Here is a 70,810-nt window from a genome sequence, read left to right as displayed (position 1 = left end):
ACAGCAGCATCTGAGAACTTCAGAAACAGTACAGGATTCTGCGGCGGGGGGGGGGGGGGGAGGGAGATGTAGCTATGACACCGTGGGTAATGGACTGTTTGCATGAAGAGGCGAGTGGGAACTTTTAAGAATTTAAAAAGCAGGGCTGGAAAGGTGGTCCAGCAGTTAAGAAGGGGTTTGGTTTCCAATATCTATGAGGGACTCAAACCTGTTCGCTGTAGGCTCAATGTTCTTAACCAAAATATTTTATTACAACTTAATAACCGAGCGTACGTCACTTATAACCTGACTAACCAAACCAATAGAAAAAGGGGATTAAGGAACATAATAACAAAACCGTAAGGGTATCAGTTCTGAGGAACCATTCTCCTGCTGGAACCTAGAGTAACCAGAACCCGGAACCTCAGCAGAAGCCGGAGCTCCGAAGCCTTCCCTTGAGTGGTTCTCTCTAGGAGCATCTCGAAGTGGAGCAGTGAACAGCCAAAACTATCCCAAGTCTCCAAAGGCCCCGCCTCCAGCTCTGGGCTCATTTATATAATCTCCTCCCACATTTATATATCTCCTCACAGGATCTTTTCAGCTGGCAACGGTCTGCAACTCCAATTCCAGGGGATCCAGGGCCTCCTCTCTCTCTGTGCGTGCCAATGATGCACTTACATGCCAATGAGACACTCATACACGTAAAACTGTAAGCAAGGGCACAGTGAAACTATTGAACTGAGTCAGCATTTAGTTTGTGGGTGGCAAGAGAGGTTTGTTGGGTTATCAAACTGCCAAGGCTACCTCAGAGGGAAGGGGGCAGAGAGAAGCAAAATGGCGGGAAAGCAAGGCGACTTTATGTGACAGGGTGGGGGTGGAGAAGTATGGGGGAGGGAGGTGGGGAGTTGGAGGATGGGAGTGGGGGGCGCCTTCCAGTTGGTGAAGACTGAGCTATAATCTTTTGCCTGAGGCAGTTGACCTTTGGGGGCGGGATGAAGGGAGGTCTTAATCTGAACCAGCCTATGAGGCTGCTGATGAACGCTCAGTCTAGGCTTCTGTTTAGCCAGTAACAATCCATCTGTTTACCTGGTCAGAGGCCTTCTGTTCAGGACATTGTCACCAGCACTGCCATTTTGGAGGGCCCACTCTGGACGCAACAAAAATCAAATAAATCAGTATTTTTAAAAAGAAGAGTTAATTTAAAAAAAAAAAGAGATACGAAGAGCCAACACTAGGGCACACATAGTTTCTGGAAAATGAGCTTAGACCAAGTGAACTCCAGGAAGGGTCAAGGAGGACTCCAGCTCCCAGCACACATCTCAGTGCTAGGGGTACCCTCGGTATCCGGCTGCTTCACTGCTGCTGTGTTAAAACACCACAGCGGGAGAGTTCTATCTTGAAAACGAGCCGATGTGGTTTGTGATTCTGGAGGCAGCAGCTTTCTCTCCTGTTGTACCAAGCCATGATAGAAACACAGCACGCCAAGAAAACTGCCTCAGCGTGTGAGGGTGAAGCAGTCAGGGTCACACTTCATGTGACCTTGTGGGTAACGTCCAGCCGAGGCTTCCTTGTTGTTTCCTGGCTGCTGTGAAGAGAGCGGTTCCTCCACCGAGCCTTCCTATCATGCCGCGCCTTCCTTGCCACCAGCCTAAAAGCAACTGAACAAGCCGATTGTTAATCCTACCGGGCGAGAATAAGACCACTACCACAATTATTGAGCCAAATTTGAAGCAGGCTTTAAGTACTGGCCAGGACCATGGCCGCTGGCCAGGTTCATACCGGGATTCCTTGAGTATGGGGCCAAATTACATTAGGCATTGACTTACAAAGGCAAAACCCATAAGGCTAGATACTTTCCACCTTTGTCTAATCAGGTGCAAGCATACATTCTGGTGTATCTCCTGCCTGCATACCTCTGCCACTGTGTGACCAAGCACAGCCTATGTAGTTGCGGCAAGCAAGCTTTTTTACAGAAGCAAAAACATTTGACTTACTATCTTACGAGAACAATGTCCCAGCATTCCTGGAAGTTGTCTGTCCTTGGGCAAGCAGGGTTTACATGTTAGATGCATATTTGTTCTCTCTCTCTCTCTCTCTCTCTCTCTCTCTCTCTCTCTCTCTCTCTCTCTCTCTCTCTCTCTCTCTTCTCTCTCTCTCCCTGTCTCCCTCTCTCTCCCTGAAACAGGCCCGGACTCTCTGTAGACCAGGCTGGCCTTGAACTCAGATCTGCCTGCCTCTGCCTCCTGAGTGCTGGGATTACATTCGTGCGTCACCACCACCTGGCTGTTTTTATAGATCTCTTGATCATAGTAATGTAAGCTTCGTAACTTTAGCCATTGCAGTACTGACATGTAGTCTCTGCACCAACGAAACTAGCTAATTCAAGCCAAATCAAAGTATAAAGGCAGGTTTATTGGGAGCAGCTCTCGGGTGTGTTCACCTGTCTCAAGAAAGGGAGCCAGGGAAGCCGCCACGCAGACTGGGAGACAGAGAGAGGGAGAGGGAGAAGGAGAGAGAGACAGAGACACAGAGAGAGAGCCTCTGCAGGGAGAGGAAGCCCAGGCCCTAAACTAGGAAGTTCAGGTAGAGACTGGAGGATGCTGGGAGAACCTGGAGGCCAGGCCTGCTTTTGTTAAACCTCAGCTGCTCGTCCCAGGTCTGAATCCCAACAACCACCACGTACTCCAAACCTCAAGTTAAAATAAATCCTCTCCCCTTCTTTAAACTGTCACCTTGGCCATTTTTGTCACAGCAACAAAAAGGTCAACGGACACAAATAGTTCGAAGACCCTGCTCACGCCTGTTCGAACTGCAAGCGCTTGCACACTAGTGCGCACTTTCCAGAAGTGGGGCCTGGAAGGGAGATTAACTGGTAGGGAGAAGCAGGGGGAATGATGGCTGTGCAGAGTCACACAACGAACGGGACAGAAGGCTGGACACTGTGTCTGTCCTGCTTTGCTTCTCTGCTCCCGTGGTACGTGGCTGACCCAAGGCAGCTCGGGTGTGCGTGTGCGTGTGCGTGTGCGTGTGTGTGTGTGTGTGTGTGTGTGTGTGTGTGTGTGTAAGATTTATTTCAGTTTACAGGTCACGGCCCATCATGGCGGGGGGGGGGGGTACAGGGAGCGGGGGCAAGACTGGAACCCAAGGCAGGAACCTGGAGGCGGAAGTGGGTCACTGGGCACTCAAAGAAACCTGGGACAAGCCTCACCCACCCCTGTGGCTCCTCCCAGCACATCCCACCCCGCCCTCTGCTTTCAGTCTCTCAGGCTGGACTTCCGGTTCCCTTCCCGCAGCTCCTCTTTCTGATGTAACCCAGCCACTGTGGCTATGTAGCTTCCTGGTTCTCTTGGTCTCTTGCCTCCTCCTCTCTCCTCTGTCTTCTTTCTCCATCTCCCTCCATCTCTCCCCTTTCATAGACCGGTTCAGTCTGGACCCTTCCAAATGCCTCTGGCTGGCCTCTCATTTCTATGACAAACCTTCACAACCCGACTTTGGAGCCTTCGTGTCCTTGTTTTTTCATTCACAGGGTGTATTTTATCTCTGGCCCCATTCTCTTTGTGTCTTCGCTTCTTCACCACCAAGAGGTGGACCACTTTACTCTGCCATATGCTTCCACATAGCCCAGAAGCCGTGCAGCCAACTGAAAGCTCTGAGACTAAGCCAAGACGTTGTTTGCCAGGAAAGGGAAGCTGACTAGTGTGGCGGCCACGCCCTAGGGCTATGCAATGAGTCTGCAACTAAGTCAAGTGATCAAGTGATGGCTTGCGTGCATGTCAAAATATGGGAAGCATCCATCCTTTTGCCATGGCAACGCCCTGACTTTTCAGTGGCTTCTCCATCGAAGACATCCTTGCCTATTCCTGTGTACTTCACTATGCTTTGGAATTATTTTGTAAAGCTCCTGATACCGTCTTGGAAAACCCCATGCAGTTATTCAGTGGGTCTGGAGTCCTGTTTAATTTTTTTTCGTGATTCTTTTCGTGTTTAAAGATTTTTTACGCTTGTCAACAGTTCCAGTGGGATGACCTGTGGAACTTTGTAAAAATCAGGTTATCTGAGTTTTTCCCTCAGAGAGTTTGGCTCTCAGCAGGCCTTCCTCCCTCCCAACATGCCCTCTACTCCATCTGAAGCCTTCCCTCCCCCCTCTCCTCCCCCCCTGCCTTTCCCCCTCCCCCCTCCTGGACTCTAAGGGCCTTCTGTGAACTCACCACACAACCCATTTGTGATGCATAACTCGCATCAGCCACCCACATGTCAGCCCTAAGCATTTCAGAGCCTTTGAGAAAACTGACTTCTCCTCCCGCCCCACCCCCACCCTTTTATCCTCTAAAAGCTCGGTCAACTTGCCACAGAACATCGTGGAGAATCGATCCGACTTGTAGCGGGTCTCGGCCTCCTGTGACTGCTCTCTTGCTGCTTTCTTGATAGAAACCACCAGGGGCCTCTCCCAGCCCCCTGGTTCACAGCCTCGGGACTCTCAGTATTTCCTTTATAGATTTCTGGTCCATTGACATTAAATCCTCAGGGTGCTAGAAAGAAATGTGCAGTAGTTGGATTTCTTGGGAACTTTCATTAGTTTTTTTTTTCTTGGAACTAGAAATGCTTGTTTTTCTAGAATGCTAGTGGGTCCGGATTCTAAGAAGCCAAGACTCAGCCTTTGGAGGTACAGCAGCTCTGAACGCACTGTTTTGTTTGGGAAGATCAAAAGTAATTGTTCCAGAAAGAGGATCAGGGTGTTCTGGCCTTGACTAGGCTGCTAATTCGACCGCGATGCTGGGCCTCGGTTCCATACGTAAATAAATGGTGTGGTTTAGATTTCATCTGAGTGTCTCCCAAGGGTTCATGTGCTGGAGACATGGTCTCCAAAGTGATAGCCTTAGGATATGGTAGATTTTTTTTTAAAGTGGGGTGTAATGGAAGGTGGTAAAGTCATCAGGGACATCATATTTGGAAGGGATTAATGTAGTTCTCCTGAGACCTTGGCTAGTTTCAGAGTAGGGTGTATGTGTGTGTGTGTGTCCATCTGTCTGTCTATCTGTCTGTCTGTCTCTCTCTCTCTGAGTGTGTGTGTGTGTGTGCACGTGTGTGTGTGTCTGTCTGTCTGTCTGTGTGTGTGTGTGTGCATGTGCGTGCGTGCGTGTGTGTGTGTGTGTGTGTGTGTGTGTGTGTGTGAGTGAGAGAGAGAGAGACTACCCTCTCCTCCTGCTATAGCTCCTTGTTTGCTTTCTTGTCATGCCCCCCCCCACCTCACACACACACACCCCTCCACCACCATGGCGTCCCTCATATTGTACTGTATCTGTCTTAGCTTATTTTCTGTTGCTGTAATGAAACACCATGACTGAGAGCAATTTGGTGACAAAAAGGTTTATTTCACTTTACAGATATAGCATACAGCCCCATCACAAAAGGGCATGTGAAGTTCCCTCTTCCCAGATGATTCAAGCTTGTGTCAAGTTTCAAGGGGTGGGATGGGGAAAGCAACCAGGATGGTACCCAAAGGACTCCTCTCCAGAGGCTGAACAGGTGGACTACCTGATCCTAGACTTTAAGCCCACAAAACTGTGATGTAAATAGGCCTCTTTTGATCCAGCTAGGCATGGTACTAAGCACCAGTAATCGCAGCATCCAAGATGTGGAAGCAAAAAGTTCACAAGTTCAATCAAGGTCAGCTGGGGCTGGGTTGTAAGACCCTGCCAATAAAAAGCACCCCTTTTCTGCCTGAGCATTGAGTCTCAGGCATTTTGTCGTAGGAACACAACTCAAACTAATACAGTGTAACTGACAGGAACTCGAAGGGTCTTCCCAGCTCAGGTTCTAAAGGCTCAATGTGCCATAAGTACCCTTCTCCCATCACAGAGGGAGGCCATGAAAATCATTCACTACTCAAAACTGCAACGAGTCCTTATCACCTGAACTTCTCTGGAGAGCCAGATGCCTCCGAGAGGGAAGGATTAGCCCCAAGTCAGCATCATTGCACTGGCTCTCTGTTGGGCGGTATGCTAGATCAGTGGTTCTCACCCTGTGGGTCTCAACCCCTTCATATCAAGGCATATTTATATTATGACTCACGACAGTAAGAAGATTAACAATAGGCGAGGTCACGACTACATGAACTGTCAGGAAGGTTGACAACCACTGCAGTAGATGATGATACTGACTCTTACGGGGCCTGTAGAATAAAATTTCCAGGAGAGTTGGCTGCATGTGGCCTTTGCCATCGTCCCTTCCCACTTTCTATCTGCACCCCTTCAACCTAGCCTTGATCCTTATCATCACATCAAAGGGTCACCAACGTCCTTCATGAATCTAATTCTATGAGCCTTCCCCTACCCCATTTTCCTTCTCTGCTACTGAGACATCTGCCCACCCTGGCCTCCTCCCTGAAGTTCTAGTCTCTTCTGCTCTCTTTCCTTCCCACAGGCTATCCTTTCTCTGCCTCTCTTGTCCCTTCCTTCACATCTCCTTGACCAAATGTGGAGTTCAGTCTTCGCTTGTCCTCTTCCTATCTCTGCACCTTTCCCTTGGTGACCCTGTCAGTACCATTAGCACACTCTCTACATGTGAACACACACCTCTAGACTATCCCTTCTGGGTATTTGTGACTTCCCTGTCGATCCAGATAGATGATGTACATCGGAGATTCTCCCTTGCACCTGTTCTACCATCTTCCCCACCTCAGTTAGGACTAAGTCCATCTTTCTAGAGGCTCATGTCAACAAAACATGTCAAAAACAAAACAAAACAAATCAAATAGTCATCTGGAGTCTTCTTTCTTGCAGTCAGCATCTGGGCTGTTGACTCTCTGTGCTCGATGCACCAGTAATGTGGCCACTTCCCACCGGGATCATCTCTTGCTTCCACTAGGGATTGCTGCCTTCGCTTATCTAAATCGCTTCAAGAAGCTCATAGCTGGTGTCCCTGTTTCCATCTTGTATGCCTGGACCACACAGTCTATTTAGTACATGCCAACCAGAGAGTGTAAAAGTAACTTTGATTCACCAGATGTAATTGTCATCTCAGAGTCTTACTACAGAATAAGCTCACCTTTACGAGCTCTTTCTGAACTCCGGCTGGCTGGTTCGACTCAGCTGTCCTGGCTCAAACTCCTCTCCAAGCTGATTGATTCAAACTGGCTTCTCGTGGCTTCTGACTGTATTGCTCTGCTTGGGAAAAACTGCCTCTGAACTCCACAGACTGAACCGCAGATTGCAGGAACTCAACTGCACTCAACTGAAGTGCACTAAACTCCACTCAATTCTACTCCATTGCACTGGCTTCCAACTGACGGAACTGAATCCAACTCTACTTCTTCCTCTGCCATGCTGTCTTCTCTACTGAACTCTATTGTATTCTACTGTGTTGTCTTCTCTGATCTCTCTCTGCTGTACCCTACTCTACTGTCGCATCTCTACTGCTCTTACGTAGCTTCTCTTTCCTGTCATGTTCTCGTAAAAGTTGGTCATATCCTATCTCTGACTCACTCTGTCAAATCTTTCTCTGAGTCATCACTTCATCTATCCCTCAATTAGATGTCACTTTCAAACACGCATGCTTCCTTCTACAAAATAACTTTGCTTTCATTGTTTGGGATTAAAGGGGTGTGGTAAGGGTGTGTCCATATCCCAGCCATATCATTCTGTAATCCAAGGCACGTGTGCATTCCAGACAGATTACTGAGACCAACAATGTTGCTGGATTAAAATTCCTCTGCAAGAGAGAGAGATGGTAAAACCGGATGTCACATTCCCCCAAGGTTCCCTGATTTGTTATTTTTCTCTTTACTTCTGTGATAAAACACCATGACCAAAAGCAACCTGTGGAGGAAAGAATTTATTTGGCGTACATGTCCGGATCACTGTTCTTCACTAGCAGAAGTCAGGACAGGAACTCAAGCAGGACAGGAACCTGGAGGCAGGAACCAAAGCAGAGGCCATGGATGGTGCTGCTCACTGGCTTGCTCCTCATGGCTTATTCATCCTGCTTTCTTGTACCATGCAGTACCACCTGCCCAGGCACGATACCGCCCATAGCGGGCTAGGGCCTCCCATGTGCCTATGGGCCCATTTCGCAATTGACTTTTCCTCTTTCCAAAGGACTCTAGCTTGTGTCAAGTTGTCCAAAACTAGCCAGCATATCTGGCGAACCCTTCTTTCACTTGAATGAAAGCCAAAGTTTGCAGGGCTCTACGTGGCTGACCCTAGCCTGTACCCGTCTGTTGACAGTATTTGGGACCATGCTTTCTTCTTCTGAGAAGGTTCTCACAATTCTCACACAGCTTACTCCACCTGCCTCAACTCTTTGCTCACGGGTCACTTCTCGCTAATTTATTCTCCACTTCGTTGTATTTGGGAACTGCCTAGCCTCCTACTCCAGCCTTCCTTGTCTTGGCCTTCCTTGACCTAACCCCTTTCTGATCTGTTGTGTGTGTGGTCTTTATGGTCTTGCTCCCCTCAGTGCCAGGAACCCTCAACTGTTTTATTTTATTTTTTCATTGTTAGCTTCCAGAGGGTTAGAATGGCACCTGCCATCTGACAGGCACCCAGCAAATGTTCATCAAGGGAGTTCGCTTGCGAAGCCAGAGCTCAAACTACATCCATCTCTCATGCAGCTCTCTGAAGGGTCACACTCAGGGGCAACCAGAGTGCTGAGGCGACAGGCGATGGTGGCGCACGCCTTTAATCCCAGCACTCGGGAGGCAGAGGCAGGCGGATCACTGTGAGTTCGAGGGCAACCTGGTCTACAAAATGAGTCCAGAACAGCCAAGGATACACAGAGAAACCCTGTCTCGAAAAACCGAAAAACAAAAACTGAGTTGCTGAGGCAACAATCATGTCGCCTGTTTTTCTTGCACTTTGTTGTCCTCACCACACCCCACCTCCCCAAACTCAGCTGATCCATGTGATCCCCAGTGTCTGCTGATTGCTACAGTGTGTGTGTGTGTGTGTGTGTGTGTGAGCATGTGTCTTTTTTGTTTGTGTATGTGTGTGTATGTGTGTCTATATATGAGAGAGTGTGGTTTTTTGTTTGTGTATGTGTGTGCGTATCTATGTGTGAGAGAGTGTGGGGGTTTTTTTTGTTTGCATATGTGTGTATCTGTGTGTCTGTGTGTGTCTATGTATGCCTGGCACCCTCAGCAGCAGCCACAGTCACAGCCTCATCAGAGAGGTAATTCTTCCATCCCTAAGACTCCCTCCATTGCCCCCTTTTAAGCAAAGAGACCTGGGACAGAGCTTGGAGGCCCTGCCTTCACATACTTGGAGGATTTAAAGCTTGTCTTAAGGCCAGCAACTTACTCCCAGGTAGATTTACCTTGTGAAAGGGGAACATTATGACAAAAGAGTGTGGCTGCCTGCCAAACACCTCATCTCCCTGTCAAGCCATTGGAAGCACTTCCCGTACTGCGGTTTACTTAAGGCAGAATGTCTAGCCTCACTAGATTAATAAATATGCAAAGGGAAACGTGTCTTGCTTAAGGCCACTGGGAAAACGGGATGCTTAACAGTGTCTTGTCACCTACACACAGGACCAGGGTTCCATTTTGTGGCCCCAGATCTGTAGGGTACCTACCTGCTTTGGTGAGGAAAAACTGGAGAGCAGGGACTGAAGAGGTGGCTAAGAGGATAAGAGCACTGGCTGCTCTTCCAAAGGTCCTGAGTTCAATTCCCAGCAACCACATGGTGGCTCACAACCATCTATAATGAGATCTGGTGTACAGGTGTGCAGGCAGAACATTGTATACATAATAAATAAATAAATAAATAAATAAATCTTAAAAAAAAAAAAAAAAGAACTGGAGAGCAAAGGGGACCACTGGGCAGGGGAAGGAAGTGAGTCCGAGGAGGCCAGGGCTGGGCTTCCTGAGAGTATGGTGACCTGGCTGCTGACCCCACGGGCCACTGTGCCTTGGGAGTGGCATCTGGGTCAGTCTGACGCTATGAGTCACATTCTCATGTCTTCCAGCACCCTCATCCCTGAAGACTTGCCTGCTAGCTAATGTGCTGGGGACCTGAACTGGCACTATATCTGTTCTCAGTTTCCATGGTGATCGCTTAAACTTTTCATCATCCTTCTCTTCAGACCTTGGAGAAGAGCTATGCTCTCCGGTTTCCATGACAACTACTTAAACCCGGCTCCTTGTCCGGCTCCACTTGGAAGAGAGTCGCTGGAGTTCATGCAAATGAACTGGCCCTACCCTCTTTTTTTACTTGGGCAATAAAGCAGAATTCAAATAGAGTGACACACCTGCATAGAAGTTTCAGAACTCTGTTCAAGACCAGGAGGGTAAACAGCTTGTCAAGCTGCTATTTGAGGCAGGTGCCCCTCGTCATCTCTTTGGCACTTAAAGTGCTCACCCAGATGCTCTGCCTAGTTATGCTGTCTTATAAAGCGGGGGGGGGGGGGGGGGGGGGGCAGGGGGCGGGGCGGAGTGGCTAGCCAGCTTCTCTACCCAAAGCAGGCTTTCATTGTTGTTGGGGAGACAAACAGGGCTCTCATCTCAGTTCTTTGTCCGGTACGTTGACTGAAGGTGACCCCAGACTTGGATGACAGACGTGAGTAGTGTGGAGGTCATGTACAAGTCTCTGGGTGATGTTCCTCACTCTCTAGCAGGACTTAGTGCAATTGTCAGCCTTGGGGCTTTGGAACAGGCAGAAGGAAAGCGGTCCAGAGAAATGAGGGGTGAACACAAGCCCCCCCCTCTACATTTCTAGACCTCTCTCTGAATGCCACGGCAGAGATGTCGCCCCGAACCAGAGGTGCCAAGAAGCAGGCCCAGAATAGTGGCGACATTGAAAACTGCAAGTTTGCACATAGGGACTTCGCGTTTCCCAGAATGGTCCCTGAATACGGTTTGCGGGCGGAGCCGCACGTGACCTTGAAGGCGGAGCCTTCGGTGACGTCATGGAGCTTTCCTGAATGGCGCTTTCTTCTTCCTGATTCTTGGGAACTTGTAGACGTTGTGCCTTGTAGTAACAGGCACAGCACTCGAGCAAGCCTGACCCTAGGCCGGTGGCGTCACAGGCGATGAGTGGGGGATGGGGAACAGAATATTGTTCCTTAGCCTTCTTTCTCCAAAGCTCTTCTAAGCTGCTTGGGACACAGTGGAGCTGGGTGTCCCGGAAAAACCAGGCGACAGGGGTCAGCTTGATTGATTCACCCTCAGGTCAGAAACCCACAGGTGGACATCTGGATCCTATTGTTGAGAAGATTCCTAAACCAACCAATCATTTCTGCTCAACATATCTGTCCAAATAAATATAGGAAACAATTGCCTGGTGCTCGGTGCACTTCAGTGTAGTTTCGGGGTGGCCTGGATTCAGGGTTTCCTTCTGCAGTCCTCTTTGTAATTTGAACATTATTTTTTATGTGTATGGGAGTTCTTTCTACGTATATGTATGTGCATCATGCTCATTCCACGTCCCATGGAGGCCAGAGAGGGCATCAGACCCCCTGGAACTGGAGTCACAGGGGTTTGTGAGCCACCAGGAGGTGCTGGGAATTGAACTCTGGTCCTCTGGAAGAGCAGCCAGTGCTGTTAACCACTGAGCCATCTCTCCTGGATGTTTTCTGGATGGCAAGGGTTCTGTGCTTTCTCTCTCTAAGATGGAGATGGCTGTGCTTGAAAACTGAGTTTCTGAAAGACACAAAAAGAAACATTGTCAGAGAGTCCCCGGGCGATGAAAGCTTGATGGCATACAGCCTTAATGCCACCGCTGCCCTCCCAGGTGTCTCCTGTCCCTTTTTAGGAAAGCAGAAGGAGTCTTTTCTTACTCATGTCACTTTTATTTTCAGCCTGTCTGAAATTTAGCCCCCGGGGAATGAAAGAAAATGCCCGAGTCATTACGGAGAACGAGTCTGGGACCTTAATAAAAAACATAAGCTGTCAGAGAATTGAGTGATCACAGTAAGAGACCGTGTCTTGTTTTCCTATGGATATTTTTAGGGTTCACTGCGGGAGCAACAAATGTCAAGGAAAGGCTAAAAGAGATGAGAAGTGTTGGGAAGACTGTTAAGACGGGGGACAGCTCGGCGTCCCTTGCCCTGCCCGGATGGAATGCAGAATGGGCTCGCACTGTGTTCCGCATCCGTAAGGGGGTCCAGACTTTCTCCTTCTGCAGGAGGCGAAACCTGCTGGCGACAGGTGGCATGGATCGGCTCATCCGGCTCTGGAACCCTTACTTGCCTGGGTAAGCTGTCTACCGAGAGCGTGTGACCGGGGACCCCCTGTGAGAATCATTTAAAAGCTTGTGTCCAAACTTAATCACCTCCCCCCACACACACACACACACAGAGCCTTTAAAGTTTGGAGAGACAGCTCAGCAGTTAGAGCACTGGCTGCTCGTCCAGAGGACCCAGGTGTTTTAGTCCCAGCACCCACATGATTGCTCAAAGTCATCTATAATTCTAGCCCCAGGGTACCCGGCTCCATCTTCTGGCTTCCATGGACATGTTGAACAGATACACATGCAGGCAAAACACTCCTATGCGTAACATAAAATATTTAATATTTTTTCCTTTTATACCTGTTATGAATATGAACCCCAGCCCGTAATGCCAGTACTTAGGAAGGTTAAGTTCAGGGCGACCTGGGCTACATATGCAAAGCAAATGTGACTACTTCACAATGACACAGAGCTATGGGATGTCATTCGCCCGGATCTCTGTGACTTCCTCCTGTGTGGCAGCATCTTGCCCTTACCTGGCCATGATCAGCTACAGAGAGAACCAGAGATTGTTATGTGCTGTGACTGTATCCTCAGCGTGCCTCACACCCAGCGGCCCCACATATCCTCCTGAGAGCGTGGGGTTCAGCCCTTTCAAAACTAATGACTCTACCATGCCTGCATTTTAACAGGATCAACATAAGCAACCAGGTGTAACTGACCCAAGAAAGCCATGACGGTTCTGCAGAGGCTGGGGTTGGGGTCCTGGAAAACCTGACAAAAAGTCACCGAAAGCTTATGGCTACTATCCCCTCAGTGGGATACTGTCCTACGCTTTGGGCCAGGCCTGCAGGTCACACAGTAGGCCCTTCTGAGCAAGCACCCAGAAACATGTTAGTGTTTCATTTATTTTATTCTCTTCCTACGTGTGTGTGTGTGTGGTATGCGCTCATGTGTGTGCACTTTAGCACGCCTACGCGAGTGCTTGCACACATGCGTGTGTGGTCTGAAACTGATGCTGAGAGCTGTCATGATTTAGGTTTCTGTCAGTTGGCATAAACTAGAGTTCTCTGAGGAAAAGGGACCTCAAGTGAAGAGATGCCTCCCTGAGGAATGGACAGTGGCCTGGGAGCTGCAAGCTGAAATAAGCGTTTTCCTTCCCATGTGATGTTTTTACCACAGCCGTGGAAAGCAGGCCGGAGTCTTCCTTGGCCCCGCTCCACCTAGTGCTCTAAGGCAGAGCCTCTCAGCTGAACCCAGAGTTTCCTGTTACCAGCAAGATAGCCAGCCAGCTTGCTCGGAGGAACCTCAGTCTCTGAGTGCTGAATAAGAAACAGGCTGCCACTCCCCATGCGACACCTCTGTGGGTTCTGTGGATGCGAGCGCCATTCCTCATGTCTGCTGCTGCACAGCAAGCGCTTTGTCCCCTGAGCCATCTCCCTAATCCTACCCTCTTGACAACCTATTGCAAGCTGCTCTGTAGCGACGGCTGCAGCCCATCTGTCATCTCTGGCCCCCGCATCAAGCCCACTTGCCAATGGGGCACTTGGAACCCAGGGAGGCAATGGCAGAGGCTGCCTTGGAACCCACAGGCAGAAGTGCTGATGTGGGGGAGAGTGAGACGTAGGGAAGCTGATCTCTGTGTTCTGGGAAGCAGGAATCACATAGGCTATGCCCTGGTTCCTGGCAGGGGGTGGGGGGCGACCCTCAAGGCGAGTCTGTGTTCATCCATGGTACAGGTGGTAGCCAGGACCACGAGGCACAGTGGGTAAGACCTTAAATCTCTATGGCTTTCTAGCCAGGAGGTTCTCCTGACCGCCTGCAATAGACTCACCTTTGCCATTTACAGGGGGTGGCAAGCTACTCATCCTCTCGGGTAATAATGAAAATAAATAACAACGAGAAAAGAGAGACTCAGAACAATGTGCGATACGTAATAAAAATGTGGAGGGATGGGTCTATGGCTAGGGTGTGAAGTGAATTTTAAAAAAAAAGATTGAGTTACGGTTAAAAGCAGGTGTGTGGTCTCCCTGATAGCCTCAGCCAGGCTCCTTCCTCCTCCCCGCCCAGCCCCCACAGTGCTGTGACCCTCCCAGAGAACCCAGGCCCTGCAAGGGCACTTTAAATTGCACATTATATTGCAAGCCCAGATTTTAATGCCATTTACTCAGGTCTATAGAAAGCACCCAGATGCCACGGAATCGATGGCAGCCCTACCCCGGGCTCCCCCTCACCTATTCCTTTTATGCAGCTATTGTTAACAGCTGGAGAAAGCAGAGCATTAGGTTTCCTCTCTCCCCAAGTTCTGTTGCCGAAACTGCTAATTATTTCGCCTCAGCCCTTTTATTACGTGGAATACATACCAGAGGGAAGTGGAGGCCTCCAGGATGAATGGAACACCAGATCCAGGCCGGGATGATGTTTGCATTTTAAAAATAGAAAGAGCAGGTAGACTGGCTTGGTGCTCATTTGCTCTTTTCTTTCTAGAAAACCAACAGGTGTGCTGAGAGGCCACAGGGCTCCTGTGATCTACGTACACATAGCGTTTGAAGAAAACAAAGTGCTTTCCATGTCTGCTGACAACACAGTCAAGGTCTGCCCCTCTCGTGGGTTTTTTTGGGGGGGTGGTGAGGGTGGAGGTGCTTTGAGACAGGGTTTCTCTGTGTAGCCCTGGATGTCCTGGACTCGATTTTGTAGACCAGGCTGGCCTTGAACTCACAGTGATCCCCCTGCCTCTGCCTCCCAAGTGCTGGGATTACAGGTGTGCACCACCACACCTGGCTCCCTCTCATGTTTTGATGATGATCCTTCAGGCAGGTTTTACTCTTTAGCTGATTTATTTTTTTATTTATTTGTTTTTGAAACACAGTCTCTCACTGTAGCCCAGAATAGTCTGGAACTTCCCACAATTTGTCTCTCTTAGCCTCCCAAGCAATTTGCCTGTCTCCATCTTTGGCAATGTGGAAGTTGGGGGTGGGGGCTCTGCCCTAACGAAGGCTTGTGTAGAGTTTAGTTGTGTGCATTTGCTTTAGTAGGGGTGTGTGTGTGTACAGGCGTATGTATGTGTGTGTCTACGTAAGTGTCTGTGTGTCTCTGTGTATATGCATGTCTGTGTGCATGTATGCATGTACATGCATGTATGTGTATATATGTATGTCTTTGTGTGTGTATTATGTGTGCATGTATGCATGTGTGTGCATGTATGCTTGTGTGTGCATGTATGTGTGTGTATATGTGTGTATATGTGTGTCTTTGTCTCTGTGTGTCTGAGTCTAAATCTGTGCACATGTGCCCAAGCAGCTGATTGCCAGGGAGCTCTCCATGCTGGTGTTTGGGGTGCTGTGCCACCCTCCCAGCATGTGGGCCCTTGCCCACACACTGCCCATATTCCCTGTCCGAGTCATTTCCCCATGTGTCTGGAGGATAGAGAAGTGAGCTGGGAATCCTGCCCTTACCCCCACGGGCTAGCTGTCATTCCGCAGCGCACACTGGGCACGCACCTTCCTGACGTGTTGCCCGTGAGCGTCAGAACCCAAACATCTCTGACCTAGATGGAGGCAGTGACATCACAGTTTGGGTTTGTTCCTTTCATATACTGAAGATCCTGTCTGTGTCTAACAGTTGGTTATCCCGGGACCTCTGCTGTGTGCTGATTCCTATGCAAAAAGCAGTCTGACTGGCTCTCTTCCCCTTCGTTAGACTGGCTTCTTCAGGAGTGTGACTAGACTTCACAAGCCATCTGCTGGCTTTACTGAGCTGTTGGTGGACACAGGGTAGGGATTTGAAACACATTAGTATGAGGGGGAGATCCTGTCTCAAAAAGAAAGAAAGAAAGAAAGAAAGAAAGAAAGAAAGAAAGAAAAAAAGAAAGAAAAAAAAAAAACAGAAGTAACTCCTAACTTTGTGCTTTGGGTTAGGCATTAGCTTCTAAAAGATGACATCAAAAGTTCAAGAAACAAAAGAAAATAAATGAGCCTTTGTCAAAATTAGAAACACGGGGCTGGAGAGATGGCTCGGTGGTTAAGAGCGCCGCCTGCTCTTCTAAAGGTCCTGAGTTCAATTCCCAGCAACCACATGGTGGCTCACAACCATCTGCAATGTAATATGGCGCCCTCTCTGGCTTGCAGGAGTACAAGCAGAGCACTGTATACATAATAATAAATAAATAAATCTTAAAAAAAAAATTAGAAACACCTAGGCTTGGCCATCACTAATGCGAGACATAAACAACGTATGTAACGGAGGCGGATATTGCAAACCATATGCTTGATAAGGAACTTGCATCGAGACCACAACGGTTAGTGCTTAGCAATAAAGATACTGATGGCCGATGGAAACACACACGGGTAAAAGAGCTGAGTGGACCCTCCTTCAAAACTAGCCAACCATGTCACCATACAATGTTCAACATCACAGTCATGGAGAAATGGAACCCTGAGATACAGCTTCACACTCGGGAGGATGGAGAGAAAATAGACATGAGCAGATGCCGGTAAGGATGAGAGGAAACGGAAGCTTCTATATATTGACATGAAAATATAATTTTTTTTTCAGGAATCAGTTTATCATTTCTCAAGTGGTACTGCAGGACCCAGGGACTCCACCCCAGGGATGTGCTCAAGAGAACAAAAAGCATGCATCCCTCAAAAATGTACTTGTTAGTGCACATAGCAGTATCGTTTGCCATGGTTAAAGGGTAGCTGCCACTCACATGGCCAAGCTAGTAAACGGTGAAAATACAACAAAAATCGAGTGTGTGTGAGCAAAAGAATGGAGCGTCCATCTACGTTATAACATGGATGAGCCGTGCACGATGCTTGGTGAGAGTCACAAAAAGCCACACGTTGTCTTGCTTCTTCCATTTGTATGAAACCAAGAGACACGAAGCGTTTTAACCAGGGACTGCGTGTGGACAGAACACAGACTGGACGACATGGGATGGGGGGGGGGACACTGATGGAATGTCCTCGTGGTAGGTAGTGCAGATGGCTGTGTAATTTCGTGGCCAGCTGAAGACACCTGTGTGATCCCGTGGCCCGCTGAAGATGGCTGTGTAATTCTGTGGCCTGCTGAAGATGGCTGTGTAATTCTGTGGCCCGCTGAAGATGGCTATGTGATTCCGTGGCCCGCTGGAGATGGCTGTGTAATTCTGTGGCCTGCTGAGGATGGCTATGTAATCCTGTGGCCTGCTGAAGCCCCCTGAATTGAGCATGTTTTTAAAATGCAAATTTTTTAATATGTGAGTTGTAGTCCAATAAGAGCAGTTTTTAAGGCAAGAGAAGAGTCAATGGGGGGAGGGAAACACCAAGATTTGGGATCTAAGCCCAAATCTGAGTCAGGGAACATGGCAAACATGGGCTGTAAGGCCACAGAGCCACTGGACAGAGCAAACTAGGGTTTAGGGGGGCAGGAGCTGGGGCTAGTGGTATAAAATCGGGCATTATTAGCATTTAGGTAGAATCTTAAACTCTGGACTGAGTGAGATGACAAAAAGAAACTGTGAACAGAGGAGGGGAAAGTCTGCCCAAGACTGCGTGCCTGGCCTGAGATGTGCAGAGCCTTTTCTCTGTGTGGGTCCAAGATGGCTCCTGTACCATGAGCCTGGGAAGGCTGCCAAACACAAACAGCCAAAACACTAAGGATGCAACATTTATATAATTCCTGATTGTGTCAGAGTTCTTCTTGCTATAGGTAGTTTATTGTATATATGTACAGTAATATAAATGTATATGTAAAAAATCAAAAATATTTAATGAAAAAGATGGGGGGGAAAACGTGATTCCATACAACCAGCTGTGGAGAGTGCAGACAGCGATAGAGTGGGACCATGGCACAAGCTCTGTGCAAACTTGCTTAAAATGATGAGATTTATGAACTCCACTGTTTGATTTATCTTGAAAATCAAGCTCATCTGAAGGCTTCATCCTAAGTCACCGTGTGGAGGACTCCGAGTTTTTAATGAGCTTTTTCTCCCGCTTTGAATCTTGCAGCTCTCGGATAATCATAATTTTGTATGTGGGGACACGCCTTGCATCCGACTCTCTCTCCCCATCGCCTCTCCATTTTCTTCCAATCTCAACTCGTGATTACAAGATTAGCATCCAGCCCGTGGTGACTCAGGCATATTGAATAGCTTCCCAATGTGTATTTAAAATATATTGAAATCCTATCTTGGAAATATGGTGTGTAAGTTATTTCAGACTGTACGATTCCTAGCAAACAACAGCTAATGAACCGGGAGCCAAGCGGCTCAACGCCTAGCATGCCGGAGTAGGCAGCCTTCATTCTTTGAATTATTTTCTAGCCCAAATATTTCACTCCTCCAAATCACGGGGACATACAAACATTTCAGGAGGCTTCTGGTTTCTGGCACTCTCTAACCGGGAGCTGGTGATGGATTCGGGTTGCCTTTTTCACTTGGCATCCTCTGTAAATGTAAGACTGCAAGCCACAAATGGGGCCGTCTTTCGTCAACTAGAATTAGAATTCAGAGAAAGCCCTTTCTTCCAAGGAAGGCAGTGTGGCAGGACACGCTCCCTAGCATAGCACGGCAGGCGCCTCTCTTAGGCACACCCCATGCTTTCTCTAGGTTAAGGCAACAGGTTTGTTTCTGTCCGTTTTAACCCCTGTGGTTCTGTGAGTGAGCGCTCCTACTCATGAGCCGGCATCTCCCCAGTCAGGGGGCCCACCCTCTTCCTCCCATGCCAGGAGGCAGGTAAAGAGTTAGCAGTGCCGCCTGCTCCTACCTCAGCCAGCTCTTCTCAGTCAGGAGCTGAGTTCCAGTCATGGTGGGTGAGTGGGAAGTGACACGGGCCTTGGGTGGGTACCCTCTTCCCAGTAATAATTCCGCAAATGGCCAAGGGTGTGTGGGTTAGGGACAGGGTGACAGAAGGAGACATCCAACTCTGAGTTTAAACTCAGAGACCACAGCCGGGGGGACTCAGTCCTTCAGAGTTGACTCGTTTTTTCCACTGGATTACTCCTTCCCACGATGGGAGAAAGGCACGCCTTGTTGAGCGTTCGTCCTTGCTAAAGGCTGTGGGTGCACTGGGCTCTCTGCACAGCGGTTTTATTGGGTGAGAGTGATTTCAGCCCAAGAGACGTGGGTGAAATGTGCCAAGGCAGGCTGATGGCTTGATAGCCAAGACGCAGCCACTGGGTGAACTGGGGAGCAGCTGGGGTCAAAAATGGGCCTCTCTGCTCACGCCTCTCACTTCTGCCCCTCGCGTGTGTTGACGTGGTGAGCTCCTGCGTCACGCCGGCTGTGTTTGCAGTAGCTTGGACAGCTTGATGCCAGTTTGGTAACTCGGCCTAAGCTTCTATGTAGCAAGTACCCCCCCACCTTTCCTTCATGGGTCTTGGGATCCAACTCATGTCACCTGAGATGGCTTTTCCAGACTCCAGAATCTTGTGTTTTCTCTTGGAATCCTTCTGTGTTAGTCTGTTCCTTGGGGCTATAACAAGGTACCCAAGACAAGCCAACTTACAAAAGAGCCCAGGTTTGGTGCTTCTAAGGCTAGGAAAGTCAACAGCATGACGTTGATGTCCAATTGGCGTCCCCTTGCTGTGTCAGAATACAGTGAGAGGCACGGCATCGTCAGTCGGGACAACTGTGCCAGATTAGGTTTTCTCTTTGTTTTTCAGTACATTTTTCAGGTGCCCAGGGTGGAGCCAATGCCTTGCACATCCTAAGTGTCTTAGTTAGGGCTTTGTTACCGTGAAGAGACACCATGACCGTGGCAACTCTTACAAAGGAAAATATTTAACTGGGGCTGGCTCACAGTTTTCAGAGGTTTAATCCAGTATCATCTCGGCCGGAAACATGGCAGCGTGAAGGCAGACATGGTGCTGGAGAGGGAGCTAAGAGTTCTACATCTGGATCCACGGGCGGCAGCAGGAGACTATGTCAAACACTGGGTGGTAGCGTGAGCATAGGAGATCTCAACGCCCGCCCCGCAGTGACACACTTCCTTCAACAGTGCCGCTCCATAGGGGCCAAGCAACCCTACTCAAACCGCCACACTAGGCAAGCACTTCACCACCAAGCTATACCCGTAGCTCCGTCTTTTCCGTCTTATGAGCCACTAACTCCGTCATGGGAGACCTATGCTCATGACCTCATCAAATCCCAAATGCCTACCTTTGGATACCATTAACATATGAACTTAGGGATAGAGTTAGCCATGGAGACCTTTGGAAGCATGCTCGGATCAAATGCCTGTGCCGCTTAGCTTTCTTCCCACCCAGCGAAACGAGTGTGCGCCACCACATTGATGCTGAAGAAAGGAGAGAGGGCTGTCCCTTGAGCCAAACACACTTGGGGCTGCCTTTTCCACCAGGAGTCAGTAGTGGACATCCACGCTGACTTCACAACAGCCACAGATCCACACGGATACTAGAATGGGCTGGAGCTGTTGTAGCCAGTGCGCTGCCAGCTCAGAAAACAAATGGGAAATAAACAGAGTCTAAATTCCAAGGGTTAGAGTGCAGCTGACCAGACGAAGGCTTCCAACAGCGTTTGGCATCTGGGTCAAGGAAGAAAAAAAACCCTGTGTGGGCCCACGAGCTCGCTCTGGTGAGATCTTCCTGTCTTGGCTACTTTCTGGCCTCCAAGTCCAGAAGTCACTGGATAACATCTGCCTCCCCAAAGCTGGCTTACGAGACCAATGGCTTGTGAGGATTGGCTATAGTTTGCTTCAATGACCTGAGTATTAGGGGCTTGGTCACCAGCACAGAAGCTTTGAGGGTGGGGGAACGTCTAAGGACTTTGTATTGGATTCCTTGGAACTGTGGGTCAAAACAGACCTTTCCTCTCTCTAAGTTTAGCTTTGAAGGTGTCCACAGTAGTGATAGAAAGCTGACTCACGTGGGCTGCCGTAACAAAGTACCAGAGACAGAGTGGCTTAAATAACAGAAATGTTCCGGCTCGTAGCTCAGAGGCTAGAAGCCCAAGGTGTCAGGTGGCTTGGGGCCTTTGGAGGGCTGTGAAAGTGAGCTGGCCCCAGGCCACCTGCCTAGTTCCTGGCTGTCTTCCGCCAATCCTGGGATTCTCCGGTTGTAGACGCCCTGCCCCTATCTCTGCCACCATCTTCACGAGCCATCTTCTCACCGTGCGTCCCTCTAACTCCCTCTTCTCGACAAGCCACCCGCCGCATTTGAGCAGAGTCTAGCATGCTCCGCGGTGACCTCTTCTTTGCTACTTGTATCTCAGCAACCCCATTTCCAAGTTTCGCCTCATCCTGAGGAACTGGGGTTATTTGCCATTTGAAAGGAGGGTAGCAATTCGCCCATAACAAAAAGGGAAGGAGACCAGGACTCCAGGTAGCTGGCACAATGGCGTCAGCCGCTCTCCTCTCATCCCCCACAGCGCTCCCCAGCTGACACAGTCCGCTAGACGAATACCAGAGCCACCCTCCGCATGCTTTACCCGCATAGCAAATCATTGACAGAGATATTATTCTAACCGTGTTGTGCCATTACTATATTTTAACCACTTCTCTGAGTACTGGGTTTGTTTGTTTGTTTGTTTGTTTGTTTAATTTTCTATAATTCTTTAAGCACCACTCTAGAATAGGCAGTTTTGGCTCTCTGTTGTACAGGCAACACTGAGGGGAAGAGATGTTGGGGATTTGCGTGAGGCTGCCCAGGTGGAGCTCAGTGGGTTCCAAGCCAGGCAGACGGACTTCCGGGCTTTCCTGTCCTCAAACACCAGCCCCGCAGGAGCCCGTCCCCAGGGCTTCCAAAGATCTGCCTGGTGACAGGGTTGGTCTTGTATGAAGAGCTGGGAACAGAGTTGATGATCAAGGTGCCACAAATCGGATCCAAGCATCAGCTCCCGGTGAAAGCTGGGTCCGTGGAGAAGCGGGGAGACTGGTCATCTCCTCGTGGGACTAATAGAGCCTAGAGACTCGTAGTCACAACTGTCCCCTCTCTTAGGTCACCTTTCACACTCCCATGATCGAGGGGACCAGGGACCCCTTTCAGCATCTTGGTGGGAGTGAACATGGGTTACAGTTTGAACCTGGTCAAGGCCAGCCTTACCCACAACAAACAGTGGCCATGGCAACACAGTGAGTGTGCAAAACATGTTACTAGCTGAGTGTGTGGCACACACAGGATTTAGAGTCTGGGGAAGAAGAAATCAAAGCTCTTACTTTCCTCTGTTTCCTCTACAGATCTGGGATCTTGAGACCCACGGCTGCTGCTGTACAGCCTCTTCCAGAGCCACTGGCCTCACAGGAGAACTCACAGCCTGCCTCTACCTCCCCGGACAGAGAGCCCTGTGCGTGGCCACGGATGGCCTGGCTTGCCTTCACCTGAAAGTGGGGTAGGGGACTGTCTGTCCTCTGAGCTTTGTAGGTGCAATGTCCTAGAGGTTTCTAGAGAGTTCCAGTGTGGTGTGGTCAACATCCTACTCATTGCTTAGGCTGTAGGCTCTGAAACAGCAGCCCTGAGCCTCCAGCCTTCAGCTTGTATTTGATGAGACTCTTTCAACACTATCTTGAGCGAGAGACACCGGAGTAATCTGTACTATCCAGAAGTGACTTCTCCCACGCACTAGCATTAATCCTCTAGTACATAAAGATTCATTATATGGGAGCCAAATCCAGATCCAAAGGCAGAAGCTAAGCAGACAGCGATCTGAGGATTTGGGATTCCCGCAGCGCTGTTGCCTCTGCTACGCCCCGTGCCTTAGACACGCCCCTACCCGTAAAGCAAGCTAGCCAATCAGAGCAGCACATGCCCAAATGGTGAGAGAGGCTGGAATCAAGACTCCCGAATGAAGCCGGGCGTGGTGGCGCACGCCTTTAATCCCAGCACTCGGGAGGCAGAGGCAGGCGGATCGCTGTGAGTTCGAGGTTAGCCTGGTCTGCAAAGCAAGTCCAGGACAGCCAAGGCTACACAGAGAAACCCTGTCTCCAAAAAAAAAAAAAAAAAAAAAAGATTCCCGAATGGATTCTCTTCCCCAGTGCAAGGGACTGTAATGCCTTGGGAGTGGAGCCTCCTCAATTCCACAAGCATTGTGGCTTCCTTGACACCCCCAACCCCATCCCCACCACCTAGAGTGCCTTTGCCTTGTTGGCAAAGAATCTAGTGGCCACTTGCCATCCCTTTCACCTCTGCCCTGCCTGGGCTGACACTGTCTGATCCTATGCCCCGGGAGGGGACACTACACATCTATATCTGGGGACTCCGGGCACCTTGGCTGTCTCTACCTGAATAGGGGCTTTCTAGTCTTATAGTACCGTCAGGTGTGCAGAGCTTGTTCAATTAGTGATCCAGGAACCAAGAATGGATTATTGTGGCATGTGGGAGCCCGGAGCAAAAGCAAGACCCCCCGCCTTTGGAAGAAAGCAGTCCTCTGGCTTCTTTCTGCACCAACCAATGCCCTTGCTGAAATGAACCAAAGGGAGAGACGATGTTATATTAAAAAGACAAAACAACGAAGCAGGCATGGTGGTGCACGCCTTTAATCCCAGGACTCAGGAGGCAGATGTAGGTAGATCTTCTGGAGTTCAAGGCCAGCCTAGTCTACAACGTGAGTCCAGGACAGCCAGGGCAACACAGAGAAAGCCTGTCATGTTGTTTAGGGGCTGAAGAGGTGCATTTGATGGGTCACAACCATCTATAATGAGATCCGGTGCCCTCTTCTGGTGTGCAGGTGCTACACGCAGGCAGAGCACTGTATACATAATAAATAAATAAATCTTAAACAAAACAAAAACAAGGAAAAGCACAGGGAACATACAGATGTAGAGACACACAGATTGGCACATGCAGAAATCCCCTAGAAACAGAATTGGAAACTGTAAAATATAAGCAAAAGACCTGTAGAGTTAGAAAAACGAAAGAAAGAAAATGCCCAGACAAGCATTATGAGACAAACAACCTCTAAAGATGCCATTGCCTTTGTTTTGTGTCGGCCATCTTCTGCTGGTCATGGGACCTGGCTTTACAAATGCTTCATATACCAACTGAGAAGCACTTTTTCATCTGGGAGTGGTTATGGGTTGGCAATAGCTTCTGGGCTAGGGATGTGGGTTAGTGTTCACCTCCATGCTGCCACAGGGTCTCTGAGGTTGCCGGTGCATCAGTCCTGCTGTGTTTAGAAGGCTTTGTTTCCTTGGTGTTTCCCGTCCCCTCTGCCTTCCCTTCCACAGGATTCCTTAAGCTGTGAGGGAGGGAATTGATGGAGACACCCCATTTAGAAGTGCTGCACACTGTCCAGCTGTGGGTCTCTGTGCTTCCGTGAGCTGCAGGAGGAAGCATCTCTGGTCATGGCTGAGGGGGACACTGGCCTATGAGGATAGCGGAATGCCTTTAGGAGGCGTTTTGTTGCTGTGTCCCTTTGGTAGACCAGGAGTGTTTGGTTTCCCCTAGGTTCCCAGCCTATCTGGTCTCAGTTTCCTGGTCACCAAGCATTGTTGGCAGTGGGTTCCATCCCATGAACTGTTTTGTATTTTTAGGGAATCTCTGTTTGTCTCTACATCCATACGTGCTTCTTGTGCTTTTTCTTTGGCTCTTTATTTTTCTGTTTGTTTGGTTTTGTCTTGTCAATTATATTGTCGGTCGCTGGTGACTCACAACTATCCATAAATCCACTTCCGGTGATCCTTTGCCTTCTTATGACTTCTGCAGGCATGAGATACCCATGCAGTGCATGTGCACACATGCAGCCAAAACACTCATGCACATTAACTAACCAACTAATCCAAAACAAAGCATCAGACAGAAGGAAATCTACTTCCTGGAACCCTTTCTCACAGCCTGCAGGAAAGCATCCTCCATGCCCTTAGAGGCCTGGAGGCTAAGGAATAAGCCACGCTCTTCTGTGGAAAAGGAATTCTCCCCTCTGCCCTGCCAGCTTGAGTACTGGGGTGCTTGGCATATGCTTTGAGCACTGACAGGCTCTCTGCTCTCTGGGATCCAAGAGCACGGAACTCATTACAGCCAGCCTAGTGCAGTTTGTTATTATGGGCGGGTACTGGAAATCAAACTCAGGTCCTCTGGAAGAACAGTCAGTGCTTTTAACCTCCGAGCCATCTCTCCAGCCCCACACAGGCCACTCCTCCTGGCTACACAGCATACAGTCCTCCTCCCCACCACAGCTTTTAGCAGGGTCCGGCAGTTCTGAGAATCCAAAGTCAGTGTAGACGGTCCATGACAAGAAAGCAGAGAATCCTTACAGCGACTGCCGCAGCCTGTGGGGCTCAGATACTGTTGCACAATGGCCGCTGGCTTCCTGAGCACCACCTTTGTCCTCCCCACATTTCCTCCCGATTAGTGAACATGGGTGTGGGGTAGGGGAAGTATTCTTTATCCACTTGTAACTAGTCAAACTGCGTGATTTAACTTCAAGGGATCTGGATATGGCTTAGTGGCCAAGAGAACACACTGCTCTCGCAAAAAGACTCAAGTTCAACTATATTTATTTTGGTTTTTCAAGACAAGGTTTCTCTGTGTAGCCTCAGCTGTCCTGGACTCGCTTTATAGACCAGGCCGGCCTTGAACTCATAGACATCTGCCTGTCTCTGCCTCCCAGAGTACCAGGATTACAGGTGTGCACCACGGCGCCCAGCTTCTAATTCAGTTTCTAGTACCCACATCAGGCAGTTCACAACTGCCGGTGACATTAGTTCTAGAGGACATGACACCTCTGTCCCTACAGGCACATATACTCATGTGCATAAGCCCAACACATACACATACACATAATTTAAAATATTTTTTAATCGACTGCACGAAAGAGCAAGCACATTTCACATGAAATGTGAGCCCGTCCCTCTTCGCTGAGGAGTGAAGTCATGCAGCCAACTGGAATGGCTCCGAAGAGTCAAATAGAGGCACAACTAAGTGGTACAGCCGGGCTCCGGAGCGATCTTGATGGGGCATGCTGAAACTGGAAGCTTCTACCAATCAAACTGCTGTTTGCTCTGCCTGATAGAATTGTGTAGAACAAACAGCGCACTTGATTGATTTCTTTTGGGACGCAGTGACTGGAATTCTGCTTCGCGGCAAACACAATCTCTAGTGCTAACAATTAGGCGCCTGGTCGCCTCCGCTGTCGCAGCCCACCCCATCCCTGCTGCCACTCAATTTACCCGACCTGATTTGCAAAGCCTAAGCTCCTCCCCCAGCATCTGGGAGAGAGGGTCAGACCACCAGCTAGACCGAGTCTTCTCTCTCTCCCCTTGGTTCCTCCCGCCTGTGGACTTCCTGCCTCCTCCTGCCTGGCGCAGACCCCACTCTCACCTCCTAAAGCCCAGGACAGGCTGCCCTTCCTTGGAGAGAGTTGTCCGAGCTTCTTGTCTCGGGCTTCCGATAAGTGGGCGGCCCTGCCGTTCTCCTGCGGCCAAGCTTGAGGATTCACGGCGGAAGAATTAAGAGAGAGGCGACAGGGCCACCGCACATGGAATTAACGTTCGGTATTATGTGCCCTGCATGCAGGCACGTACATCCGTTCCTCATGTTTCCATAAGGGACTGTATTTTGCAGATAAGGAAATGAGGCCAAGGGGCTTGCGTGGCTGCGGAGTGCTAGCCTCCAACATATGGGGAATGGATCCAGGCTCTGATGTGCCCTTTGTACCTGCACAGGGCCTGCTGAGACCGGCATGGCCTCCTTGCTGCAGTCGCTGTAGCACACACTTATGGTTTTATTATTGGTGAGGAGACAGAATCAGAAGGGTCTCCATCAATCAATCAATCAATCCTCGCCATGTGTCAGTCTCGTGTGTTCTGAGTGTGCCTTAGCATACGTCAATCACGTGTGCTAGTCATGAGAAGCTGCCCACACATCTATCTTTCCCTATTTATTCCCTGTATCCTTGTCAAGGTTCCTGTTGCTGTGATGAAACACCATGACCAAAGCAAGTTGAGAGGAAAGCGTTTATTCAGTTTAGGCTTCTGCATCACGTTCATCATTGAAGGAGTCAGGACAGGAGCTCAGGCAGGACAGGACCCTGGAGGCCGGAGCTGATGCAGAGCCCATGGAGGGGTGCTGCTCACTGGCTTGCTCCCCATGGCTTGCTCAGCCTGCTTTTTTTTTTTTTTTTTCTTTTTTTGGTTTTTCGAGACAGGGTCTCTCTTGCTAGCCTTGGCTGTCCTGGACTCGCTTTGTAGACCAGGCTGGCCTCAAACTCACAGCGATCTGCTTCCTCTGCCTCCCAAGTGCTGGGATTAAAGGCCTGTGCTGCCACCACTGCCCGTCTCAGCGTGCCTTCTTATAGAACACAAGACCACCAGCCCTGGAATGGCATCACCCACTGGTGGTGAGCTGGGCCCTCCCCCATGGATCACTAACTAAAAAAAAATCCAACAGGTTTGCCCACAGCCTAATCTTGTAGAGGCATTTTCTCAATTGACTCTCCTCCTCGTTGATGACTCTAGCCTGTCGCAGATTAGAGAGTGGGATTTTGGGCAGTTAGGCAGATGAACCATGTCCCCCTGCCCTCCCCTCTCTCTCCAGATCTGTCCCAGAGCCCCACCCGGTGCGTTCCCACCGGGAGCCTGTGGTTTGCTGCAGGTACAACCCAGTCTTCAGGCATGTGGTCAGCTGCTGCGAAGCATCCGTAAGTATCTACTCCTGACGTCTTAGCAAAGACGACGTACTTGTGAGGTAGCCCGGCTGCTCCATCTTCCCACTGGAGCTGCGCAGCGTGTTCTGCCGACCTTCTGTTCCTAGAAGTCCACAGGGGGATGGACAGTCACTTCTGATCTGTTAACAATCACGTATCGTTTAGACAGTCTTTGCTTAGAGTCAATAGGGAGAGCCTGCGTTTTCCCCAGTGGCTCCCAGTACGAGCTGTTTGGAAAGACCATCCCTCCCAAGTGTTGTCGCTTGTTTTTTAAAACTCTATTTTATTTGAGGTATTGAAGCCTCTACTTCCCTTCCACCAACCCCTTAACCCTGGGTATGAGAAAGAATGCTAGTGAGGAGAAGGGGCTCAGACTCCTTTACTTCTCCCCGCTGTTTAGGGTCAATTGGGTTCTTTTGGGGCAATAGCAATCTCCGTCAACAGCAGCTAGCAGCCCCAAACATTTCTCTGGCCTCTCCGAACCGCTACAAGCCTCACGACACTACTGCAGCCACGGAGCCTCTCAGAGGTCTCAAAGTCTTAGACCACGCCCCTCTCCACGCCCCCAAGAGGCGGGCCGTTACCAGCGGGCAAAGACCACGCCCACACGAAACAGTTAAAAACTGGGGACAAACTAAAGCCCAAACTAAGACCCCATACTTGGGATTAAAACACAATTTACATAACATAACGAAGTTTACAAAGAACCCAAAACTTCCTTCCGCCCAGGAGTCTTATATCCCTGTGGTTATCTTGTATGTTGTAAAGCAAAGACTTCTCATTAACCGTTGAAATTCTAAACTACTGTCTGCTCAGAGGACTTGGAACCTTCCCCGGGGTGGGACTGACTTCATCCATCAAGCTAGAGGACATTGGACTCTCTGGAGTGTGAGGACTCCCATTAGTAGGCTGCTAGAGGGATGGCCCCGAAAGACAGCAATTGCAAGAAAGGGAAAAAGTGTGCTGAGGGAGCTTGTAGGTCTGGAAGTTTAGAAGGTACAGAAAATGAACCCCACTCTCAGGTTCTTTTCTGGTGGCTTCATTAAAATGCCTGGACATAGGCAACTTCCAGGAGACAGGGTTTTAGTTCACATTCCAAGTTGCATTCTATTGTTGCTAGGAACTCAACGCCGCAGAAGCGACAGGTCACGCTGCATCCATGGTCCAGGAGTGTGAGCTCAGGTCACGCTGCATCCATGGTCCAGGAGTGTGAGCTCAGGTCACACTTCACCCAAGGTCCAGGAGTGTGAGCTCAGGTCACACTGTACCCAAGGTCCAGGAGTGTGAGCTCAGGTCACACTGCACCCAAGGTCCAGGAGTGTGAGCTCAGGTCACACTGCAGCCATGGTCCAGGAGTGTGAGCTCAGGTCACACTTCACCCAAGGTCCATGAGTGTGAATTCAGGTCACACTGTACCCACGGTCCATGAGTGTGAATTCAGGTCACACTGTACCCACAGTCCAGGAGTGTGAGCTCAGGTCACACTGTACCCACGGTCCATGAGTGTGAGCTCAGGTCACACTGCACCCATGGTCCATAAGTGTGAGCTCAGGTCACACTGCAGCCACAGTCCATAAGTGTGAATTCAGGTCACACTGTACCCACGGTCCAGGAGTGTGAGCTCAGGTCACACTGCAGCCACGGTCCATAAGTGTGAGCTCAGGTCACACTGCAGCCACGGTCCAGGAGTGTGAGCTCAGGTCACGCTTCACCCAAGGTCCATGAGTGTGAGCTCAGGTCACACTGTACCCACGGTCCATGAGTGTGAATTCAGGTCACACTGTACCCACGGTCCAGGAGTGTGAGCTCAGGTCACACTGTACCCACGGTCCATGAGTGTGAGCTCAGGTCACACTGCAGCCACAGTCCATAAGTGTGAGCTCAGGTCACACTGCAGCCACAGTCCATAAGTGTGAGCTCAGGTCACACTGCAGCCACGGTCCTGGAGTGTGAGTTCAGGTCACACTGTACCCTTGGTCCAGGAGTGTGAGCTCAGGTCACACTGTAGCCACGGTCCTGGAATGTGAGCTCAGGTCACACTGTACCCTTGGTCCAGGAGTGTGAGCTCAGGTCACACTGCACCCACGGTCCTGGAGTGTGAGCTCAGGTCACACTGCACCCTTGGTCCAGGAGTGTGAGCTCAGGTCACACTGTACCCACAGTCCTGGAGTGTGAGCTCAGGTCACACTATACCCACGGTCCTGGAGTGTGAGCTCAGGTCACACTGCACCCAAGGTCCAGGAGTGCGAGCTCAGGTCACACTGCACTCATGGTCCAGGAGTGTGAGCTCAGGTCACACTGCACTCATGGTCCAGGAGTGCGAGCTCAGGTCACACTGCACTCATGGTCCAGGAGTGTGAACTCAGGTCACACTGCAGCCATGGTCCATGAGTGTGAGCTCAGGTCACACTGCAGCCATGATCCATGAGTGTGAGCTCAGGTCACACTGCACCCAAGGTCCAGGAGTGCGAGCTCAGGTCACACTGCAGCCATGATCCATGAGTGTGAGCTCAGGTCACACTGCAGCCATGATCCATGAGTGTGAGCTCAGGTCACACTGTAGCCATGATCCATGAGTGTGAGCTCAGGTCACACTGCAGCCATGATCCATGAGTGTGAGCTCAGGTCACACTGCACCCAAGGTCCAGGAGTGCGAGCTCAGGTCACACTGCAGCCATGATCCATGAGTGTGAGCTCAGGTCACACTGCAGCCATGATCCATGAGTGTGAGCTCAGGTCACACTGCAGCCATGATCCATGAGTGTGAGCTCAGGTCACACTGCAGCCATGATCCATGAGTGTGAGCTCAGGTCACACTGCGCCCATGATCCATGAGTGTGAGCTCAGGTCACACTGCGCCCATGATCCATGAGTGTGAGCTCAGGTCACACTGCGCCCATGATCCATGAGTGTGAGCTCAGGTCACACTGCAGCCATGATCCATGAGTGTGAGCTCAGGTCACACTGCAGCCATGATCCATGAGTGTGAGCTCAGGTCACACTGCACCCAAGGTCCAGGAGTGCGAGCTCAGGTCACACTGCAGCCATGATCCATGAGTGTGAGCTCAGGTCACACTGCACCCATGATCCATGAGTGTGAGCTCAGGTCACACTGCACCCATGATCCATGAGTGTGAGCTCAGGTCACACTGCACCCATGATCCATGAGTGTGAGCTCAGGTCACACTGCGCCCATGATCCATGAGTGTGAGCTCAGGTCACACTGCACCCATGATCCATGAGTGTGAGCTCAGGTCACACTGCAGCCATGATCCATGAGTGTGAGCTCAGGTCACACTGCAGCCATGATCCATGAGTGTGAGCTCAGGTCACACTGCAGCCATGATCCATGAGTGTGAGCTCAAGTCACACTGCCTCTCGAACTCAGGATAGATCTTCCTACCTCAATTCACCCAAGCTTAAGAAAATCCTGGCTGAATGTGCCCACAGGCTGGCCTAATCTAGACAATCCCCAGTGAGACTCCCCACCCATGCGACTCTGTTGTTGATGCTTAACACCGCCACACCCACCAGCACCTTGATTCTGGACCTTGACTCTCCAGACTATGAGAAAAAACAGGTCAGCTGCTTAAGTGATCTGGTGGTGGCAATTTGCTGTGGGCTGTGCTGGCAAGCGGATACATTCAAGGAAGCCAGTTTGTGTGGGGGTACAGAAAGTTTCTGGGTAGACGTTTAAGATTGATTTATTTTTATTTAACGTGCCTGGGTGTTTTGTCTGCATGTTTGTATGTGTACCATGTGTCTGTACTGTCTGCAGAGGCCGGAGAGGGTGCAGGATCCCCTCCAACTGGAGTTATAACTGGTTATGAGTTATAATCCGTGGGTGCTCGGAACCAAATCCCTGACCCTCTGGCCATCTCTCCAGCTCCCTTGCAATGTCGTCTTTAATGTTTAAGTCACCAGACTTCTAAAATGCAAACACCCTTTGACTTTTGAGGCGTTATCTCTCAGCCATCTTTCTTTTGACTTTTACACAGGTGGTGAGAGTGTGGGACTTTGAAACGGGAAGACAGGTGTCTGAATTTATTGGGACTGGCAGTGCTGGCATCACCTGTCTGACTTATGACTCCAGCGGACGAAGGTACACATACCCTTTCTCTCGTGTCAGGAACCTCTCAGCAGGGTGACCTGGGTCACGTCATCCAAGCGTGACAATCTGTTTCCTAGGCTTGTGACTGGGGGCAGAGACGGCTGTCTGAAAATATGGAGCTACAACAACGGACACTGTCTCCATACCCTTCGGCACGGCAAGTGAGGCGGGGGTTGGGGGGGGGCCACCCCAGCAAGTGGTTCCCCGTAAAGTGTCGATTCACAATTGTCCCTTTATCATAAATGGAACAGGAATCCAGAAAGATAAAGCCTCCGATGTGTGTAGCATCTCCCCACGCCATCTCTCTCTGTGTTTCAGGTTATTTCACGTTTCTGTGTAGGCTCTGTTTCTTAACAATTAAGCTTTATTATACAATCCAACTAGCTTACACAAGTGGGGAAAAACGGTAAAAGGGAAAAAAGAGTGAACCTTCCGGTGTCCGTTCCACAGGACAGGTCCTTAGGTGTCTCTGGCCTGCGTGCTGGTCCAGCCTGTTCGCTGATCCACCTGTGCTCAATCCCGATCTCAACCTGCTGTTGCTCTCTCCTTCTCCGCCTCTCTGGCTCACGTGCGAAGGGCGGTCTTCTTCTCCCATTGAGGGTCAATTAGAAAAACAATAGTCCAGGTCTGCTTCCTGAATTCCAGGCCCAGGATGGCTCCACTCAGTCTATCACTAGGTATCCATGGGGTGCCCAAGGGTAAAGCCCACCAAGACTGCTTTCACGTGTGACAAAGCCTACAGTCCTTCCCACATTTCTGGAGTTGGGTTGTGTGGCGGTATAACCACACGAACTAAATGCAAGCCTCTTATAGAGCTCTTCATGCACCCCAAGGCTATTCATTAATTCATTTTGCTACGTTTATTCTTGGAAACAGATTCCCCGATTCTGGCCCCTAAAGTGCCAACAATCAGATAAGAAGCATATTCTTCAGCTGTTAAAGGGGAATAAGTGTGAAGTCAAGGTGGGAAAAACCATGAAGCTAAATTCCCGAGTCTCGTCCCAAACCTGCTTTGCTCTCTGTGTGACCGTCACTCAATGTCACATGCTACTGGGTCCCTACCACGAGAAGCAGCTTCTTGTACCTGATCAAGGGCAGAGTCAGACAGGGAAGGTGGCCACAAACGAATGGTGCCTTAATGGCCCAGGCAACATTTGACCCTGTGCTGAGCACGAGAAAGTAGATGATGACGTCTGTTCCGCTCATCAGATACATTAGGGCAGCGTGTGAAAGCTGAATCAGCGAGAGCTAGTAGAGAAAATGTTTAATGTATTTCTAGATGACCATCAAAGTGAAGTCTGTGACTGCACCTACATGGAGGTAAACCAAAACAGGTGAGTTTCATCCAGCTTGAGTCATATTCAAGTGGAACCTTTTTTTTTTTAATCCCCTACTTGGAAAAACAATCTGTTGCATTAATTGGCTTTTCATTACCGTGGGGAAAAAATGTACCTGAGACAAACACAGGAAGGAAGGTGTATTTTGGTTTATGGTTCCTGAGGTCTCAGCCCATCACCAGCTGAGGCCTGTGGGAAGGTGGGGACACCGTGGCAGAAGGGTCGAGGTTGAGGAAAGATGCTCGCGTCATGACGACCCAGAAGAAAAGTGAGAGAGAAACAAAAGCCAAGGACCATTTACAGATTTCAAAGGCATATGTATCCTCAGGGGCCCACCTCTTCTAACTAAAGCGCAACTGGTTTTTCTTTCCTTTTCCTTTGTTGTTGTTGTTTTGTTTTGTTTTGTTTTGTTTTTGCTTTTTGAGACAGGGTTTCTCTGTGTAGCCTTGGCTGTCCTGAACTCACTTTGTATACCAGGCTAGCCTTGAACTCACAGCTATCCGCCTGCCTCTGCCTCCCCAGCACTGGGATTACAGGTGTGCGCCACCACACCCAGCTTTCATTTTTCTTTTCTTAGAGATTTACTTGTTTTTCATGTGTATGCTTGTCTGCCAGCATGAGTTTATACGCATCTCATGAGTACAGGTGTCTGTGGAAGTCAGAGGCATAGGATGCCCTGGAACTGGGGTTATAGGCAGTTGGGACCCACCTGATATGAGTGCTGGAAACCAAAACAGGCTCCTCTACAAGAACAGTTTGTGCTCTTATTTGCTGAGGCTGTGGACTCCCCCTCTTAGCAGCCCAGTCAGCTATGGATTCACTAGTGGGGTAGCCCATAGAAGAAGTTAGCACCCTATAATCCAGTCATCACCAGTTGGAAACTAAAACTTGAACATCTTAATTTTGGGGGCCTGGTGGCCATAATGACAATGAAAAGAATTTTCCAGAATAAAATGTGTTGAAGTATTCTCGGGGAGGGGGGTCCTGGATGCTTCCTGGAGGTAATTTAGGCAACCAGGCTCTTCAGAGTGCTGAAGCAAATTTCTGCACGTTGAGTAACCACAAAATTAAAAACAATTGGAAGTTGAAGTATTAAAATTGTGTAATTTTCTTGTTGTCTTAGGTGTGTCATAGCCGTTGGATGGGATAGAAGAATAAATGTGTATTTTGTAAGTGAAATGTAACGAATGAAAGCATTTCAAAAACCCTCCTCTAGGATTGACTTTCCTCCCTTCCTCTTCCCCCTCCTCATTTTTCAGATGTATTTTTATTTATTGTTTTTAATTATGTGAAGGTGTGTGTGTGTGTGTGTGTGTGTGTGTGTGTGTGTGTGTGTGTGTGTGTGCATGTGCGCGCGCGCATGCACGCGCAGGTGTCCACAGCAGCCTGAGTGCTGAAAACAGAACTCGGGGTTTCTGGAAGAGGAGCCAGTGCCCCTACCCCTCCTTTAAAAGTAGATTTGAGCCTGCTTTTGCTGCTATAAGGCAAGTGACACACACAAGATTCCCTTTCTTTATTTCTCCTCATCTTCCCTTCCTTCTTTTCTTCTGAAAGATTTCCCTCTCAGTGTCTCCCCAAAGGTCCCCTTGAGAAGATGTACCAGCTAGGAGAGCTCTCAGGGCCTCTGGGATCCTGGGAACCTGAAGTGGTACCCGCCATCCCTGTAAGGGATGACACACACCTTGTCCGGCATCTCTTCCCACTGGGCTCCTCCTGCCCAGCCGGAGGGGTTTCCCAGCCTCCTTGCTAAGGCTCAGCGGCCTGGCTGACCGGCTTTTCCTTCCTTCCTTCCTCCTGGCCTGTCCTTAAAGCGTCCCAGAGCCTCTCCAATCAGAAAGAGGAAATGAAAGGCCACCCCGTAAACATCTCTGCAGACACGAAATCCTTCTTTATGGAGGGGATTAAGAGACAGAACTTTAAAGTACCTCCTGAGCGAAGTTTTAAATCGACCTGTGACATTTTATTACCCTGCTTGCTATGCTGGGTGGTCCTGGATTTCCAAAAGGCTTTAAACACTGTCTGTCCTGTCCTCTTTATCCACTCACTCCAACGCTCCCTATATTTCATAGCCTAAGCCTCGCGTCTGAGAGTGATTTGAGAGATGACTACCTGGGAAATTTCAGCATTGAATTTGTCCTTTGGTATTACGGCTTCCCAGGCTGATGGCGTCGGGTTTAGCCCATGAAACAGCCCTGGGTCTTATTATGAAGGCAAAGCTATGCGCAGCATCCAAGAAGCGCTTGTCAGTTGACATATGATTTGCTGAAATGCAATCACCCAGACGTCAGGAGTGGATTGCTTTTTATTCCCACTGGCACTTGGGGAATTTGCTTTGACATTTCAAAAATCTGCATCAGTGGTGGGGTGAGGGGTAGGGTTATGAAATGTGCCAACACCTTTTCTCTGAAGTTTTGAGTGTGTTGGCAGCTCATTTTATGGATTGCACAACGTGTCCTGTTTGGCTCTGTATACAGGACGTACCTCGTGATTGCCATCATTTCTGGAAGCCTCAGCCCCACTGGCAGGATGACCTGGTGAGCCCCAGCCCACTGTCTGGCCCTCAGTGCACACAGTGCGGACAGCCTTCCCTCAAAAGGCTCCCCTGTGTATGCTGAGCCTGCCGCCTGCTCAATTTCTCAGAAGCTTGTGCTATGCATGGCAAGACTCCGGCCTATGTAGACCAAGGTCCAGGCAGCTGCCTCCTCTCTGGGGAAAAGAGATGGCCCCAGTGTTCAAGTTTTAGGGTGAGGCCAGAGGGGCGGAGCTCAAGGTGGGGGAGGGTGTGGCTTTTAATCAAAGCCGCGTCCATTCCCTGCTTCTTGGTGAGCCAGATTGCATCCGTGGTGTCATGACGTTCTTGGCCCTCTGCGGCTTGTTAGAGGCCCAGTGCTTGCTTGTTAGGGATCAGAATGTCCCCCAGCTCTCTACAGCGTCCCATGGATGAATGGCTTCCTTCAAAGCTGTCTGGATGCCAAGAAGATGTCCTCACAGAAAACAAGGCCACCCCGCCCAGTTACCTGCCATGGCCCTTCACACTGTATGTGCCCTACAAATATTCCAAAGGGACTAGAATACAAACTTTATCATCTTAGATAGGGTCACTATGCTGTGATGAAACACCAGGACCAAAGTGTTTATTCAGTTCTATGATTGACATCGCCCCGTTCATCACCAAAGGAGGTAAGGACAGGAACTCAAACAGGACAGGAACCTGGAGGCAGGAGCTGATGCAGAGGCCATGGAGGGTGCTGCTTACTGGCTGGTTCCTCATGGCTTGCTCAGCCTTCTTTCTTATAGAACCCAGGACCACCAGCCCAGGGATGGCACTGCCCACAGTATGCTGGGCCCTCTCCCACTAATCCCTAACTTTAAAAATGCCCTACAGGCTTTTTTTTTTTCATTTGAGGTTCTTTCCTCTTTGATGACTCTAGCTTATGTCAAGTTGACATAAAACTAACCAGTCCACCCATGAAGTCTGTCCTCCTTTACAGTGCAGAAGACCTTGTCCAAGTGCCCAGGTTATACTAATTGCCCAGTAATATGATCTCATTCATTCAGCACCTACTAAGTGCCTCTTGTAGACCAAATATGTGTTGTTTATGGGAGCTGCAATGATAAGTGAGCTCTGGCCCAGCCTGGCATTCACGGAGTTTGCAGCTTAGCATTCATCAAGGGAAATAATAGTTACATTTGAGGTTTCCCAGGAGAGCCACGGCCTTTGGCTATCACACATGGGTCAGTGAAGGGCACATGCATTTAGTCCTCCTCACGCATATGCATATTTATGGGGCACTGGCGTGCTCATGCACTTAGTAGGCGGGCATGGAAGAGACAGATTCTTGAGAAGCGCACAGACAGCTGAGGAGATGGGAAGCCGGGAACGTATGTAGCAAATGACAGTGAGTGATAGATCACGTGGGAGAGCCGTGAGCTTGAGGTAGCAATTTCTGGGAGACTGAAAGATCACTAGGGTTTTGTCTTGTTTTGCTGTTTGTTTGTTTGTTTGTTTGGAAGAGAAAGATCCTCTTCGTGAGCAGGAAGAGGGGGTGCCTGAGCACAGTGCGGAGGCACAGAAATGAGGCCGTCTAGGACTGTGGAGGGTCTGATGGGCTGGCGCATTCTGCATAGGAGGGGAGAGATGCTAACGAGGTTCACAGAGCTTAAATAACAGAGCTCTAGCTGCCCTGGTTCCCCGTTCCCTGAAGTCTGGGCACCAGCATGCTCAGGTTCCGGCGAGGGCTCCCTTTCTGGCTTATCAATAGGGAACTGGCTCCTGTCAGCCTCTCTTTGCTGCGTCCTCACACAGCAGAGGGAGGAGCTGTGTGCCTCTTCCTGGTCTTAACCTGAACACTTATCCCACCGTGGAGGCCGCACCCTGGCGATTGCATCGGACACCAATAATCTGTCCCAATACCGTCGCCTTGGGTCTGGTCAGCAGTTCGAACCTTTCCTAACACTGCTGCTCTTTAACACAGTCCTTCATGCTGTGCTGACCTCCAACCATAAAATTGTTTTCATTGCTACTTCATAACTGTAATTTTGCTACGTTATAAATACTATTATGAATCATAAATGGAATATCTGGATATGTGACCCCCTGTGAAAGAGTCATTTGACAATTCCCCCCCCCCCACATACACACACAAAATGGTCATGAACCACAGGTTGAGAACCACTGGGTTAGGGTTTTGACATATGAACTTGGGGGTAGGACTCAAAACATTCAGCCCAAGAATAGAAAACATTACATCTGGGCTAGGACACCTGGCAGTAGAGGATCATGGGAAAGAGCCTTCTCTTTCCCAAATGTCTCACAACATAATACATGTTCAAGCAGACAGAGCCTCGTAGGGGACACTCTGTGACAAGTGCATGAGGACAAGGTTAGAAGGATATTTTAATACGGCTGAGTGGCACCAATCACCATGACATTGTAAGTGCCCCACATGACAAATGTGAAACGCTTGTAGCCAGGGACCCTTGAACCCTGCAGCTCTGGTCTCCACGTCAGTTTCAGGCTCTCACCTTCAGCGGAGGCACCTGGGCAAAGCACCTCCTTTGAGGGCAGCACAGAGCTTGAATTCCCCTTGTCAGTTACGCTTCAGTGGAGGGCACTTGGGAGCCCTGGGGTCCACTCTAATCTGTCACTCGGGTTTCTGGCGGGTGGGAAACCATGGCTTGGTTCTCCTGTCCCACTGCTATCCCAGCCTGCGTGCGAACACCTTGTCGGCGACCTGCTTGCTGGCGGGATGGTGAAGTAAGTTCAAGCTGCTTCCCTTAGAGATTGGGGGTCTAGAATTGAGAGCTGTAACACAGCGATTGCTATGCCGAGAGAGTCTCCCACGAAGAGGTGGCAGTCTCAGAGGACCCCTCTGCCTCTGCCTTTAGGAATCTAAATGTCCCTAAAGTTGCTCTATGTGACTCGGGGTCTGATTTCTCTGCTTCATCTTTCTTTCCTAGTGCCGTGGGCACAAGGAAGACATTCTCTGTGTGGCTCAGTGTCCGCCTTCTCTTCTGGCCACTTCCAGCTACGATGGAGAGATAATAGTTTGGAATGTCGTCTCAGGCCACATCTACTGCAAGCTGAACACTCCCAGGGATGGCCAGGGCCATAGAGAAGGTAGGTAAGGGGGCAGCCCCACAGCCTCTGTACACAGACCGCCGTGGGTTCAGGTGACCCGTGAGCGTGACAGGATGACTTTCCGGGAGCAGCTTCAGTGAGACAGCTCAACTTTATTCGGGGGTGAGCAAAGGCTGTATGATTCTTGGGGAGTGTGCAGAGGCTTGCCTGGGTAGGCGCACACTACTGGCTGGGGCTTGAAGTTCCAGGAATGTTTTCCCGGCATGTGGCAGCACTGTCCTGACATTTAAACAGGAACGCAGAACCTAGTTATCCTATGGGCAGTGGGGGCAGAGTGTTTGCAGGGACCCGTGTCAAAGAATACACTCCAGGTATGGTTGGAGGCCTCTGTGCCTCCACACACTCTCCAGATGAGGTCAGGTAGGGACAAAGAAGCCCCTGCTGAGAAAGGGAGTCGTCCATTGTGTGCCTGACTTCGGAGAGCTGTCTGGATGCAATGGACTGTGAGCTCAAGCAGCAGGGTCTTCCATCAGACTTGGCAAGCTATAGGAATCTCTGTTCTGGGCCAATTCCAGCTTGGGAGTGTTGGCTGTGTGCCATGTGTGTACCCCTAAATCTGGGAGAGAGCCTAAGAGTTCAGAAGCCCAGCTCACATCTCCGGGCACCTGTTTGTCTGCTCCCAAACTGAAAGGTGTTCCCACTGAGACCACCCCCCAGCTTTGCCGCCACCAGGTGCCACAGGGTGTTGGTTGTTTTGGCATGGAATTCGGAAGGTCTTTCATTTCCTGAGGCCTGACCCACAAATCCTTAGGGAACCGTGAGTGAAGATTAGATCCCTTGCTTTAGGCATTTTTAACTCAGGAATTTAAAAAACAAAAAACAAAACAGGACGAAACAAAGCCTGAGTCTTTTAGTCAGAAAATACCTCTGAGTGTCTCCCAGGTGGGAAACACCGAGAAGTGATGTCGGCCCTACAAGGGGCTCCTGGTCTTAATGCAGAGACAAGCTGTGGGTACCCAGTGAGTTTAAAAAAAAAAAAAAGGCAAAGTCACGTGGTCAGCGTGAGCGCCACCTAGAGGAGATAGACAGAAAAGCCTCTGGCAATCTAAAGGTCAGAAAGGAATTCTTCCCAGGGCCTCAGCATCAAGGCAGTTTCTGATGCCGGTTCTGCACTTGTTTAAAAAGATTATTCTCTGAGGCTCTCTCTGAGAACACAGAACTGTTTGTTTGTTTGGTTGGTTGGTTGGTTGGTTGGTTTTAATCTTTTGTGAAGAAAGAGATGGCACTCATTGCATTATGGAAGTTTATTTTCTTTACCATTAAAATGAAATTAGCCAGGCGTGGTGGCACGCGCCTTTAATCCCAGCACTCGGGAGGCAGAGGTAGGCTGATCGCTGTGAGTTCGAGGCCAGCCCGGTCTACAAAGTGAGTCCAGGACAGCCAAGACTAACACAGAGAGACCCTGTCTCAAAAAACCAAAACTAAAAATAAAAATAATAAAATAAAATGAAATTAAGGCTACAACTAGGATGTGAGACTGACGGTTCAGGAAGCAATTCTGGTACAAAGCCCTGTAAGAAACGACTACCTGCTCCAAGTTACCATGAGGACTGTAAACTGTAAGCAGTCTCTTTTTGAGACTCCCTTCTGTTAAAAAAATACAAATCCAGCCATTGCCACAGTAACACTTCCACAAGGCTGAATTTTCACACACAACAGGCAGTACTCACCCATTAGCTCTGTCGTTAGCCATTTTCCTACAAGCTTTTTTTTATCTACCACTCACACTGACCCTGAGAGATAGGCGCCGGCTCCCTGCTCTCATCAGCAGGATCTGACGCTTGGGAGTCACACACTAATCATCATTAACAGCTGCCATGGGTAGACTTTGAGAGGGGCATTTTGGGGTCACTAATCCCTTCAGCCTTCACAGCAAGGTCACATAAAGGACTCTTGTGGTCTCCCCCGTGAAGGAGAAGGTCCTCTCCCTGTGACAGATGGCCACAGCTGAGGTGTCAGTGGGTGAAACACACTCCTGCACCCCACATGGGTAAGAAAGAGACTGGCACATCTGTGCCATGCTGTGTGCCTCTGCAGCCATCCCTGGAATGAACGTGGTTAAATAAGTGGGCAGGCCACCCTCATGACCTCCCAAAGACCCACTTCCTAGGACCCTTATATTGAATATTGAGGGCTACCAGCATTCAGTGCCTGGCCCTTTATTTATACACAGCATCCCATTTCCTCCCGGAAGCTCCCTCCTCGGCCTGGTGCAGGGAGGGCCATGGAAGACCCGTGCATTTCCCAGGTTCCTTTCTACAATGTTCTTTGTGGCCCTTGGAGGCGACGATTTAGATAGGTTCATAAGATTGTTATTCACCGGCAAATATTTGCATTTCATGTACTAAAGGACACCAGGGGACTAGGGATAGAGTCACAAACCCTGCAGATGAGGCATCTCTGGGGAATGTAGAACTGGGCTAATTTACTCAGGAATTGGCAGTGTCCATTGACTCTTGGTTTGATACCTGCCTTCTCCACAGCATCTTCTCTGCCTTGGCCAACACAGCCCACTAGAGACAACTTCCCTGACTCTGTCCCCTCCTGAACGCACCAACAGCATGTTGATGGTTTCTTGGGAGTTTTCATTCGTTTAATTTAGTTCTGAGTCTCTGCCGCTGCTTGTTCCATGCTCAGCACAAGGCCTTATCCATAGGACATGCTTAGCTGTGGGTAGAAAATAAGCATGGAGGGATGCAGATCCCCGGGTGGTGAACAAATATTCCCATTCGCTCCTAGGAGTCTCCCCTCCTGACAGCAGCCTACTGCTCGCTGCACGGGTGAATTAATTAAAGCTGTCCTAAAAGTTGCTCAGCCAGGGGTGCTTTGAGGGGGAACACGTCCACACATCCTGGGCTAATGTCCACCCTGACCTCAGGGTGTTTGGCTGTTTATGTTGCCTGAGTTTCTCAGAGCTCTCAACCTCTCGTGTAGCTTGTGCCACATTCTCTAGAAGTCATGGCTAGGGGCAAGGGCTTGGAGTGGCCATGGGCTGCTGAAGACATTACCCCTCTGTCCCTGATGGGTTCTTAGCCAAGGAGGCCACCTTACTTTGTTTGCTTTCCAAATGCAACTAGGGTAGCTACATGTTTGAGAGAGAGCTGAGTATGCATGTTGAAAATGAGAGAGAGAGAGAGAGAGAGAGAGAGAGAGAGAGAGAGGAGAGAGAGAGCGCTTTGATGGAGTGGGAACAGGTAGGGATATATATTCCACACCCCACACCCCTGACAGGGTTTCTCTGTGTAGCCCTGGCTGTCCTAGACTCACTTTATAGACCAAGCTGGCCTCAAACTCAGGCAGAGATATTGTGAAAGCAAACCAAAGACCTTCCTCCTTTCATTTTCAGACCCTGACAGAAGTGTTTCCCGACTCACCTTTCTAAAGACCCGGGTGACAAAGTTGGACTCAGCGGCTGCCTCCCTCATCAGCAACGGGCCCACAGGTGAGGCCTCTCACTTCTGAATTGAGGCTATCCTGGTCCAGGTTGGGTGAGGAAGCACCACCACCACCACCCACCCACCCCCGCCACCCCAGCTCCCTCTGCGATTTCACTGCTGGCCTTACAGATCCCAGGCTAGCACCCCAGCCTGTGTCAACCTCAGCTTGTCCTACAGGAAAGCAGTCAAGTAACTAAGCCCCCAGGGCATCTTCCTCTCAGCCATGTTATCTGCCCTGCTCTTCCTACTTCCTGCTGGGCCTCAGGACATCTGCAAGAGAGGCTGACCTCCAGCATCCCAGGGTGGGCTCGAGGCCCATTCTGATGCACTAAATCGCACTAAACAGGAAAGCAAGCCTCCAGGGAAGGTGGCATAATCAGCCACAGGTAGCGTCACAGAGGAACCAAAGGAGGAAGGCCAAAGGGCCACGTAGTGAAGAGCTAGCAGGATGCTGAGGCCAGTGTTGGAGCTGCCACATTCTAGGAAGGAGGAAGTGAGGGCTCGGCACAGGCCATTACCCAGGAACATGACCTCCAAGCTCCAACTATAGCAAGTGGGCCCAAATTCAGCCCCCAAACATTCTAGGACTTTAATAAAATTGCAGAGGCAGTGCCAGTGCTGTGTTGTTAGCCGGGGAGGAGGAAGCTGGTCCCAGGGTATGGGGTTGTTTGTCACCAGCAAGAGGACCCAGCTCTGCCTCCTTGCTCAGCCCCACGCCCGAGGTCTTTTGGCATCGGGTGCTGTTGGGAGGCTGGGGTGGGGGCTCAGCTGTCTCTGACTCCTTTCTGAACCATCTTCATCCTTTCTGCTTTACCTGGGGGGAGTGCACATCCCCCCTTCCCTCTCCTAAGAGAAAAGCAGGGTTCTGCAGCTATCCCAAGAGGAGATGATATGCATGGGGTCCCCCCACTTCACAAAGGCTTGCTACATGAACCTACATGTAAAACACAGGCAAGAGGGCTAGAGAGATGGCTCAGTGGTTAAGAGCACTGCCTGCTCTTCAAAAGGACCCAGGTTCAATTCCCAGCACCCACATGGCAGCTCACAACTGTCTGTAACTCCGAAATTTGACACTCACACACCAATGCACATAAATTAAAATTAAATAAAATATTTAAAAAAGCACACACACAGGCAAGAATTGAGGCCACTAGGCCAGGTACAACATTCTGGCACACACACACACACACACATACACACACACACACACACACACACACACACACACACACACACACACACACACCCCAAACTGGGAGACATTAATTCCCAGAGAGGCACATATTGCATTGTCCTTAACAGTCAAACATAGAAGCCTCCTCTGCCAAGAAGGCCGCCCTGGTTAGTGGAGGAGACCTCACTGAGTGATCTAAATCAAAACCTCCCTCCAATGTGTCTGACAAAGCAAATTAGGAAGAGATGTTTGCCCCTGGTGTGAGACCACAGGATCTTCCCAGCGCATGTCAGAGCCCTTGGTTGCCTGGGCTAGCCCACTCCTTACTGCTTCCCTTCTCCTCAGGTTCTGTCACTTTCTGGAAGCTCGTTAGTGGGGCTGGGCCCCTTGCAAACTTCACTCCGGTAAGTTGGGGGACCAATCGGGTAACTTTCTGGCTATGCGCTGGCTTTGTTGTTTTGATTGGTGGTGGGGGTTGTTGTTGTTGTTGTTGTTGCTTGTTTACTCCCTGACACTAGCTTTCATATCAAGATTGTCTGCCAGGTTCTAAATATTTGCTTTGATAGCTTCCTGACATTTCTAATTGACTAGGGTTGAGTTACTGTCTTGGTTGTTTGGTTGTTTGGTTGTTTGGTATGGTTTTGGTTTGGTTTTATAAGCCAGATTTCTCTGTGTAGCCTTGGCTACCTTGGACTGGCTCTGTAGACCAAGCTGGCCTCAAACTCAGAGATCTGCCTGCCTGCCTCTCGAGCACTGGGACTAAAGGCGTGCGCCACCACTGCCAGAGTTACCTTCTTATTATCTTTGCCTTTGCTTTTCTCAGTCCAGAGGAAAAGCCCAGGTGAGTAGCATCGTGGTGACAGCAGGAGACACCCTTGCCTACCTGGCTGACCAGCAGGGCTTTGTCCATGTCTACAACATCCAGGAGTATGGCCTCCAGGGACCAGAGCTGCAGGCACCCAACTGTAAGGAGCGGATTTCCTCACGTTAAGCCCTAGATGGGATTGCTTTGGTTCTAGTGTGATGTTCTTATGGGAAAATTAAATTGTCTCAGCGTGGAGGGATTACTCTTAAAGCCCTTGGAAAGCAGACTTGCAGAAAAATAGTCTCCTGAAAACATTTGATGTCAGCAAAGACACAGGAGAAGGGGCCATCCATTAGCAGATGGCGCTCAGTGCTCAGTGGCAACCGAGGGCGCATTGACAGCCTGCGACTAATGCTGCAAGTGGCAGTTCTACTTCTAGAGATTTGGCGAAGGAAGTGGCAAATGTGCACAGAGATTTACTAGTAAGATTGTGTAACAACACATACACACAAAATACAAACCACTGAGGGGCCAGTCTTACACATAGTAGGTGCTTGGTGCACATTTATGGGGTTAAAACAGAAAGACCAGCACCGCCACGTCAGTGTTGCCTCCAACTGGACACACACCCGTATTGGACTCATTCCTACAGGATCCTACTCAGAGGTCTTCTTTCTTTTCACTCAGCAGTGACATCCTGGAGGGCTCATGTCGGCATGGTGACGTCGTGAGTACCATTCTTTTGAAGCGTTAGTAATCTATAAAGGAAGGAAAACAATTGTCATGATCAAATTGATCCTTTTGAAATCCCTGTGAGCTGGCCAAAGGAGTAAAACTGCATTTCCATTCTGTCCCCAAGGAAACAAGATGGGTGTGGGCTACATAGAGCCAAAGGGAGAGGTCGCAAGTCCTCGTTTGTCTTGTCTGTGGGTAGTTCTCCCAGCATTGGCACACTCAGGAGCTTAATAGGTTTGGATTAATATGAGGCTTGCAAGGAGTCAGTGTGGGGGGGAGGGGTTGGGGGGGAGAGAGACAGACAGAGAGGGGGGAGAGAGACAGACAGAGAGAGAGAGAGGAGGGAAAGAGTGTGTGGGAGAAAGAGAGAGAGAGAGAGAGAGAGAGAGAGAGAGAGAGAGAGAGAGAGAGAGAGAGAGAGCGCACAAACTGGCTAGGACTTTCTTTCTGACCACTTGCTTGCTCTTACACCCAGGCTGGTCGCCTGTGAAGTGATTTCTTATGCATCCCACTTGATGTCTGGGGAGTGGCCCTGAGACTTTGGAGGGAGAGTGGCGTGAGAGGTGGTAGAGGAAAGGATGGCTTTTAGTAATGAGTCTGGCTTCTCTGTCCCATTCACTTGGATCCAACGTCGCTTTCTTGCAGAGCAGCGTTGACAGGTCTCTTCTTTCCATTTTTATCTTGCTAGTCTGGAGCTGATAGAAGGAGACAGCAGTTTACTGTCATCCTCCCTTGACTGCACTGTGCGCCTGTGGAGCAAAGATGGGGCCTACATAGGTAAGGGTCTGCCTCTGCCCAGTCCAGGGCCAAAGGTGCCACAGCACCACCGAGTCACAAATCCTTATGTTGTAAAGTGTGTTAGTCTGCCTAGGCTGCCACAAGCAGAGTGTCATAGATGGCTGTTCATAGCTCAGCGAATGGTTATTTCTCTTTTTGTTTGTTTTTGGTTTTTCGAGACAGGGTTTCTCTGTGTAGCCTTGGCTGTCCTGGACTCACTTTGTAGACCAGGCTGGCCTCGAACTCACAGAGACCTGCCTCCCAAGTGCTGGGATTAAAGGCATGCACCACCACCGCCCGGCTCTGCAAAGAGTTATTTCTTCTCCCATGTCCCCACATGGCCTAGTGAGGAATCTTCTTGGGTCTCAGCGCACACATGATTGGGGTGCCCTCTATGGTCTCTTAAAACAAGAGACACTAACATTATTAGGTCTCATGACCTTATTTGAAGCTAATTACCTCACCAGGATCCCTGTCTCCAAATGTAGTCATCTTTGGGGGGGGGGGCAGGGGTTAGGGCTTCATCATAAACATTTTGGGGAGCTGGATTTGGTCTCTGCTATAACATCAGCTTCTTGTCTCCAAAAGAAAAAGAAAGACATTTGAACCCATCAGAATCAGTGGGCTGGAGGCAGTCCCTTTGGGAAGGAACCGTTTTAACACAAGGATCACACGCAGACATTCAGCTGTATGGCAGCTAAAGATCTGACATGTCTGGGCTGTAGTAACAAAAATAGCCTTGTCCGCTGCTTGGAGAGACTGTGGCCTGTCTGCGTACGGTGCCTTTACCCGTAGCTTGCGTGGCTGCTTGAGTTTATCTTTCAAGTTCCATGTACATTAGTGAGTGGCCTGCACACTTACATGGTAAGAAACGTTTTGGGACTTGCTTTTGGAGGACAGTGGTTCTATAGTTGTTTCCTATGAAACTACCAGGGACATAGCTAGCAGGACTGAGGTGGCCTTGCCAGTCTTAAGGATATCTACGTACATTAGCAGGAAGCCTCACTCTGGCTACCTGCCCGGTCTTTTTATTTATTTATCTTTATTCCTCCAGGGACCTTTGGGCAGAATCACCCCTGGGATGTCTTCACTCCTGCGTCATGGGGTCACCCAAGGGTGCCCTTTGAGAATCTGACCGACCGTCAGAGCCTGCCCACCCACCTAGTACTGGAAACGGATGTTCCTGCTGGGTACTGGGAAGGAGAGAAGACACAGGACCCCATGACGGAGGAGGAGAAGGTCTTGTTGGAGGTTGGTGCCTGAAAGCAAATACTTGTGTTGCCTTTGTGGGTTCTCTGCTGAGCAGCAGGGTGCACACATAACCTGAGATGATCACGTGATCACATGATGTGGTGGGTCAAGGCAGCAAGGGGGAGGAGGCTGGGCACTGGGCCAGGGGGACATGCACTCCATCTGTGGGGTGAAGGAGAGACTCACCCAGCCCCTCTCTCCTTTCACCTATAGAGAGGCTGCTGTCCCTAGCGTTGGACACAGGAGACATAGCAGCGTGTGTCACATCAGGGCAGACCCTGCACACTCAGCCCATACCTACTATTCTGAGATGCATTTAAAAGCCGGGGCTCCTGATAATGGAGAGGAAGCTATGATCAGCGTAATGCCCAGCTCCGTGAGAGTCAGCTTCGGAGCAAGAGATTTGGAGAGGGTCCTGCTCGATGCAGCCTTGATTTAGAGCTCCCATGAAATAGATGGATTTCCAAGACACGCTTGCCCTTTAATAAACTGAAAGGAAGGTCGTCTCGTGAGCTTTGTCGCAACTCAAAGCAGGACGCCTGCTCTGCCAGCAGATCCGTGTCTGCAGTTTCTTTCCTGGCAGCCTCGTAGAATACAGATCTCCCAGTAATAACCCGGCCACTGGCTTCAGCTTAGAGCCCCAGAGGTGTTCAAAGCAGAAACAACAGATGCAGGCCAGCGCGCTCCAGGAACAGCCTCTGATGCACCTGGAGCGTCTCCATGCTGTTGCTCTCAACGTTATCACATGATACCACACCACAAGGTTGTTTCTAAGATAAAAAAAGGACAGAAACCCAAATTACTGAAGGACCTGAGCCCTTATATCATGTAGTTAGCCCAGGAATCCAAATTGTAAAATTGCAGAGTATGGTGTTTTGTTGCTGTTTGTGGGAGAAGGGCCTCCCCACCCCCCGCAAGTTCCACTTTGAGGTTCATCCATTAGTTACATGATCTCCAGCAGGACCTTTCTGCTGCGCTATAAAAGAGAGGCTGGGATTAGATGATCTAGATGTTTCTTTCCGGCCGTAAAAACTGCACACTTGCGGCTGGAGAGATGGCTCAGAAGTTAAGGGCACTGACTGCTCTTCCAGAGGTCCCGAGTTCAATTCCCAGCAACCACATGGTGGCTCACAACCATCTGTAATGTGACTTGGTGCCCTCTTCTGGCCTGCAGGCAGAGCACTGTATACATAAAAATAAATAAATAAATCCTTAAAAAAAAGAAACTGCACGCTCATCTAAATTTTTGTTGAAGAAGTGCCTAATATGTTAGTTGGACTTTAAATGTTGGTAGCGCCCCTTCCAAGATGCCGAGAGATTTCACATGACCACAGTCAACGCAAGTTGATTAGATGCAGAAAAGAGCTCACAGGAAAACGCCACATACCAACTGGTGCTGGCACAGAAACTCCGGGGGTCGGGGGGAGCGGGAGAGGGATGTTCTCCGGTCCTGGAGCCAGTTCAGCTAGCCTGAGTCTTGTTCTAACACAGAAAAGCTACTGTGCCACCACCACCCTTGGCTCTTGATCCTTGTCAGAGTGGGCGTGGCGTCTGTTCTCAAGGCTCTGTCTTCTTCCTCTAGACTGAAAAGACCCTGAACCGTCCCTTCCCAGAAGGCGCCACCGCCCTCATAGAGCCGGAGGTGAAAGCTGATGAAAGCCAATGGTCTACGTTTTGCCGTGGGAGGTCAGTCTGGGAAATCAGGCGGGCCAAAGAAGCATCCCTGGAAAGAACGCAGCCATCGTGGCTGAGGCCTGCTAGCCCTTTGCTTCCTACATGTGTCACTGAGGTCACTACCCAAGTGTCACCCTCTGTGTCTTATCCATGTGACTTAGCATCACACTCCACCCCAACCCCTGCCATGCTATCTGGCTACGGTCTTTGCTGCCGGCTGTGTTGCTATGGCTGGTGTTACTGGTCTCAGCCGCACATTGGGCAGTGCACACAGGTACTCTGTGTAGCATTTCTGGCTTCCTAGGGGCCTGGGGTGAGGAGGAAGAACCTGAGGCTTCCAAAGCTACAAACTCCCGGCTACCTCAAAACCCTGTGTGCACTCCAGGCACCCATGTGCTCACTAGAACATGGCAGGCTGTAGAGGAGCAGAGTGTTCCCCTCCAGGTCCCTGTCACCAAGAGACCCAAAGAAACAGCCTAATCCTCTGATGTTCCCTTTACCGTAGACTTTAGGAGGGGTGCCTGGGTGACTGAAGGCTCTATCATCACCACGTGACCAAGCTCCTCCCCTGTACAGCCTATTTCCATTCACACAGTTACCTAACAGTAAAGACAGCTGCAGGAGCCCCTCACCTTCCACTGCACCCCTGGAAGTGCAAACAGGGGCACGGAGAGTAGGGGAGGGGGTCCAGCTGGGTGAGCATCCTTTGTGGGATGTTCTGAGAATGCCCGCTTACTTCTGCTCACATCTTAAGGGCCAGCACTTAGTCACGTGGACACAGCTGGTCACAGCCGAGGCCATAACTAAGAACAGGAGGATGAGGAAGGGATTCAGCAGGGCAGCTAGCACACTCTGTCCGAGTAGCTAAGAATCTAAAGTGCTCTGGCTGCTGTTAAAATTAGAGTCTGTCACACAGAAACTCCACCCACCATGATGGAACATTCCAGAAGGCGTTGCCCAGAAGCCACAAATCCAAAGTTTGACTGGGTCGAATATCTAGCTTGTGGGAGGACAACATACACTTGGGGTTTAGTTAACTTGACCACAAGTCATTTCAGCTTCCTGTTGATGTACATGCCAATCTCCCAAGAAGGTATGGGGTATACCAAGATGGCGGGTGTGATGATGTGTTGGAGTTGGAGCCTGGAAATGGGATGTTCCTTCCCCTCTGCTGATACCATTAGCATCTGTACCCTTGGCCCACGGGAGCTGCAGGCTGAGCGAGCCCTGTTTGTTTGGTTTTATTTTTGGAGACTGGATTTCTCTGTGTAGTCCTGGATACATGTTGTAGTACAGGCTGGCCTCGAACTCACAGCGATCTGCCTGCCTCTGCCTCCCGAGTGCTGCGATTAAAGGCGTGCGCCACTGCTGCCTGACTGAGCCCTGTCCTTTACATACCTCCAGTTGCCTCTCTCCTCAAAGATGCTGCTGTTGGACATGGGCTGGGAAAAGATCCCAAATGTCACTCAGAGCAAGTGCGGCAAGAAGCCACAATAGGTGCTGTCTGACTCTCTCAGGTCCGAACACAGAATGGTGAAAGGGGAATTAGCTCTAAATTCAGAATTGGGTTCTCTGGATTTTCTTGTGGCAGGGATAAAGCCGGCGAAATGTGAAATAAGAGGCAAGTGGTAGAGGAAAGGGGGCAGTGCGCCTATGCTGAGTGGTCCTCGCCCATCAACCCTGGTGGTTGTTTGGCAAACTTTATGAATGCCTTTTAGGGCAGGAAGCCTTAGAAATGATATGCACATCCTAGCAGCAGGTTATTTCAATTTGCAACGTGCATGCTGCACATCCCTTCACTAGTCTTTGGATGTGCAGCCCAGCATAAACAAGCTGCACTTCCGGCTTTTACAGAAGCGAAGTAGAAACACAAAGACATCTGCAAAGCACTTAAGTGCAGTGTCCTTCCTGGTTTCTAGGATTCCTCCAAACCGTGGTTTTTCCCCCAACTGCCACCGGCCACCAGCTGATCATTTCATAGCCTCTGTCTTCAGCCTTCACAAAGGCTTCTTTGCTTTTCTCTTAATTTTCACATTAATATGATTTTTCACTTTGTTCAGATAAATTTAAAATCACAGCTAAGTATACAAAGTGGCACAGGTCAGGTGTGGAAGCAAACACAGTAGGTTCTGGGTAAAGCCCACACCTCTCGCCGTTGGGCAGAGGAAGGCTACTGTTGCGCTGTCTGGCACAAGGAAGTCTTCACGGGGCTGTGAGCATTTGCAGGGTGGATACTGATGGGGCTGCCCGAACCACCAGTCCCTTTCAGAAAGCATCTACTGCAGCGATCCCTGGTGCAACAGGCTCTAAGCAAGTCAAACTGAGCTTTCCGCAGGGGACAGCAAGAAAGAGCATGCCTAGGGGAGGGGAGGGCTGCGTCCACAGCCCATTGGACAAGGTGCTCCTACCTCCACTGCCCCAGTGAGGCCATGTGTGGAGGACCTCCCGCCCGAGGCCGTCTCAGGCGATTAGGACTCTGACCAGTTCTCAGAATATCACTGGAGACACCCCACTGGCGATCTCTGTGGAAAAGGACAGTGACGCTATGGAGGCCCTGCTGCTTACCTGGAATTAAATCACTAGCAGGCGGCCAGGCACGGAGAGAGCCTTGCTGTTCTTTAGCTTTTCCTGCAGCTGTCCTCTGAGGCCAAGCCTCGGGCTTTTATGTCAACAGAAAGAAAACACAGACTGTACCTGCTCTAAACATGGGGATGCCTTGGGCAAGTGGCAAATGATTGGGAATCAAGCATCCATGGCCTGCAGCCCCAAGGCTGGCACTAGGGTAACTCGGGTAACTCACTGACATGCCTGCCTACCGCCTAGGGTCCCTTTTAGGTTTAAACAGAATGCTGGGAAGATGTCTGGGAGAAGCTGTTTCCCTGGCTCAGCAGGGTGAGGTGAGGCACGGAGAGATGGCAGGGAGCCACTTCAGAGAAATGGTACCACGGAAGTGAATAGAAGGCCTGAGAGGATGTGGACGTGGGAAAGGGGGGAACAGGATGGCTTTGACAGAGACTGGCCAGAGAGCAAGGGACCAAGATGGCAGCAGAGCGCCGGAGACAAACCATGTTGCAAGAAGCAGGGTTCAGTACCCCTCATTCCCCTGAGCACTCAAGGTTTTGTTGAAAAATCATCCCCCGGCCTGGCATGGTGGAGCACTCCTGTAATTCCAGCGCTCGGGAGGCAGAGGCAGGTGGATCTCTATGAGTTCTAGGCCAGCCTGGTCTACAAAGGGAGTCTAGGACAGCCAGGGCTATACAGAGAGACCCTGTCTCAAGAAACTAAAATGAATGAATGAATGAATGAATAAATAAATAAATAAATAAATAAATAAATAACAAAAACATTAATGGCATAAAACAAAACAAAAAAATGGTGACCATCCTCTCTGGAGAAAGCCGGTTAGACGTTTGCTTCACAGCATTTTGGGGGCACTGCTTTGTGCCTGCGCTTTACTATAATACAACACAGGGACACAGTCACTAACGGAGGAGTCTGTCCTGAAGAAGAAAGGCAAGTCTCTAGCCTCCATTGCTTTATGGCTTGGCTCTTGCGTGATGGGAGGAGCGTGAAGCATCATGGGAGCATCTGTGCAGGGCATGTTTAAGGAAGAGGGTGTGTGGAGAGAGGGAATAATGCTGATACCGGAAAGACATTAGCGTGAATGTTAGGGTGTGGCCACTTGGAAGGGGTCTTAAAGGGAGACGGGGTGCTACCACGTACATGCACCTGTGGGTACTGTGCTAGGTGAAACAAACCAGTCACAAAAAGACAACTACCTCATAATTCTGAGGCACAGAATGGCTGCTGGTGGGGCCTGAGGAGAAAAAAACAGAGGATGCTGTTCGATGTGCATGTTTCCAGTAAGGTGGAAGAGTTTGTAAGCTGAACACAGTGGAGGCAGGAAGATCAGGAGTTCAAGATCACCTTGAACTCAGCTATATAGGGGGTTTGAAAGGCCAGAGGCCAGCCTTGGGGGTGTATGAGACCCTGTCCCAGAAAAGTAAAAGAAAGACGTTCTGGAAATTAATGGTGATGGCAGTTGCATCACAGTGTGAATGTACTAAATAGGTATTTGGGTCAGGTGGCTAATTATACAGTGTATTTAATAGCACCATTAAAAACAAAGAACTGGGGGGACTGGAAAGATGACTCTGGTTCAGTCCCCAGCACCCACATGGTAGCTCAGAACCATCTGTAGCTCGAGTTCCAGGGGGAACTGACGCCCTCTTCTGGCCTCCACCGGCACTGCACACATGGTGCGCAGACACACATGCAGGCTTACACATACGTAAAACAAAAACAGTTTAACAAAATTTTAAAGGGAAGAGGAGGTGAGAATGTGATAGAGCAAATCCCTTTAGGAAGGGAGAAGGAGCATTCTGTGTAGCTCAGTGGAACTGAGTGTTAGGGCTAGGGAGCGACTGGAACAAGAAAAGAATTGTATCAGGTAAGAGCAGTTGGCTTTCCAAGGTACCAAGAAATGACCAGAAGGAAAGAATTGGTGACAGACAGCCAAGGGGAAGGAATCAGGCACACGTGTTTGGAAGGCATGCTAGGGTACTGGGGGGGGGGGGGCTCTTGTAGCCACCAGCCCCCAGACACCCAAGGTGTCTTCACACACTTTCTCTTCCCCTAGGCTGTTGTCAACACGAAGAAAGCCTTGCCGGAAGGTGTCAGAGCTCAAATGGCCCAGCATTTACCAAGCTCTCCAGTGCCATGAGGTTGCCTGCGTGTCTGCTCTGGGGGAGAAGCCAGATCTGTCTGTTATCAGTTCCGACGATTTGTTCTCTGTCAGCGTCTACAGCCAGGAACCCGAAGCCGAGCTGCTGGAAGGAACTCTCGCCACGGAGCAGCTTCTGGGATGAGGGCTGAGCGCCTCAGCTTCCCTCCCTGGCCACTTCTTCCCTGTGAGATAGAAACAGCGTCTGCCTGAGCTTAAGCTTTGGCCCTGGAGGAGCAGAGAACACACGGAGGAATAATCTCAGAGCATGGGGACTCCACCAGAAGGAGCAATTAGAGCTGAAATTTCAGAGAACAGATCGGATTCACGGTGTCCTTTCTGGAAAGGCAATGCTTCGCTGTGTGGAGGGAGCCCAGACAGTGGCCACAGCCCGTGGCCCCCCAAACCCACTCCTCCACGGACCACCTACCACATAGGCCGTCTGCCTCAGGGTAGGCTGAGGACAGTGCAGAGCGGGGAGGCTGCTGGGAAAACACAGATGGCAGTTTGCTAGAGTGCTTTTTAGCCAGGGAGGCCTGCTCTCAGACAGATGTGGTCTCCCATCAAATCTTAGCAATACCCTGGGAATAGGCTCTGCTACCGGCCATCTTACCACTGAGGAAACTGAGACTTCCAGAAGCTAATGGATTTGCTGTAGGAGACAGAGATCTATTGTCGTAGTATACTTAATCATTCACTGGGCTTTTCCAGTCACCCACTCTAGCTCCCAAATAAAAGACACAGAGACATACTCCTGGTTGGTTTTTGTTGTTGTTGTTGTTGTTGTTGTTGTTGTTGTTGTTTAATGTATACAGTACTCTGCCTGCACATACACCTGCAGGCCAGAAGAGGGCACCAGATCTCATTATAGATGGTTGTGAGCCACCATGTTGTTGCTGGGAATTGAACTCAGGACCTTTGGAAGAGCAGGCAGTGCCCTTAACCTCTGAGCCATCTTTCCAGCCCCGTATTCGATTTATTAATAAGCTTTAAGCCCAATAACTGGGCAGATCTCCTTTATACTAATCCTCTAAGTTGGTCTGGCTACTTCCCAGCCACATGTCCTGTGTTACTTGCCATATTGGTCCTGCCTGGGCTGTTGCTCTCCCTCAGGACAATTCCTCACAGTAATGTCTTTTCTCTCCTCCTCCTCCTCCTCCTCCTCCTCCTCCTCCTCCTCCTCCTCCTCTCCTCCTCCTTCTGTTCCTCTTCCTCCTCCTTCTCCTTCTTCCTCCTCTACTCATGGTCCCTACCTGAGACCCCAAGCCCAGGACAAGGAACTCTACCTCCCTCTCTTGTGCCCAGCTACAGGCTCTCCAGCTTTTTAAAAACTAACCAATCAGAGATAACTGAGGAGCAAATTTTACCCAACACAGATCAGTGTACATGAGAGTGCACTCGTCTGGCCTGCTGCCAGCTCTTGGGGCCCAGAACTCAGCATTTGTGTGCACAGAGCACCAGACCAACCCCCATATAATCTATCAAGAGGTGTGTGGCCTTTTCTCTACCCCAAAATGCAGGAGAGGCTAGAGGTGGCTCCTAGGAGCTGAGGGTCAGTAGCTCTGTGGTCAGTACAGGAGGTAGCTCCAAGGCACTGGTGGCACAGGCCACTGTGGTCCTTCAACTCCCTTTTGGGCTGCCACCAAACAAACTCTCAAGACTGAAGTACACTCTGATCTTGAGATGGATTAGTGTGGGTTTTCTGCTGTCCTTATAAAAGACAAAAAGAGACACATGGGAAAGAGAGGAGGGAGGAGGAGGGGGGCTCCCAGAGGCTGGGAGAGGCAGACAGGATGCCTTCAATCCCCCCTCCCCAGCACAGTTTTGCCCACACATTGGTCTCATGCTTCTGGGTCTCCAGAGCTATGAGAGAATAGATGTGTGTTTGAAAGCAGCCCGTGGCTACAGTGCACCAGCTGAAAACCCAGAACACTAAAGCGGGCACCATGCTTTCTAGAAGGAACTCAGACTTCCCTGAGGCACACGGAGCACCCTCTGCCAGTGCTGAACTGCTAACTCTGATCTCACTCTCTCACGCAGTTCACACATGCGTGTGTCAGCCTCCTGGTAAGCTCTGGGGATGCAGGCAACTAGGAATCCGCTCTCTTTTCCAAAGACCGTGCAGCCTGGTGGCATAGAGATGCACATCACTATAGCGTGTGAACTGTGAACATCAGGGCACAGGTTAGCAGCGTGGCCTGGGAGGTTAGGGGCGGGGCACGGGAGGTTTGGGCGAGGCCTGGGAAGGGGCTTGTGAGCAGGAGGATGATGGACAGGTAAAGGTTGCTCTTCCATAATCCTGATCACTTCTGAGCCTCGCCTGTGTGGAGCTATGTATTCACGCATAAGTGTGTGTGTGTGTGTGTGAGAGAGAGGGGGGGGGGAGGGGGAGGAAGGGGGGAGTGAGGGAGGGGGTGGGGAGGGACGAATAGAATTTGGGAGGCACCATGGCCCTTCCTACCAAAGTCCCCCTCCATCCCACCACCCCCAGACCCACTGCCCTGGTTTCATTGATGAGAAGAGCTGGGTTCTATTGTCCTACAATTGGTATGGAAAGCCCTGGGCCAGCTGAAGAGGGCCCTGAAAATGGAGACGAGGCTGAGGGGACTTTAGAGCAGGGCTTTGCATGCCCGTGACAGTTCCTGCCCTGTGCTTCCTCCTAGGCTGTCTCCCTCCTGGTGTTCTGGCCAACCCTTTTTGGTTCCTTATAACCCTCTCACTACCAGCCTTCTGAAGGTTTCTGTATGAGTCTCCCTATTAGTCATTCAACAAACACTGTCTACCAGACTGAAGAAGGCCGGGCTACATTCCTCCGCTTGAGAGCGAGGCTGGATGCTGAGTAGAGGCAGGTGCCTGGACCACTGCCTGCTTGGAGTTTTACACCCTGAGTCCCGCTGCCTTGAATTACACTGTCCTTCCTATAGAGAACACTCTTTCAACCCAGTGCGGGTCAGCTAGGTTCTCTTTCACTGAGCAGCCAGTGGCCACACCTCCTCTCTGAGGACCAGGGCTCAAACCCACAGAGGGGAACCCTCAGACTGTCAGGGATTGCGAGGAGCATGACCAGAGCACAGTGGCTGCTGTGCAAACCGCATCCACTCCAGGGTGCAGAAGGACATGTGTTTGTGTCTACATATGAAACACTGCAGCTAGGAGAGGTTCCACTGAGTTGTTTTTGTTTTTGTTTTTGTTTGGTTTGGTTTTTCGAGACAGGGTTTCTCTGTGTAGTCTTGGCTGTCCTGGACTCAATTTGTAGACCAGGCTGGCCTTGAACTCACAGCGATCCTCTTGCCTCGACCTCCTGAGTGCTGGGATTAAGGGCGGGTGCTACCACACCCAGCCTCCACTAAGTTTTATTCCTGTGACTGTTAAACCCAGGAATCACGTGATCTCAGATCTGTACCACTCAGTAAGGACTTTAATCAGCTCATCTCAGTAGCTTTCGTGGTCAGGTAGCCAAATGCTTCCTTCCTACCTGGTGTGTCTGCATCCCTCAGTGGGTGTCCCTCAGTGGGCTGCCCTTAATTCTTCAGTGGCCCTAAGGTGACCAGTCTGCTAACTTAAAGCTAACCTCAGGGTCAAAGGCTTCCGTTTGGTAGGTGATCCAACCAGGACTTGGATCACAAAATGGGCTGATTAGGGTATCCCCAGTCAGTCCGTGACCTTTGGTTGTATCTTAGATATGAGACGTAGTCATAAATGGCATTTTGTGAGAGAACGGGAGTGTTTTCCTGGGCATAGTGGTAGCCAGTATCAGGACAAGAAGGCCCCTGTGAGCTGTGAGGAGTGCTCGGCAAGGTTCGTGTTGAGCCTGAAAGCGAGGAGCCACATGCTCACCGCACTGTTTCCTGCCTATATAAATAAAAACAAGAGACGAGAACGTGACTGACATAACAGTAAGCACTGATTTGGTATTTAAAGGTTTGTTAAAGGATGTTTTCCAAGAGGTTTTCTTGTATTTGCATGAAAGCTATCAGAATCCAAAAAGAATTGTTTGTATCAAGCTACAAGCAGCAAACAAACAAACAAACAAACCAACCTGGAGGTCCTAAAGGAGGGAGCCTCACAGCTTTGCTAAAGCCACAAGGACCACCTCCACCGCTGCCTCAAGCGAAGGCTCTCCGCCCTTACAGAGAATCCTCCTTGGCCCAGCCTCGTCCATCCCTGACTCTGTCGACCCTCACCTGGCCTTACTCTTGTGTCTAGGTTCCCGAAATCATCAATTCTGGGCCCATGGATTATGGTTTCAAGGTGCACTGTGTGGATTTGCCTTTGAAACCTCCCGTGCTCTCCTCCCCTTTGAGGAGGCGCGGGAACCGACTGAGGCTCAGTGCCGGACCCCTCAGCTGTCGCGCATCTTTGGGACCAGGAAGGGCCACCTGAGGCTTCTGGGTTGCAAACTGATTCTCTAGACATCGCTGGCACCTTCTGGCTCCCAGATTGCCCCTGAACCCAGAGGTGGCCCTGGACACCCATCAGTAACTACCCATACCAGTTTGCAGTTCACCAATTAGGAAGAAAGGCATGCTCCTGCCTCGTGGCTGTGTTGATTCAGGAAGGCACACTTTCAGACAGCACCAGAATGGGAGCATGCTTGTGTGCAGTGTTGGCAACACTGGGGTTCTGGGCATACAGGGGACAGATGAGCAGGTAGCACCACTGTCATGGCACCCTCACTGGGTGCTCACTGAACAAGATCGCAAACACTGCACTAGTGGCTTAGTAACTTTCACCCACCACCACGAGGAGGCAGAAGCTGATCTCACTAGCTGAGGGTTAACGCCAAGGTCGTGTGGGCTGTGGAAAACCCCCAGGATCCAGATGAAAGTGTATGAGTTATCAAGCTGGCATTTGGTGATCGTGCCAGCTCTCCCCTCCTCCCCCCTCCACGGTACCTTTCTGTATTTTACTAATCAAGGCCACTCCGAGCACACTGGGAATGGTGTTGCTTGGACGAGACTTGCTCACATGCCAGATACCAGGGCCTTCTAGAAGTATAGAAAGTATGGGCTGGGGAGCTGGCCCAGTGGTTCAATCCCTTGCTGCTCTCGCAGGGCACGAGAGTTCAGTTGCCAGCACCGACTTGGTCGAGGGGCTCCAACGCCCTCTACTGGCTGCCATGGACAAGTGCCCACGCAGAAATTTTTAAAACTTTACAAATACAAAGGGAGTCAAGTGTGAGGTCACCAGACAAAAGAACGACCCCCCCGGGGGGAGGGGGGGAGTTAATAGGCATCTTAGGGGACCATGCTTAGCTCTCCAGAGGTTGTTTTAAAAAGCAAGACTGGCAGCTGTCTGGCTCCCTCAGTGATCTCTCCTTCCCATCCTTAAGGACATCCAACAGCTTTTGGGAGGTTCAGGACAAGGTTTCTCTGCATAGCCCTGGCTGTGCTGGAACCTGCTCTGTAGACCACGCGGGCCTCACAGTGCAGCTGACCCACTGCTACCCCAATCCCCCATCTCACATCTGCACCCACCATTTCGCGATGCAGTCAGGAATTTTCCAGAGCTAGTATTTTGCTACTTGTATTTCAGCGTCCAGAAGGGATCTTTTTCTAATGTGCCAACCGTCGGGCACTTTAGTTACAGCCACCAGGACAGGAAATCTCCAGGATGTTCAGTGGGCATCAGGCCTTACGCTTCCACAAAACGACAAAGAAACGCAAATATTTTCAACTGGCTTCAGAAGAGAATTCACCAAACCATCCGTTTTGATCACTGGGTAATCCTAACGTCTCATGTGTCTGTCGGTCAGTCACCATAGGACAAGGACCAGGAAGGCCACAGGTGCCAGCAGGGCTACGCTCACTTTGTGTTTATGTTTTACAGTGTAGTGTGGCCAGCAGGTGCTGGTTTCCCCCCAATGCCCTTCCGAGTCAGTGACAACGCCAGCAGTTTAGAAATGACACCACAGGTGAACTTTATTTTAAAGCTCATGAGGCATTCACAACATGATTCTTATGTCTCCCGTGTCACAGCTGCACGGGACAGCGTGGTGATAGTCACAGCCTTGCTTGGCATGCTGCTACAGTTCACTAGCTTGTGTTGTACTCAATCAATTTGCAGTAATGAAAGCAAAATCACACTACGGGGCAGACCTAAGTTTTGAAAGCCTTATGCAAGTCAGACTTAGTCTCATTTATAAACACCCACAGCCACACACATGCGGGAACAGAGAGCACAATGCAGAAACACAACCTTGGCAAGAGTAACTGCTTAAAGACTTGATCCCAGTGCACGTGAACAGGCAGTAGAGTCCGGTTTCCTCATGGTATGAGCAGCAGGACTGTACAGAGCTTGACGTGGGTCACAACTCCACAGGAATCTGTCACCAAGGCCGTTTGTTCTCCTTTAGGGTCAGAGACTACTGACTCAAGCTTTTCCTTCCCCTCCCCCATAATACACAGAATTTCTAGACAGTCTTAAAAAAAAAAAAAGAAAATATAAATAGACTCAGTCTGTTGTACAGAATCACACACAATGGCAAACATTTCACGAATGGGAGGAAGCGCGGTGCCTAGTCTAGGTCCATGGTGACAGAGCCCTTCTCGTTAGGGTGGCATTCACCGTTCTGATGCGGAGCTTCAGCACCAAATTTATTTTTGCCTTCTAAATCTTCTTCTTTCTTGTCAATATTTGGGCCATTTGGAGTTCTCTCCAGTTTAGGTGACTCAATTTTTGGTTTGGGTTGAGTTACAACAGGTTCACAGACATTGTTCAACTCCTAAGAAAACAAAAGGAGTCACCCGATTAACTCAGATAAGCTTCTCAGCCAATTCTATTTTCCTCATTAACTCTGAGCTTGATCAAGGTGACTACCGCCCTCATGCACCCTGCAACACGACAGGGTCTGAGTGATGAACTCCTGAGTACGGCAGGGACAGTGAATGAGGTTAAGTCACCACACGGAGGTAATGCGTGTTTACAGCTGCAAACACGATCCCTGGGCCTTCCCTCCTCCTGGTGTTGCTCCTGACAAGAGCTACTTCATTTCCTTCTCAGACTCTTAACACAGCGGAAGGCTGCCCCTGGTCAGATGCTCAACCCAGCTGCAGGGCACAGCTAGCATCCCGACCCCTCTGCCCTACTTTGTCTCCCTGAGGATTAACGCCTGGCAGTGTTGCTTGCTGGTCTCCCTCCTGACTGCGCACTCAGTGTCCGCTCCCCTAAAGACAACAACTGCCGGCAGGGACGTGCTGCCAACGGGACGACCAGGGTTGGGCAGAAGTCTGTTCTGAATTAAGGAAGAAGCCAAAGATTTATGGTCAAGCTGAATGAGAGTCCAGTCAGTAGCTGGCACCAACACTCACCTTGATCTTTGCTCTTATTTCATGAGCACGCACAACAGGGTCCTGATCAAGACTCCTTTTAGCCTGAGCATTCATGGCATTGTTCATCCACTCCATCACCTCATTAACAGACTTCTCAACCTTCTTCATTTCAGATTCATCAATGTGGTTGTATTTCTCATCCTGGACAGGAAAGACAAAGACCTGCTATAGAATACTGAACAACTACATCTACTCAGACCTACTTTCCCTAAGTTCAAATCCACCCTGGTCTCCCGACACCCACACTGCATCACTGAGCACTGTGTACTCAGGTCACTCCCCACCTTGCTTCTGAAGTCCGCTGCGATCTTGGCGTAGTGCTGCAGCCGCTGCCCCAGCTCCTCCAACACTTTTGGCCGCTCCTCGGCTTCTTGAAATCGGACTTTAACGGGAGTGCCCATTTTCTAAAACAGAATATAATAAGTTAACAGTTGCAACACTTCCACTTTAGTAAACGTGCAGGGCTTAGGATGCAGGCGCTTACCATCAACTCTTCCAACTTGTCGATGTAGGCTTGCTTGGCCTGGTCCTCGCCCTCCTCATACAGCCAGTCCTCTGTCTCCGTGAGAAGCCTCAAGAACTTCTCGTGCTCCTTTATATGAGAGACAAGCATCAGTGGCAGCGCACCCCAACATGCATCTCAGGTTTCCCCTTCCCTGGCCTGTGGCGTCCATCTTACATGACTTTCCACAGCCCCTGAGACTCACACTGCTGTACCAGGAGACCACTCCAGGTCATCCTCCCACCCAATGCCTGGGTGGTGGAGGAGCCATTATGTCTGCCTCTCCAGAGCTCTTCTCTTGGTGATGCCAGGCAGTAACCACAGCACTGAGGCACACTGAGGGCTCGGGGACTAGAGGGCCCTACCTGTGAGCTGTACAAGCTAAGCCCCACACCACAGCAGGCTGCTGTCTTCCCTCCTAGTGCCCTCTGACTCACAGCTGTGTTTCTGGGTTTACCCAGAGGTCATTTAGGCAGGTGAAGGACAGAGGGGGTGGTGCTGCTTAGTGACAGTGCAGACTGAACCTGCCTCACGGTGACGGTAACAGACAGCTGCCCAGAGAACAGCATCACAGAGGCATGGACCCTGATCTATCATTTGGCCCCAGAGTCACATGCCACAGACTCAAGAACACATGTCGCCATGTTCTCCCTTCAGGATGGTGGGGACCAGGCCGGTGAGCCTCTCCCAAGGCCTGCTCATTTTCTCTTTAGAACACTCAAGTGACCACAAGCACAGAGGCTTAATGAAGGGTTAGGCCGGCCGGGGCGTACCTGCTCGCATATGAACTTCTCGTACGGCCCACACAGCTTGTCCCTGAACTCGTACACACACTCCTCCACTGCGTTCTTAGCGTCGTTCCTCTCCTTCTCCAGCTTGTCCTGCATTATCATCCTCCCCTGTCGGAAGCAGACTGCGCTCAGAGACGCCAATGTGACGACAAAATAAGCCCGGCTCCATCTCCACCTCATAGACATTTCTCTAAAACTTCACGGTCCTTAGGTTTGTAAATGTTCACACAGAAGTTGCTTTCTAACAATGCTAGGCCATCCCACTTTTCATCACAGTCTCCAAGCAGAGGGCTCCCACCTCAGAGTGGGCCTTGCTCATCCTCAGCCTCTTGAATGAAGGCGCAGTGTGCTTTAAGAGGGGATCCTAGGGCCTGCTTCCTACTGTGCCTGTGCTCAGGCCGTCAGCCAATTATTAAGAATGCAGCAATGCTCAAGCAAGCACAGCTACCTAATGCACAAACCCAACAAATTCAACATAAACTAAGCAGAAAGATCCACCCTTTTGCCTTTATCCTATCTCTGAAATCGCTGCAGCCTTCACACCGGATGAAGTAGTAACCACGGATCCCCTGCTGTACGCAGAAACAACCAAAGCCACGCATCTGCTTACAGCACTTACCTCTGTCTCAATATACATGTTAAGCAGGTCTCTCCCTAACTGCCACACCAAGTTGGCTTCTACAGGCAGCTCCACGTTGACCATTTTTATTTTAGGCTTTTTAGCTTCTGGAGGCTGATCAACTTTCTTTTCATTTGCCTTGAGGGTTAAGGAAAAGAAAAATCCTTAATCCGTGGAGCAGAGGACAACACTGTACGCGCGGGACCCTAGCTCATGCTGCACTAAGTGCGCCTGCGCCCACTGCCCACAGTGTGGGGCTGCAAGGGCTGTGCTCTCTGCTCACATTAAGCCTTCATGTCTTGTCCAAATCTCTTTAAACTCAAAACCAAATTACCTACTTAGCTAGTCTAGAATCTGACAATAATTTCACATAAACTCATACTAGGTTTGTTTGAATTTATTCGGTTCCTGAAATGCCTGTTAGTCCCTCTGTCCCACCATGGTGCCTGCTCAGTGTCCTCAACCCCTACAAGTCTGCTCATTGTGTACAGGGAGAGGTGCCACCTGCCTCTCAGCTCTATCATTCCTCATTTGGACTTTGAGGATGCAGGCACAGTGGCATACCTGCCACCTCAGTGTGTGTTTGAGGACAGCTTTGGCCACATAAAGAGATGAAAGGGTCTTACAGTAGCAAATGGGATGCTGAGGCAAATGACAGAGTATCCCCAATCCAAAAAGCTCCTAAATCTACCTGCCCCATGTAGAAAACTCCACAGCAGGTGACAGGTCACAGCCAGAAAACAAACACCCAAAACACACCACAGAAGTCTGGCTTCAGGCTCCGGGAGGAGTATAGAACACACCGAGTGTCTGATATCCTAACCCTAAGGCATGTCATTGCGCAGGACACTACTAAAAGAAAAACTAAGCCCCCCCCCCCAAACCACTCCCAGCAAGCATTTTGGATAAAGGCTAGTCACAGTGTATCTTACTACAGACTCTACAAGTCACATGCAGTCAAGGCTACAGAAGGGCGCCTCCTGTGCTGTCCACCCCCCTTTCTTCCTGCCCCAGCTGAAGCACAGCTGAGGACTCGGCTGCAGAGTGGACTGCCTGGGCTACCAGTCAAGACGGAAGACCAACCCCATGGACCGCTGCCCCGGGAACCCGGACCACAGGAGGCATGTTCCCTGGCGACTGCATCCTTCTAAGAGCCGTGGACCAAGCAGTTGGCCAACGCACCACGCCCTGATCCCCAACAGAGAAAAATAAACCCACTGCCTATAGCCTGCGATACACAGGAGTGCAACTGGTAATTCAGGAACAAAACCAAAGAGTAGTCAAGACGGCAGTCAGCAGGGGCAAAAGGAGCACAAAACGTAAGCAGCCTCTGACCAACTGACAAAACAGCATTCCAACCCAGGTAAGAAGCCTTCCAGGATGTTTTAAGGGCTGAGCTCCAACCCAACGTCCTTTTCTAGAAAGGTGCTGAGGTAACTGCATTAGTCTGTAGACATCCAACCCTAAATCAAGGGGAATGCTCCAAACAACCGCCACCACCTCAACACTTTTCTAAGATGAAAAAAAGGGGGAAAGCAGCTTTCAAAAATTCAGCTCCTGCTGAGGGCCACAATGAATCTGGACTGAGGAGCCAGAACCTAGCAGCAAATCCGCCCTGATCTCCGTCCCGCAGCGCAGCGTCGTTGTACCCTGCCCCAGTGAGGGTGAGGTGTCCTTAGTAAGAAGGGGGAGGAAGCCAGACTCTGAAGGACAGTCAATCACTCACACAGCATAGCCTGAGTGGAAGCAGGGGCTTCCAACTGTCTACCTGACCACTAGCTTTAAATCTGCCATTTTTAAAGGACACAACAGTTTTAGTTAGCTTAGGAAATATAGCTGGCCATTACCCGACCATCACATTTAACTCAAAATTGGCAGGTAAGTTGAAGGAGAAAAAGTTTCGGCTCCTTAGAACCCATGCACTCATCAATAATCAACTGCCTTTAATTGACCCTGCAGCACCATTGCTTCTGGCACTAGCAGGAACTTGCGACCTTGGCAGGGACCTAAAGCAGACCCCGCTTCCCTACTACTTGCAGCTGGTAAACCCCTACAGCCCACAAGTCACCGGGTCACATCATCAGCATCACATGCTGCCACATTGTCCAACGCATGAACTAGAAGAGTCACTCACTTTGTCAGCATCTGGGGCTTTGTTCTCTTCTGAGGTAAGTTCAGGTGAAGGGGGAGACTGTGAGGTTGGTTGGCCATCAGTTTGTACCTGGGGCTGAGTTCCAGCTTCAGTGTTGTCTTGCTGGATATGTTTCTGAAATGAAAGCCCAGGCACAAAGGATGTAGAGAGCAGCTGTACTCGTTGTTTAAGTTACAGGGGCCCAAAGACAGGACTGTCAGATGCCTGAAGTCTTAGGGGGGTGGGCAGGAAAGGTACCAGAGACACAGAGCAGTGTGTGAAACTTTACCATCTCACCTGGAAGAAACTTCATGAATGACAGTGTTACAGTTTGTTATAGACACACAAGGGCTCTCACTGCTGGGGAGAACCCAGAGCTCCCCTCAAAGGCCCTTTCACCTAAGCCTGTACACACATGACTCTCACAAGCACAGGACACGGGCTACTACCAGCCCAGGCTGCTCCAGAAGTGTGAACTCGAGCAGCAGCAGCAGGTGTGCCTGAACAGCGTCACTCCAGAGTTACAGAAAACCACCGCCTATCGGCCATGCCAGGCCTTCTCATTCCCAGCTCGCGACTCGGCTATGTGACCTCAGAGGAATCCAGGACAAGAATAGACAGTGCATGTCAACTAACAACCTGCCTAAAACTACGGCTTATAGGCAGAAGGGAAAGCAGTGCCCCTCAAGGCTCTTTAGTAGCCCCAGTCCTCAGCAAATCTGTGCCTGCCATCACCTTTCCTCCCACCCTCTCCAGCCTCCACAGTTCCACCCATAGCTGCTAGAACCGAAGGCACGAGCCCACTCACTCTGTGAACAGTGTCCAGAGGTTCATATGATGCTAATGGTCCTTCAGGATTTGGGACTGTGGGTACCAATGCCTTTCACCAACACAGCATTGCCTGCATCCTTTAAGTCATCTCTGCTGCGCCCAGAAACCAACCGCAAGTCTATGCTAAGGTGAGCAGTCACAGCTCCACCATTCTCTATGAGATCCCTCCTCTTGCCTCCCCCAGCCCAGAAAGCCATGGTAATAAAAACAAGTCCTGAAATACCAAGGCCAATTTTGCCATACATTGAAAATGAAACAAAACCTGCAAATTTTTATAGTTTTTAAAAAAGAGATTTATTTATTATGTATACTTTGCTCTGCCTGCATGTATAGCTGCAGGTCTGAAGAAGGCATCATATCTCATTATTGATGGTTGTGAGGCACCACTGGGAGCTGGGAACTGAATCCAGGGCCTCTGGGAGAGCTGTCAGTGCTCTTGACCTCTGAACCATCTCTCCAGCCCTTTATAGTTGTTTTTAACCAATCAGTATCTGATTTAACACGCACCCTTGAGAAAGAAGACAGAACCCGTCCTACTCTAGTCACACGCTGGCTCTGCAAACTCACGCACCTCAGTCACAGGACACAGGACTCACATCCACCATTGACAAGACCAACTCTCACTACACAAAATGTTGGCCAGGGTCATACAATTGAAGAAAATTATTATTCTTTGTCTACCCTCCTGTAGCTTAGAAAGAAGTCAACTCTACTTTTGAATGTGATGGTCTCTCAGCCACTTACATCCACATCCGAGCTTTCTGCTGGTCTCTGGTTTGGACACTCCATGTCTGCCTCTACAGAAGAGCCCTCGTCCTCCTCAGTTGGGACCTTTTCCACCATGGACGCCGTGGAGATGGTGAAAATACCATGTGTGTTCACACGCACTTTGACTTTCACTCTGGACTTCTCTCCATCTTTCTGTGCAGACACATTCTGAACAACAAAACGGCCTAGAGCAGAAAGGGACTGCTAGTTTAGAGACAGACTTCCATTTCTATAAAGACAGTGAAAAAGCCTCGAGGCTAAGAAGTCAACTGTGAAGGAAGTGCCGCTCCAAAACCATACCCATTCCCAACCAACTTCAAGTCCCTTGGCGGGCACTCGCCGGCTACTGCCACCATGTCGCTAACCCTCTGTGAGAACGCTCACTCTGTATGAACACTCACTGGCAGTGATCTCAGTCTCCTCCTTCCCCAATGCCAGGTGGACCAGCACATAGCGGCCGTGAGAACCCACGAGCAAGCTAAGGCACAGGAGAGCAGGCCCACGCCCCATTCGCAGGCTTTTACTGTTCAAGTCATGTTAAATGGGAACATGAGCTGAGGCACACTACACTGGCACTGCTAAGGCAGCACTACAGCTGTGACTAGGAACACTGTGAGCCTGCTGTCCGCTGGTCTCCTCAACCTGTGGGGGGCTTTCAAATGACCCTCTCAAAGGGGTTGTCTAAGACCATCTGAAAACACAGGTATTTACATTATGATTCATAACAGTAGCACAATTACAGTTATGAGGTAGCAACAAAATAGTTTTATGTTTGAGGATCAGCACAGCATTGGGAACTGTATTAAAAGTTTGGTCATTATGATGAGCACTTACTGTAGAGCCCAGTGCCAGCAGCTCCCACCACTAAGTCACAAGCTCCGGGGGCTGCTGGGGTGGCTCAGTAGGAAAGCGCTTGCTATACAAGTGCTCAGTCCTACCACCTTTTCCTTCAAGGATGGTACTCTGTCCAAGGTCAATCTTGGGACCTAAGCAGAGAACCCACCCCCAAACGTTGTCCCATGACCTCCATACATTCACTCATACACAAAAAATATTTAACAGGCATGGAAGCACACACCTTTAATACCAGTATCCAGGAATACTTAGCCGGACCCCCATCCTCTGACCCCCGAAAAAGTGTTTTGAACAAGTTCTATTCAAGAATGACATGATGTAAGAGTCCTTTATTTAAGGCGCTGTCTGCAAAAGCACATACAATGGTAGATTTAAGTACCAGACCAGTCAATGATGCTGGCTGGCATAGATCTTGATTAATATCAAATCACTAACTCAAAAGTAACCGCCAGGCAGTCCTCTATAGAAACAACACTTGTGGGAACATGGAGACCCGAGTGCGGGATGTGAAACTGCTCAGGATGGACAGCTCGGGTCCTCAGTGTGAGAAACCCTAACATGCATGTACTAAAGAAACAGCTCACCTCTCCCACCCAGAAAAACGTAGTCCACAGCTAACAGCTTCCCCAGCTGCTGTTCTCCCACTACACTGTCAACAATGTCTGTGAGCACGTGACAGGCCTCCAGCTAGAGAATGGCGGCCAGACTGCATCCTCAACACTGTCTCCCTAGCCGAGGGGAGGGGAAGGGCATAGAGGCCTGGCAGCATTGGCAGTTTCCAGTCTAGGAAAAGGAAGTTACTAAAACTAAAAGCAGATGGGAGATGCTCCTTCAGAGGGTGTAGCACATAAGATGACTGGGAGGGACGCCCTGCTGACAACACTCAACTCTGGAGCTCAGTGAGTGGCCAGTATTCTACAAACAGAGTGCAACCCCCCCCCCACACACACACACACAGGAGCGATGCAGCAGGCAGGCTAGCGGGTCTCCAGGTCAGCGTGCCCAGGAGACTCACCTCTTCTGTAGAGAACACTCATGTCTCAGCTCCTAGCCTGGACGATGAGCTGCACCTCTAACTCAGAGGCAGGTGCGTACCATGCTTACCTATTTTTGCTTCTGGATATGGAACTCCTTGAGGGTCAGAATAGAACGCTTCCAGCTCAAAAGGACCCCTTCTCAGGAAGGTGAGAACTTTGGAAAAAGGAGCAGCATGGTTCCGGCTGAACACCTCGTGCACACTAGGGAGGGAGGAAGCAAAGACACTCAACAGCTCACACTCAGTAAAGACAGACACTCTGACCTCTTCCTAATCCCACCCCAGCAATCATTCACAACGACCAAAAGAAGACGGTCAGGTTTGGCCACCAGAAAGGTGCTGGTCATGCAATTCTTACTGAGGGCAGTACAGCATGTGAAAGCCATCTATCTGTAGCTACATACCCTTCAGTTTCTTCTGAGTCGTGGTTCCAGACCAGAGATATTGGGAACGGAACAGCATCTGTGACGGAGAACTCTCTAACTTTAAATGCCGGAGAAAGAATTGCACACTTGAAAAGACAGAGGTTTTTAAAGGTTAAAAACATCATGAGCACACATTATTTCCACAGACAGTTCTACTGGGACGGGCAGATCTGAACTGTCTGCAGTGTATTTCACCTTAAGCATAGAGAATGTGTCATCTAACGCCGTGTTAATCACTAGCAGTACAGACTAATCATGAACCCTGGGCTAGCAATTCTAATTCCAAGGTCTACAGACTGAAAACAGGTTTTTCCAGAAATGCCTTGCTGGTGGCATTTTCAACTATAAGCTGACTCTCCTTTGATGTGTACACCCACAACAAGTTCTACTTTGTTGCTTTGACATGTCAAAGAAACCAAAAAGGGTAAAATTCAACATGTCTGCATTTGCTATAGAATTTGTAAATGAAAAGCAGTGGCAAATTCAAAGGCAGGTCCTGCACACACAGGACGGGACAGAGGGAGGCAGGTCCTGCACACACAGGACAGGACAGAGGGAGGCAGGTCCTGCACACACAGGACGGAACAGATGGAGGCAGGTCCTGCACACACAGGACGGGACAGAGGGAGGCAGGTCCTGCACACACAGGACAGGACAGAGGGAGGCAGGTCCTGCACACACAGGACAGGACAGAGGGAGGCAGGTCCTGCACACACAGGACACACTAAACTGACTAAACCAGTGAAGCAAACACACAGGCCTAAGGAGAGGCTGATCTCATCAATGGAACCGTCAGAGGCCAGAAACTAGTTCCACTTCTCAGAAATCATCAATTTCAAGCACTCTGGGGAACCAGAGAGAAAGATGCACATTCCACAGTGAAGGACGAACAACAAAGCACTACCACGTGGAGGGCCAGCACAGGCAACAGGGGTCAAACTCTTAGCATACCCACATACACATGACAATGCCCACTGTTTTGGACAACTAACAACCATTAATAAGCCCAAAGCCAGCTGGGCTGTGACAGACAAGTGGGCCGTGCTGTCCACTCTTTTCTGCTGTGTGTCTAAGGCAAGTCCTCTCAAGACCTTTGCTCACAGAATCTCACTTTACAATCCTAAGTAGACAAGCACAGGTCAGACATGGCTGGCTCAGTCGTTTCACTATGTCATCCTTCATGCTCTATTCACTAGTGACATTACCAGGGCAGCACTGTCATGCGTCACTGGATAAGGAGGTTAGACACCACGTGGGAGAGGGAAGAGCATCTCTTTTCTAAAACCACTGGTCAACTAATACCTTTAATGCCTAGGCATGTTCCCTCAAGTCAATCCTTGGCTGTATTCTAAGTCCCTCCCTTGAACACAGCAGGCCCAGAGCTGTGTGCCAGGCCCAGGGTGAGCCGCGGTGGGGGGGGGTCAGGTACCTGTAGGGCGCACCCTCTGGCCACTGCTTCATCTGCATTGAGTGTGGTGCTGACATCTTTTCCAAAGAACTTGGCGATTCTCTCCTTCACAGCTGGAATTCTTGTGGCTCCTCCAACTATCTCGACAGCACTCACGTCTTCAGCCTTGAGGTGCGTCTGCTCCAACAGTGAGTGAAGGGGACCCTCGATCTTCTGCAGGAGGTCAGCACACAGTTCCTCAAACTGTGACCTTAGTAAGCAAGAGGGGCATGGCATGAGGCATTATTAGGAGGGTTAGCACATGTCACTATCACCCTGTCCTAGTTTCAGCCAGTGAGTTTTACCAGCCCAATTCATTTTGCTTTTTCTTCTCAGGCCCTAAATCCCATAGCAGCCAAGTTTTTAACTTTACATATAATGCAAATATTATATGTATATTCACAGCATAGAGAATGGGAAACTCTGAATATACAAAGAAATCAGTCACATTTAGGAAAGACATTTTAAAGTCCCTCCTCACGGGCTAATGAGGTGACTCAGCAAGTGAAGGCACCTGGGTGACAAACAGTCCTGAGACTTGTCCTCGAGTCCCACATGTGCACCAGGGTAGGGATGCACACACACACTTTTTTTAAAAAAGCACTCTTCAGCGGCGTGCCTCTAGGTCCTCAGTGATAAGCAATGGTGTCTAAGCACACAGTCCTGAAGTGTAAGGCAAAACAGGCCAC

General features: G+C 49.9%; 2 protein-coding genes across 3 annotated transcripts in view; one reads left to right on the top strand and one right to left on the bottom strand.

The window, feature by feature from the left end:
• Positions 1 to 10,717: 10,717 nt before the first annotated feature.
• LOC311587155 (cilia- and flagella-associated protein 337-like) lies at positions 10,718 to 54,117 on the top strand (the record flags this gene model as incomplete). Its single annotated transcript, XM_084763654.1, has 19 exons — positions 10,718 to 10,829; positions 11,924 to 12,167; positions 14,631 to 14,736; positions 22,319 to 22,470; positions 27,612 to 27,714; positions 31,719 to 31,822; positions 31,909 to 31,988; positions 33,111 to 33,165; positions 34,292 to 34,337; positions 35,643 to 35,702; positions 38,629 to 38,788; positions 42,156 to 42,251; positions 43,766 to 43,824; positions 44,244 to 44,385; positions 44,913 to 44,952; positions 45,649 to 45,737; positions 46,792 to 46,988; positions 48,571 to 48,674; positions 53,302 to 54,117. The coding sequence occupies 19 exons, from the start codon at positions 10,718 to 10,720 to the stop codon at positions 53,528 to 53,530; spliced, it is 2,178 nt and encodes a 725-aa protein (XP_084619780.1). The 3' UTR covers positions 53,531 to 54,117.
• Positions 54,118 to 59,280: 5,163 nt separating this feature from the next.
• Positions 59,281 to 70,810, bottom strand: part of HSPH1 (heat shock protein family H (Hsp110) member 1) — an 18,283-nt gene continuing 6,753 nt past the window's right edge. For both annotated transcript variants that reach the window (XM_084761264.1, XM_084761263.1), the window contains exons 8-18: positions 70,104 to 70,332; positions 68,654 to 68,760; positions 68,318 to 68,451; positions 66,335 to 66,543; positions 64,763 to 64,894; positions 62,629 to 62,766; positions 61,992 to 62,117; positions 61,201 to 61,308; positions 61,001 to 61,120; positions 60,696 to 60,857; positions 59,281 to 60,109 (exon numbers count right to left, since the gene is read on the bottom strand). In XM_084761264.1, coding sequence (XP_084617390.1) covers positions 59,903 to 60,109; positions 60,696 to 60,857; positions 61,001 to 61,120; positions 61,201 to 61,308; positions 61,992 to 62,117; positions 62,629 to 62,766; positions 64,763 to 64,894; positions 66,335 to 66,543; positions 68,318 to 68,451; positions 68,654 to 68,760; positions 70,104 to 70,332 — 1,672 coding nt within the window. In that variant the 3' untranslated portion in view covers positions 59,281 to 59,902. The remainder of the gene's footprint in view (positions 60,110 to 60,695; positions 60,858 to 61,000; positions 61,121 to 61,200; positions 61,309 to 61,991; positions 62,118 to 62,628; positions 62,767 to 64,762; positions 64,895 to 66,334; positions 66,544 to 68,317; positions 68,452 to 68,653; positions 68,761 to 70,103; positions 70,333 to 70,810) is intronic.

The sequence above is a fragment of the Acomys minous genome (assembly GCF_964271855.1).
Source record: "Acomys minous genome assembly, chromosome: 16".
Classification (NCBI taxonomy): domain Eukaryota; kingdom Metazoa; phylum Chordata; class Mammalia; order Rodentia; family Muridae; genus Acomys; species Acomys minous.
Note: the sequence above shows the minus strand (reverse complement) of the source record. Positions and strands in the feature narration are given on the sequence as shown.